At 37.1% G+C, this 55,428-nt stretch overlaps 1 protein-coding gene across 1 annotated transcript; it reads left to right on the top strand.

Annotated features, from left to right (window-relative positions):
• Positions 1-659: 659 nt before the first annotated feature.
• TMEM236 (transmembrane protein 236) lies at positions 660-43,105 on the top strand. Its single transcript, XM_054590509.1, has 4 exons — positions 660-916; positions 21,959-22,031; positions 25,074-25,215; positions 42,522-43,105. The coding sequence occupies exons 1-4, from the start codon at positions 660-662 to the stop codon at positions 43,103-43,105; spliced, it is 1,056 nt and encodes a 351-aa protein (XP_054446484.1).
• Positions 43,106-55,428: the final 12,323 nt, after the last annotated feature.

Below are 55,428 nucleotides of genomic sequence, written 5' to 3'. Positions count from 1 at the left end.
GTTAGCTTGAGGGGTGGGTGGGGCAGGGGAGAGTGGTGGCAGGAAAACAGAAATCATACACACACACAAAATGTTAGTCTGTATTCCATAGCAATTCGTGTGTTAGAACAAATAAGTGATTCAAGTACCAGGAAGAACGTGGGCAAACTCCTTTTTCAAGCACACTGGAGAAAAGTGAGGGGCTGTTTGCCAAGATGAAGGTTTAGGTTTTGGATAATTTGCTTTGTCTGAATTTGCTTAGATATAAAAATAGGGGATTAGATTCCCCTTTAACTTTAAAATTGTATGCTTGCAATGATTCTACTTGTGAAGTGTTAAATATTACATAAACATTTCTTGGTGCTCAAATTAGCAATAAAATCTACACTGTAAGACCTCTCTCTAACAATACCTCAAAGCACGTTCTGAATTTATTTGACTACTAATAACAGATGTGCAAACACATTAGACAATCACTTCCACGACTGCTCTGCTTCTTTAAGAGACCTCGGTTGTTAAGTTGGAAGATCATTGAACCATACGAGGGTCAATAAAAGAATAAAAAGTCATTGGTTAGTGATCTGAGTACAAGGAACTTGATCCTAGTTCAGTATCTGCGTCCCTACGTTGCTGACAGTCGGAAGAGGAGCGTCTGGTCTCAGCAGACACATTTCCCCGGGATGGCTTCGGGAAGTCTAATCAAGCTCCTGGTATTTGAGCTTCTTGAGTTTGCTGCTTTCTCCATTCCCACGCTTGTGATTATGGAACAGTTTGCAACTGCCTATCAAATGACAAGAGATAGAGCAGAAAAAACTCATTATTGGCTGATCGTTTCCTGTTCAATTGCTTATGTGGCTTCAGTGAGTTTATTGATTTGGGTTCCCATGAAAGTTCTCTTATACAAGAAACATCGCCTTACAAAAAACATTAAAGGATGGTAAGTAAAAGGATTCTTTAGCAGAGAATGCCTCAGATGCTTTCAAAGATATTTACTCATGTACTATGTCTAAGGGTGTTAGCATAGCAGAAATGTGCATAATGCAAAATTAAGGAGAAATAACAATCATTGTTTCTGTAAATGTATTGATATTATGGTATCTTTCATATTTTTGTAGGGTCATTTTTACTGACTGAAATAATCAATTACAGGTGTCCAGAAATTGGGAGCTAGCGTAAGTCCATGATACCCTGAGTAGTACATGTTGGACCCAATTTCTTTGTACATTTCGCTGCCTAAAATTATCACAGTTCATTTACTGAAATCACAATCACAGATTATAATATAAAATATTACTTTTATATAAAACTTAAGTAATGCCTATTTTTAAATGCTTTGTTGCTTGTTTTGCAGGTCTCAAGCATCCTTTGACCATTAACCAACTGAGATTTTTTTGGACAACTGTGTCCTTTAATTAGATTAAAAAAATACTCAAGTACTTTACTATGCTGATAAATTCTATTACCCTGGCAGGGGGAAGTACTTCAATAATAATACAAAATATTTTAAATAAATTAAGATTTGATATTGATTTAACTGACAGTTTGGACAATGACTGTATCAACCCATGTAAAAGTATTAAGAATAAATAATCTCGGTTACTAATATATTTTTCTTTTTAGGTCTTTAGATCTGATTCTTACTCGTTTGGGATTTCTTTGATATCTTAAATTTTCTTTCATTCTGGTCTTTTATTTAAAAGCTGAACAGCATAGAATGCATTTGAAAAGCAAGGAGCTATGAATTTTAACATAATCAAGGGTAGAAATGTAAAAATAAATACAGATACAGCTAGAAACACTGTTGGGAGGGTGCAGAAGGGGCGAGCTGAAGTGTGGAGTTAATGGAATGAATGAAGTGCTCTTTAGATGCTGATATCAGTGTGGCCTTGAGAATCATACTTTCAGTCTACGGCCATACCACCCTGAATGCGCCCGATTTTGTCTGAGAATCATACTTTCCAGGGACCTTCAGTTCCCTGATGTCAGAGCTCCTGGGAGGCTTTGGGAAATAAACGATTTGGTTGCACTGATTTTATCAGTGGGGTTTAGCAAACCTGGACCCAAATCCTCTAGGCTGGGTTTGGAGCTGAGCTGGGCCCGCCACTCCTCATACCCCCTGGGAGCTGCTCCGACCGTCTAAGTCTCCTGGCTGGGCCGGGGAGCTTTGAGGGAATGGTGAAGGGTTCAAGTGACCACAGGAGTGAACCAATGGGAAACTGGCCATGGCAGCCCAGGAAGCAGCTTCTCTCTCTCTTCCCCTTTCTCTCTCTCTCTCCCCCCCCCCCCATCTCTCTCACTCACATTGGCTCCAATTCCTAGGATCCTAGGTTCTTAATATCATTCAGGCAGCAAATGTTCCTGTATCATCATCTTCATCTTCATCATCATCATCAAGCTATAATTGTTGCTTTACTGTTCACTTACGTGCTAAGAGATTTATATATGAACTACATTTCGTTCCATACCACCTCATGCAAGTAGGTATTTTCATGTTTGTCATTATTACTTGGGAGAGGAAACTGGTGATTAGAGAGTCATGAAACTTTCCCAGTCAGTTGACTAGTGAGAGAAAGGGCTAGACTTTGGGCCTAAGACCCTCTGACTCCATAACTGGTATTCCTGACCACCACCCTAACCTGCCTCTTTGAATTTCCCAGGCTCTTGGGGCAATTGAGAGTAAGGAGGAGAGTAAGTTTCATTTCAGCTCCCCAGTGCACATGTTTCCTTTTGTACTTCTGGTTCAGGTAGCCCCCTGTATCAAGGTGTCTTGGGTTGCCACAACAATTATTTCCTTCAGTAATTTCTTTTGGGAAATACTCTTCTGGTCTTTACTTTATACTTGTGGTTGTGGCTGTCCATAAATGTTCTAAATAGTTTTAGATATATGACAGGTTATCTATAATTTCAGGGAAACTGAAACTATTTCCTCATGGCCTCATGACATGAGTGCTATCATATTGTTATCTCTTCCTTGCGCAGAAGAGAATAGCTACTAAGCACTATTCTAGGAGTTTCCCACATTATGTACTATTGCATTTGGGCTTTTTGACAACCCAGTGAGTTATGTGCCAGTGTTCTCATTTTATGGACAAAGAAAGAGAAACTCAAAGAAATGATTAACTGACAGGTGATAATTTCTGTAAGTGGTGGAACAGGGATTTGTGAGTCCAGATCAGTCTGATTCTGTGCCATTTCTTCTATCTCATGCAACTTCTTTATTTTTTCTGACTTTGAATGCCAAGTGTGTTTCAAGAAAAATTCAGCCGTTTTAGTGGCATTAGGATACATTGCTCCTAAAGATGGATATTTGGATATATGATTCCCAAAAATGTAAATATGGATATTTTAATATATGTGGTAATATAGAGTGTGTTGTATACCTTAATTGCTAGCTGAAGACGATGCAAAAATAATTGCCACTATAGGAAGTAGGCATTAGATGTGTGAATAGTTTTTTGAGAAATAAATAGTTGTTTATGTGAAATCTCATAGATCCTTAGCATTCTCAGCTATATTGTTGGTGGGCGTATTTGAGAACCTACCTGTCAGTCCACGTTGGCATCAAGAGTTGATGAGGTTGGTTTCAGAAGAGAGTGAGTCACCAGCTAGTAAAGGGTGTGCCCTGGCAGTTACAGCTGATAGGTGGAGACCTGAGTTTAAATCCCAGATTTGCTATTGACTGTGACACCTTGTGTGAGTTATTTAAATTCTTTGAATTTCAGTTTTCTCATGATCAGAACAGGACAGCCTAGTTTCTTCATTGGAGAAACTAGTGAGATGAAGCACATGAAGTTCTGAGCTTAGTGCCTGGCACCTAAGTGAGAGTTAGTGTTGTTACCCCAGGCAGAATTTAGTGCTTCCATTTAAAACATGATCTTGTTTAATCCTCAGAATGACTCTGTGAAGAGATAGAAGTTGTAGAAATGATGATAAAACTGGTTAAATGGAAGAAAATTCTATGCTATTTAAGTAATACTCTTCAAGTTTGGAGACTCTTATAGGTCTTTTTTGTTTTTGTTTTTTTTTCCTTTGAGAATAACTAGAGCCAATAGCGTGATATGAGTATCTTCTAAGGCAGCAGTACCAGCCTTTCCAGCACCAGGGACTGGCTTCGTGGAAGACAATTTTTCCATGGACGGGTGTGGGGTAGGGAGTGGGGAGATGGTTTGGGGATGATTCAAGTGCATGACATTCAAGCTCATGGCCTGCCGTGCGGCCTGGTTCCCATTGCAGTGATGGGGCGGCCCCTGCTCTGAGGTATTCTGCATATGCACCGTGTTTTTACATTTCAGTTTTTTCATTTGACTTGCATGCCAGGGTGGTGAGGTTGACCAAATAGATGTAATTCCAATTTTATGAGGGAGGAAACAATGTCAGAGAGCTGAAGATACACAGCAGGATCTGAACTTTAACCCAGTGCGTCTTTATTCTTGTCTAACACTTCCTCATTCTTTTAGAATGACTGTTCTTTTCCAGGGATGCCTGTCACACTTCATAACAGACTAGGGAGATGAAGGAATGAAGACAAGCTATTTATGAGAGACTAAATTGTATATCCCAATAGCTAAGAAATCTGTTTCTGTAATAACAGTGCACGTGAAACCACTGAGTAAGGCGAGCCAGGGACTGCGCCGACCTCTGTGGATAGGGTCCCTCAGAGCAGGATAATGCTGGAGGGCTCGCTGGGATTCCCACGGTGCCTTGGGACCCAGGGTTACATTTCGGGAATTCTCTCAAGTCTTTCAGACTTTAATCACTTCAGACATGACATGTCAGGAATCCTGAGCAGTGCCAAGTTTGTGAGACTCGCATTTTACCTTGCTAAAGTCCTTAACATAGTCAATGAGATTTTGCTGTTGATTTGTTTAGGGTAGTGGTAGTAATAGTAATAGTAGTTATAGTCATAGTAAAATAAGAGCAAATGTTTACTGAGCAGTTATTATGTACAAGCATAATTGTAAACACATTGCCTGTATTATTTTAACTAATTCTATAACCTTATAATGCCCATTTGACAAGTGAGCAAATTAGGGCACAGAGAGGAAAACACACAGCCAGTGCGTACTGGAGCCACTGCTGGCCCCCGGGTGTCTGCCTCCAGAGCCTGGTTCCAGAGCAGCTTGCCATTCTACAGCAACACACACAGGTGATGTGCATAGCACCAGTTACATCTGGGCACTGTCGGGCTGGCTGGCTAGCCTCAAGGAAAGAGAGCTCATTTTTTCCAGCACCTCTGAGAATGTCACCATAAATTACCACGAACTAAATAAACACTGATGATTAACAGTTACTTCTTCCCAGATCCCTACCATTTCTCGCAGTGAGTATGTTATCCTCTTAAATTCTCCATGGTAGTAATTGTGTGATATCAGACTAAAGGCTTTCTTTTCCTTACCCCCACCCCCAATATCCAGGAAATCAGCAAGAGTATATTTACTTTTGCATTTCTTCCCCAGCATACACAATAAATCACCAGATTCCATTAAGTCTTCCTCCTTCCTCTCTCTTGCACCCCCAACTCTTGGTTCCCCATGACTGTTTTCCTCACCTCAGCTAGGCCCTCATTTCCAGAGCCACCTTATACAGGCATGGTTGCCCAAATTTCCTTCAGTTCCAGTCCATTGTCAGATCATTGTCCTGGTTGTTTTGTTCAAGGGAGCATGAAGAACATTGTATTAATTGATACTGGGGCTTTGACAACCTTCCCCAGCAGATGTTCTTGTCCTTTTCCCCTCTGCTCCCCATTCCCCTCACAGTCCTTGTTCACAGAGTAATAATCTTCTTGGGAAACGTTTTCTGCATGTCACTCCCACCCCTGAAAAATCTACTCTTCCCTTTCTTGTACAGTTCAGTGCTGACAATATGTGTACCACAAGATCCTAAATCTGGGTGGCACCTTAGTTTTTCTGCTACTCTATTTCTCACAATAGAGATAGTCTACCTCTGAGTTTAATGGGGATTCACTGTGTATTGTCTTTAATTATGAGCATAGTCTTCCTATTTCCCTGTGTTGAAATAAAATCTGTCACCATGTGACTTCCTCCCCATCTTCTTTGTAGACTGCAGGTCCTCTGCCCTCTATTTGCCAGTAAATTGGCCATGGCCAGCAGCACTACCCACTGCCTCCTGATTATCCTTTTTCATTGTTTTTCAAGCACTCTCATTGATTCTGATCATAGAAGCCGCCACTTGCATGATGACGATTCCTAAAGTTGTGTCTCCAGGGGTGACTTCCCTGAGCTCACTGTATACATATTAAAGTTTTTCAAATATTTGAAATAGTCTATCACTCTGCTAGCTCAACCACATCACATCACAGGCTGCTAAGTCTCCTCTTCCCCAGGGTCCAGGTGTCATCACTTATTCTTATCCTGTGAGTTCTGGACCTTTTCCCCTTTGGAGGTCTCCTTGGGATGCTGACTGGGTTGTTAGTGTCTGGATGTGACCTCCTGATGCCCTGATGTCCTATTGATACAGCTAATGACTTCAGCTCTTGATGCGATGTCTTGACTTCAATGGCAGCTGTGCCACTTGTTTCATAACTGAGGGTGTGATCGACTAAAATACCTTGAAAAACTTGCTTTCCATGCACAGTTTCCTTATCTTGTGCCTCAGCAACTCCTATAGCCTGTAAGTGCCTTAAAGCCAGAATGTGTCTTACATGTCTTTGTATCCTTAAAACAGTGTTGGGCACATAGTTTACATGAATAGGTCAATGGATGATTACTTGAATTATTTGTTAAACCTGAATTCAACAATATACTCTTATCCCTATTCAATATCATTACATTGATTTTAGTCATATTTTTAATCAATTGCAACCTTCTGAATCCTAATTGCATCATTCAAAATGCTTGCTGTCCCCTACAGATGAGATAAACATATATATCTTCCTCATCTCCCAGAATTACTAGTAATGTATTTGATGACACAGTTTCACTAGAAACTCTCCAGGTTAAGAGTGATCCACTAGTCCACTTCCAGGGTTTGTTAGAATAGCTGTGAATTTGCCTATCGAAACTTCCTTCTAGTTCCCGATTCTCATTCACTCAGTCCCTCTTTTAATAAATATTTACTGAATAGCCATTGACTGCTAGCATTCGAGACTGTCCATTCTCTGACTTGATCTATTTTTGCAAACTACCACCCTACAAAGATTCTTCATTCCCAGACCACTGTTGGGGAATACCTGACTTCACACTAGGTATTGTCTCCTTCCTTAGGGAACTTGTAGTCTGCTGTGGAGACTGCACAGTTACACGTGGAAGTATTGGAAAGCAATGTAAAACAATGACACTAAATCACTAAATAGTATGTAACTGCCACAAGTCCTTGATGAGCCCATAGAAGAGAGTCATCAAAACTTTGTACTAATACTGAGGAGGGTGCTCTATTTTTTTAAATCTTTACCCAAGCATAGGTTTATTGATTTTAGAGAGAGAAGAAGGACGGGAGAGAGGGAGCAGTGAGACAGAGAGAGAGGAGCAGAGAAGGGGAGAGAGAGAGAGGGAGAAATGTGATTGATGTGAGAAACATCAATCAGTTATCTCTGGTATATGCCCCAACCAGGGATCGAACTCATAACCTTTTAGTGTATGGGACAATGCTCTAACCAACTGAGCCACCCACCCAGGGTAGAAGGCACTCTTTTTGACTTACTTTTCCTACCCTCTATCTCACCCCATCCTTCCTACCACACAATGCTCTGCGCTCAGTAGGTATTCAATAGATGTGTGTGGATTCAGGCTTATTGAGAGAGCACTGTGCTTTGGAGTAATAAGAGAAATTCTCACAAGGAAAGCTGGATTTGAGCCAAGATTGGAGCAGGAAGACATTCCAGAGTGGGTAATGAGTGTGAGTAATGAGCTGATATAGGAATCGGCATGACTTCTTTAAGCTGTGGGAGAAAACCAACGTCCTGAAAAAGGGGGGAGTCAGGAGAAATGGCCTGAACAGATCACACAGTGTGTAGGAATGTGAGCTTTGGAGTCCGAAAGACCTGGATTAGAACTTGCCTTTCACCTAGCTATGGAATCTTGGACAAATTAGTTAAAAGTTCATTATTACTTTCTTCATCTGTAAAATAAGGATGATGCCCCCACTCAGAGAGTTGTTGTGGGGTTTGAATGAAGTCTGTAAAATGTTTTTCTATAGAACTTGACATAGAGTGGGAGCTCCCTGAGGTCAGTGTAGAGTCGGAGTGCTATTGTTACATGTTGGAAGCCTTGAAAAACGGCGGGGAATCATTGACTTAATAGTTTAGGTAAAAGAGAACCTTCGTTAGTTTCTGAGCAGAGTAGTTTCCCAAGTTATCATTTGACCTGTTTCCTGTGTGAGAAATCTCAGGGCCAGAATTCTTGCTGCACAAACAGGAATATTTAACTCACCATGGCTGAGCTCAGGTCTTTCTTCACAGGCCTGCTCCTGGGAGAGCCCTTCTTCTTGACAGTTTCCTACAGATGCGCACAGAGCTCTGCTGGCAGCGCCCTAAGTCAGCCCTTCATGTGGAAATTACACCAAGCCCACAGGTCCTTCTCTTCAGCCACTCTGCCCTGTGTTTTCAGCCTTGCTTTAGTTTCAGCTTGCATACCTCTTCCAAGAATTGTCTATGATATTTCTAACATGAATGCTATAATTTATTGGATTTCTTTCCTAAGATCGCTCTTATAAAATACCACAAACTTGGTGGCTTAAACAACGGAAACGAATTGTTTCCCAGTTCTGGAGGCTGGAAGTGTGAGAGCAAAGTGTCATGGAAGTTGTTCCCTTCTGAGGGCCGTGACAGAGAATCAGTGCCAGGCCTCTCTGCCAGCTGCTTCCCCTGCTGCTTTGTGGGCCCTCGCTGGCATTCCTTGGCTTGTAGATGTATCACCTGATTGATCTCTGCCTTCCTCTTCACATGTCCCTTTCCCTGTGTCTCCTCACATAGTCTTCTTTTTGGCATGTCTATTTCTAAATCTTTCCTTTTATAAAGACACCAGTCATGCTGGATAAGCGCCCACCATAATGGTTTCCTTTTAACTTATTTCCTCTGGAAAGACCCTATTTCCAAATACAGTCACACTTTGAAATACTTTGGGTTGGGACTTCAATATGGTTTTTTCTGGAGACAGTTCACCTGATAGAAGCCTGCCTTTTGCTCCCCTGCATCCCAGCCTCTCCCCCTGGCAAATCTACATTCTTCCCATGTGCAAAATAGCATTTACTCCATCCCAACATCTCCAAACATTTTAATCATTCCAGCATCAACTATAAGTACAAACCCTCATCTAAACACCATGAGCTCAGAGTTCTAAAACTCATCATCTAGTCCATCCTCATCAGTTATGAGTGAGACTCAGGGTATGATTCATCCTGGGGCAAAAATTCCTTTCCATCTACAAAGCTGTGAAACCAGGAAACAAGCTATTTGCTGCTCAGATACAATGTGTGTCTGGCATAGGATAGACATTTCCATTCCAAAAGGGAGAAATTGGAAGGAAAAGGCAGTCATGGGTCCCAAGCAAGTCTGAATGCCTGTAGGGCAAATTTCATTAAATTTTAAGGCTTTGAATCCACTGTGATTGGATGTCCTGTCCTCTGGGCTCATCAGGGTGGGAGCTTCACCCCCTTGGCCATGGGCCACAGCCTTGTCTTTCTGGATTTGAGGAGGGAACTTCTGGACCCCCTTGGCAGTGGCCGTGGCACATCCAGGACCTCTGAAACACCATTAGAGTCATTTTCCCTTTTTCTCGAAGCATAAGACCTATTTGCATCCAAATAGCTCCGTCAGCCCATTTCCAGCCTATTCACTCGCAGAAGTCTGACAGCCTTCCATCATTTCATCCCACCTCTGGCCCCCTTCAGTGGAACCTGTGGGTATTTCTGCTGAGGTGGTTAATTGGATTCACAAGCGCCCCGCCTACTGTCCTCTCTAGAACATGCTTTCTCATTTTTTCCAATATGGATAGGCTGAGGATTTTCCAAATCTTCATGTTCTAGCTCCTTTTTGCTTAATAATTTCTTCTTCAATTTATCTCTTTCTTTTTTTTGCATTTTACTATAATCAGCAAGGAGAAACCCGCAAGTACCTTAGAAATCTCCTCAGTTAAAGACCTGAATTCATTGTTTACAAGTTCTTTCTACCCCACAGAACACAATTCAGCCAAAGTCTCTGCCCCCTTATTAAAAGAATCACTTTTCCTCTAGTTACCAATAACATGGTTTTCATGTCTGTATGATACCTCACCAGAAGCACCTTTAACATTCATATTTCCAGCAACGCCTGTTCTTGACAATATATCTATTCCATTTGGGGAGAGAGGCTTTCTCTACAACTCTCCTTTTTACTTTCAAACTCTCACCAGGATCTCCACTAACAGTCTCTTCTAGGCTATCTAATCTTTTTCTATCATGCATCTTCCCACTCTTCCATACTCTATCCATTACCTAGTTCCAAAGCTACTTCCACATTTTAGGTATTTGTTACAGAAGTACCCCAATTCCCTAAAGCAGACTCTGTATTAGTTTTCTGTATCTGCCAAAAACATACTTCTCACTGAGTGACTTAAACAACAAAAATGTATTGTCTCCCGGTTCTGGAGGCTGGAAGCCTGAGATCAAGGTGTTGGCAGAGTTGGTTCCATCTGAGGGCTGTGAAGGAGAATCTGTTCCAGACCTTTCTCCTAGATTCTTTTGGTTTGTTGGCCCTCTTTAACATTCCATGGCTTGTAGATGCCTTATCCTGATTGATTTCTGCCTTCATCATCATGTGATGTCCTTCTGTGTTTTTTCACATAGTCTTTCTGTGCATATCTTTTTCCAAATTTCCCCTTTTCTTAAGGACATCAGGCATGCTGAATTAGGGCCTACCCTAATGACTTCATTTTAACTTATTACTTCTTTAAAAATGTTGTTTCCACCTTGGCTCATGTGGCTCAGAGGCCTGAGTGCCAGCCTGAGAACCAAAGCGTCACCAGTTCAATTCCCAGTCAGGGCACATGCCTGGGTTGCAGGCCGGGTCCCCAGTAGGGGGCACGCAAGAGCCAATCATGCCTTGATGTTTCTCTCCCTCACTTTCTCCCTCTCTTCCCCTCTCTCTAAAAATAAATAAATAGACAAATCTTTAAAAAAACAAACAAACAAATGATGTTTCCAAATAATGTTACACTGTGAAGTACTAGGGGCTGAGATCTCCAACATAATCTTTTTCTGGGGACATAATTCAATTCATAACACTCATTAGTAAATTATAAACATATTAGCAGTAAGTCAAAATTTCTAAATATAGGTTATCATAATTTCTAGTTAAATACAGCAAAGACTTGGATTGATATCTATTTATTAACTATTCTATTTGTTCAGTTAGTATTTATTGAATTCCTACTATGTGCCAGATGTTCTCTAGCAGCATCATGTTCTTGAGCTTGGTTAAGAAATAAGTTACATTTTTATTTTCACTAACCTTAAATTGAAAACTAGCCCTTCTTGTCATTTGAATGTTGATAAAATTACAGAGGTATTAGCATGACCTGTAATTTTATTACATAGGTCTTTTCATATCCCTTAGATCATTTCATATCATGATATAAATTTTTTTTTAGATTTTTAAAATTGAATTTGTTGGTGGGACATTTGTTAATAAAATTATATGTGTTTCAAGTGTACAGTTCTATAATACATCATCTGTACATTGTATTGTATGTTCACCACTCCAAGTCAAATCTTCTGTCACCATTTATCCCTACTTTACCCTATTCTACTTCTCCCCACCCTCGTTGGCCATCTGGTAATTACTGTTGTCTGTGTCTTGATTTGTTTAATCACTCACCTTTTTCACCCTGTCCCCCAACCCCTGTCCCTCAGACAGCTGTCAGTCTTTTCTCTGTATCTATGAGTCTGTTTCTATTGTGTTTGTGAGTTTATTTTGTTCATTAGCTTTCACGTGTAATGAAATCATATGGCATTTGTCTTTCTCTGAATGGCTTTTTTTACTCAGCATAATACTCTCCAGGTCTATACATGCTGTCACAAATGGTAAGATTTTCTTCTTTTTATGACTGAGTAGTATTCCGTTACATGAATGTACCACAGCTTTTTTATCCACTAATCTATTGATAAAGAGCTTGGGCTGCTTCCATAACTTGGCTATTGTAAATAACACTGCAAAGAACATATGGGTTGTATATATCCTTTCAAAATAGTGTTTCAAGTTTCTTTGGATTTTTTCCAGAAGTGGAATCACTGGGTCATAAGGCAGTTCCATTTTAATTTTTTGAGGAAACTCCATATTGTTTTCCACTATAGCTGTACCAATCTGCATTCCCACCAACAAGGCATGAGGGTTCTCTTTTCTCATCAACACTTGTTTTTTTTTTTGGTTTATTGATGATAGTCATTCTGACAAGTATGAGGTAGTATCTCCTTGAGGTTTTAATTAACATTTCTCTGATGATTAGTGACATTAAACATCCTTTCATATATCTATTGGCTATCTGTACGTTCTCTTTGAAGAAGCATCTGTCCAGGTCTTTGGTCCATTTTTAACTGGATTTTGGGGGGAGGGTTTGCGTTGAGTTGTATAAATTCTTTATAAATATTGGATATTAACCCCTTATCAAGTTTCATTGACAAATATATTCAGTGAGTTGGCTTTTCAGTTTGGTGTACTTCTATTTGTTTATTTTTACTTTTGTTTTCTAGCCTGTGGAGATATAGCAGAAAAAAAATATTGCTAAGAGAAATGTCTGGGATTTTACTGCCTTTGGTTTCTTCTATGAGTTTAATGGTGTTGACTCTAACATTTAAAACTTTAATGAATTTTTGAGTTTAGTCTTGTGTACTGTGTAAGAAGAAAGTCTAGTTTCTTTCTTTCTTTTTTTTTTTTGCATACATCTGTCCAATTTTCCCAATACCATTTACTGAATAGACTGTCTTTACCCCTTTTTATGTCCTTGTCTCCTTTGTCAAATATTAATTGACTGTAACGACATGGGTTTATTTCTGGGCTCTCTATTATGTTCCATTGATCTACGTGTCTGTTTTTATACAAGTACCATGCTGTTTTGATTATTATGGCCTTGAAGTATAGTCTGATACCAGGTAATGAGATTCCTCAAACTTTGTTCTTCTTTCTCAAGATTACTGTGGCTATTCGAGGTCTTTTGTAGTTCCATTTAAATTTTTGGAATATTTGTTCTAGTTCCCTGAAATATGCCAATGGTGTCTTGATAGGAATTGTGTTGAAACTATAGATTGCTTTGGGTAGTATGGACATTTTAATTATGTTGATTCTTCCTATCCATGAACACTGCATGTGCTTCCACTTATTTGAATCTTCTTTAATGTCTTTCTTCAATGTCTTATAATTTTCCTAATACAAGTATTTTTACCTCCATGGTTAAATTTATTCCTAAGTATTTTATTTTATTTTAATGGAATTATAAGTGGTTTTTTTTTCTTAGTTTCTCTTTCTGATAGTTCATTATTGTGTGCATAAAATTGCAACTGTTTCCTAGATATTAATTTTGTGTCCTGCTACTGTACTGAACTCATTGATCAGTTCTGATAGCTTTTTGGTGGAATCTTTAGGGTTCTCTGTACACAGCATCATGTCATCTGCATTTTTGTATTGTATTGTATTTTTTCCTCTGCAATTTGGATACCTTTTATTTATTTTTCTTATCTGATTGCTGTGGCTAGTACTTCTACTACTATTTTGAATAAGAATGGTGAGAGCAGACATCCTTGTCTTATTTCTAATCTTAGGGGAAACAATTTTAGTTTTTGAGTATGTTGTTGGCTGTGTTGTTGAGTATGTTCTTTAGTATTGAGTATGTTGGCTGTGTGTTTGTCTTATATGGCCTTTATTACATTGGGGTATGTTCCCTCTATTCCCACTTTCTGGAGAGCTTTTATCATAAATGGGTGCTGGATTTTATCAAATGCTTTTGCAGCATCGATTGATATGATCATGTAATTTTATCTTTTATTTTGTTTATGTGGTATATCGTGTTAATTGACTTGTGAATATTGTATGAAACTTGCACCCCTGGGGTAAATCCCACTTGATCATGGTGTATGATCTTTTTACTGTATTGGTGGATACAGTTTACAAATACTTTGTTGAGAATTTTAACATCTATGTTCACCAGAGGTATTCACACATACTTTTTTTTTTTTTTTTTGTAATTTATCTGGATTGGGAATTAAGATAATGATGGCTTCCTAAAACGAGCTTGGGAGTCTTCCATCCTCTTGAGTTTTTTGGAATAGTTTGAGAAGTATAGGTGTTAGTTCTTCATTGAATGTTTGGTAAAGTTCACCTGAGAAGCCATCCAGTCCAGGACTTTTGTTTGTTTGGACAGTATTTTTTTTTAATTACTGCTTCAGTTTCATTAGTTGTAAATGGTTTATTTACATTTTCTGATTCTTCTTGATTTAGTTTTGAAGATTGTATGTTTCATGGAATTTATCAGTGTTGTTCAGATTGTCCAATTTATTGGTGTACAGTTATTCATATTTTCTTACAATCCTTCTTTATTTCTTTGGTGTCAATTGTTATTTCTCCTCTTTCATTTCTTATTTTATTTATTTGGGTCCCTGGTTAACCCTGGTTAAAGGTTTGTCAATCTTGTTTATCTGTACAAAGAACAAGCTCTTGGTTTCATTGATCTTTTGCATTGTTTGTTTTAGACTCATTTCTACTCTGATATTTCTGCTCTTTCTTTTTTTGGCTTTGTTGTTCTTTATCTAGTACCTTTAAGTGTAACGTTTGATTGCGTATTTGAGATTTTTCTTGTTTCTTGAGGAAGGCCATGATGCTATGAATTTTCCTCCTAGGACTACTTTTGTTGTGTACCATAGGTTTTAGGTTTGTTCTCATTTTCTTTTGTTTCAAGGTAACTTTTGTTCTTCCTTAATCTAATTGTTAACCTATTCATTGTGTAGTACTGTGTTATTTGGCCTCTATGTCTTTGTGTCTTTTTTAGTTTTTTCGTGTGATTGATTTTTAGTTTCATATCACTGTTACCAGAGAAGCTGCTTGAGTGATCTCAATCTTCTTTAATTTATTGATACTTTTTTTGTGTCCTAACATGTGGTCTCTCCTAGAAAATGTTCTATGTGTACTTGAAAGGAATGTATATTCCACTGTTTTGGAGATGAAATGCTCTGAAGATATCAATTAAATCCATCTGATCTAGTGTGTCATTTAAGGCCACTGTCTTTTGTTGATTTTCTTTCTGGAAGATCTATCCATTGATGTCATGGGTTTGTTAAAATCTCCTACTGTGACTGTATTGCTGTCAATCTCTTCCTTTGTGTCTATCAAGATTTGCTTTACATATTTAAGTGCTCCTCTGTAAATATATGTTTACAAGAGTCATATCCTCTTGTTGGATTGATCCCTTTATCATTAGGTAGTGTCCTTCTTTGCCTCTTTTTTAAGTCATTGTTTTAAGCTCTATTTTGTCAGATATAAATATTGCTACTCCAGCATTTTCTTTCATTTCCATTTGCGTAAAATATGTTCTTTTTTTTTATCCTCACCTGAGGACAGGTATCCATTGATTTTTAGAGAGAGAGAAAGAAAGAGAGAGGCAAACATGGATGTGAAAAAGGAACATTGATTGGTTGACTCCCATATGTGCCCCAACCAGGGAGTAAACCCCCTACCTAGACATGTGCCCTGATTGGAAATTGAAAGATCAGCCTTTTGGTACATGGACTGATGCTCCAACCAACTGAGCCACATGGCCAGGGCACATGAAATATCTTTCCATTCTTTTAATTTTAGTCTGTGTGCCAATTTTCTTCTTAGGTGGCTCTTGTGTAGACAGTATATATGAGGTCTTTTCAGAAAATGTCCAACCATTGTTAATATAAGGAGAATGGTTTGTGTGATGTTGATATAACCTGGCAGACAAGGAGAGTGTATTGGAAAGTGCATGTGTGAACAATGATGACTTCACTGTATTAATCATAGGGGGCAGTAGATGCCATTGAGTGAGCATGTGTACTGTGTGGCTGTCACATTCAAAATGACTGAGCAAAGAGAGGAATGAATCTGCATCACATTTTGCCTTAAGCTTGAACATTCCTTCACAGAAACTATTAGGATGACCCAGAAAGCCACAGCTATGGGCAACTGGTGATTTGCAGCTTCATCATGACAATGTGCTCGCTCATGCATCACATCTCCTGCAGAGTTTTTGGTGAAACATCAAATCACCTAGATGACTCAGCACTCCGCTATAGCCCAGATTTTGTGCCCTGCTACTTCTGGCTTATCCCAAAACTACAATCACCTTTAAAAGGGGAGAGATTTCAAACTTTTGATGAGATTCAAGAAAACATGACAGGGCAGCTGATGGTGACTGAGAGAATTGTGTGAAATCCCAAGGGGCCTATTTTGAAGGGGATTGAGGTGTCATTGTCCTATGTACAATGTTTCTAGTATCTTGTATCATCTTCAATAAGTGTCTCCATTTTTCATATTACATGGCTGGATATCTTCTGGACAGACCTTGTAGGTGGGTCTTATTTTCTTATTCATTCAACTACCCTATGTCTTTTGATTGGAGTCTTTAAATAGTTAACATTTAAAGTGAGTATTGGTAGGTGTGTATGTATTGCCATTTTATTCTTTATAACTATGTTCCTCTGTTTTTTAAAAAATTTTTCTTCTTAAAGAAGATGTTTTAATCTTTCCTTTAATACTTGTTTGGTGGTAACAAACTCCTTTAGCTTTTTCTTTTATGAGAAGCTCTTTATTTCTCCTTCAATTTTAAATTATACCCTTGCTGGGTAAGTAGTATTGATTGTAGGTCCTTGCTTTTCATCACTGAATATTTCATGCCAATCCCTTCTGGCTTAAAAAGTCTCTCTTAAGAAGTCAGCTGTCAAAGTTTTATGGGAGCTCCCTCGTAAGCAACTAATTGTCTTTCTCTTGCTGCATATAAGATTCTCTCTTTCTCTTTAAACTTTATCATTTTAATTATGATGTGTCTTTGTATAGGCCTCTTTGAGTTCATCTTTTTTGGGACTCTCTGCACTTCCTAAACTTGTGTATCTTTTCCCTTCACCAGGTCAGATAAGTTTTCAGCCATTATTTCTTAAAATAGGTTTTCAATCCTTTACTCTCTCTTCACCTCCTGGTATACCTATGATGCAGATGTTGTTATGCTTCATGTTGTCTTCAAGGTCTTTTAAATTATGTTCACTTAAAGAAATTATTTTTTCTTTTTGCTGGAATCATTGGATGTGTACTGCTACCTTTTCTACCAAATCACTCATTTGATCCTCTGCTTTATCCAATCTACTGTTTTTTTCTTCTAGTGTATTCTTCATTTCAGATATTTTATGCTTCATTCCTGACTGTTTTTTTTTATGGTCTCTGTCTTTCTTCATGCTGTTGAAGTTCTCACTAAGTTCCTTGAAGCTCTCATTAAATTTCTTGAGCATCTTTATAACCATATTTTTGAACTCTATACCAGATAAATTGCTTGCCCCCATTTCCTTTAATCTCTTCCTGGAGATTTCTTCTGTTCTTTAACTTGGGGCTTCTTTCTTTTTCTCCCTATTTTGGCTGCCTCTTTGTGTTTGTTTCTACATACTAGGTAGATCTACTGTGACTCCCAGCCTTGGTAGGTGGCCTTATGTGACAGGTGTTTTGTGGGACCCAGTGGTATAATCTTCTTGATCACCGGAGCTGGATGCTCCAGAAATATCTCTTGTGTGGTTTATGTGAGCCTCCTCTTATAACTGAGTGTTGTTTGCTATTGGCCTGTTTATGCATGAGGTTGGCTCTCTTGCTGGCTGACTGAGTGTCAACCCTGACTACAGTGTATGAGTTGCTGTGCAGATGCTGACCATGTGAAGCAGAATTCATCTGAGCAGGTTGTAGTGCCTGCCAAAACCTCTCTTTGGATACGTCACTTGTGAAGCTCATTGGATCTTTCTCTGATGTTGTCTGAAGCTGGCCTCTGGTGTGTTCGTTCTGGGGTCTCTCAGGAGGTACTCTGGTGCCACCCACTCTTAGATGCTTCTTGTGACTGGCCCTGAGCAACTTGTTTTGAGCTACAAAGAAATCCATATTTTGTGGTTACCTCTGCTGGGCCTTGGTATGTAGTGGGAGGATGAATCTATACACCAAGGCCAGCTTCCACCAGCACTGAACTCAGGGGTTGATCAGCAAAATGCCCAAAGCATCCCAAGATACACCTCTGCCTGCCTCCACCTGCTGGTTGTCTGTTAGACTCAGTCACTGAAACAACTTCTGGTAGTACTTGAATTGCATGAGGTAGATTCTTAGTGAGTCACCTGATAGGAACAAGATTGATACAGGTTCAAACTTGGTGCCAGTACTAGGTCTAAGGCTTTTTGGCAAAAGTTCCAGGGTATACCTAGTCCAGCTGCCCCTTGCCAGGTGCCCACAGACCTTTGTGTTGGGACTAGGTCTCAGAGAGTCAACAGGGTGAGGCCAGGAGAGTTTATCTAGCCCAAACAGACCAAGACTGTAGCCATGTGAAAGAAGTGTTCTGCACTGGTTGGTTAATGAGTGAAAAATGGCCCCTGTCCTAGAGCCACATAACTCAGTCTGTCCCCGATTCTGCTGGGAAACCAAGCCCAGCTGGGCAGGGCCGCCAGGAGTTAGGAGGGTATGGCTAATGGATCTCCCCCAAGGGGGAGACAACAGTCGGTTTCATGGGAAATGTGGGGAATGGCCTCTGGCCCTATAGCCACACAATATACTTACTGATACCCCCTGAGTCTACCTGGACTTCTATACCCCAGCCCAGGAAGCTGGCTTCTTAGCAGAGCATGAGGTATGAAGGGTGGGGCTACTGCATTCACCCAGCCTGATGCCATAAGGAGAGAATTCTTCACCTAAGAAAAATGGCATCTGTGGTGTGGGTGAGGGACTCAGCACAGCATTCTGGCAGCTGTCCCTTTTGCTCTATCCCCAGAGCCACAAACCGCAGTCTGTACAGACATGACTCTAGTCTGCTTTGCCTTATCTCCACTGGAGCCTAGTGTGCGTGGCTGCAAGTGAGATTTTGTGTATTGGGTCTATAAGAGTGTGCCTGTGTATCTAGCTATGCCAGTCTTTCCATTATGGATGAAACCCTCGCTGATTTTCACAGCCAGATTTTATGTGGGCCCCTCCTCCTGGCTCTGGTGCTCTTGCTTGTGGAGCCCATTGTTGGTTTGAGACCCCCATGCTTCTGAGGAGGAACCTCTGCTGCTGAGATATCCCTTGGAATCTCAGCCACCACCCATGGGGGTGGGACCAGCCCTTTTCTACTTTCTGCCCTTCCTACCAGTCTTGATGTGGATTCTGTAAATCCTTGGTTATAATACTTCCCTTCAGCTAATCTTCAGTTGGTTATTCAGGTTGACTGCTCTATATTTTAGTTGTAATTCCAGTTTGATCCTGGAAGGAGGTGAGTATAACTTTAACCTACTCTGCTATCATCTTACATCCACTATAAGTGTTTCAGATACTTCAGGATAAGGTTTATGATCTTTACTACCTTGAAATTATGAGTAATTACAGTTTCACTTCAGAGAAAATAAGAGGATACTCTGTTCATAGATAGACATGTTTATTAACATATCAAAAAATTTTAAGGTTTTGGATTACTTTTCAACATAATTGCTTTGTTTGTAAGTATGATTTTATTTTATGCATTTAAAAATTCTATTCTGAGAAGATTTCATAGGGCTTGCCAGAGTCCCAGAAATTTTATTACACAAACAAATTGAGAAACATGTTCTAGATGGTAAAGAATAAGTAGAGAACAATTAGATAAGGCCCCTGCTCCCAAGGAACTTACCTTTGACATGGGCAAAGAGGGATGTGACAAACAATAAGCAAGTAAAGAAATAATCAGCAGAATTTCTAGTAGTCATGTATGTTTATATATGTAATTTTTTTTTAAATGACAACAGGAAGCTGGACATGGAAGATCCAGGAGTAGAGAGCTCCTGGCAAAAGGAATAGACAGCATTTGACTTGGAGGTGTGGCAACCTTGGTGTGACCATGAAATAACCAGAAGGCCAATGTGGTCAGAGTTAAATAAGTGCTGAGATGTAGGTCAATCTAAGTGAGGATGAGAGTAAGAGAAATGAGAGAGACTACATCATGTAGAGCATGTAGGCTATCGTAATATGTTTCAGTTTTATTCTGATTGATCATTTGCTACTATCACCACCGTCTGTCCACACATTTTTCATCTTGCCAAAGTGAAACTCTGTATTCAATAAACAATAACTCCCTGTTCCTTCCATATACCAACATTGGAGATTTTTGCAAGGGTCAATGATACTATGTTTTACATCTGAAAATATGATGGTTGACTCCATGGAGAAATGCTGCTAGGTAAAAATAGAGGCACTAACAGAAAACTGGTTAAAAAATACCACAGATGAGAGATGATAGCAGAGGATGAATTCAAAATGTATTTTGGCAGTAAATCAGATGGGGTTTGCGGATGATCAGAACAGGTATAGAGAAAGATGTGGGTTTTTTTTGAGGCATATTAATCCTGAGCTGCTTATTAGAAATTCAAATAGTTGAGTGTACAAGTCCAGGACTGAAGATAGAGGCCAGTATACCTGTATATGTATTTAATATGTTTGGGAGTCATTGGCAAGTGGGTGGTATTTAAAGAAACAGGGTGTGCTTAGATGATCAAGGGAGATAATACAGATAAAGAAGAGATGCAGGAATAGTTTCTGGGGTCAAGCTGAGAAGAAGACTCTATGAATGCTCTAGCCAGTCTTAGAGAGCCGCGTGCTGTAGGAACCTGGATCTGGATTCGCAAAGGAGGCAAAGCTATGTATTCAAAATCTGATCACACGTAAGGTTTTAGCAGGTTGTGCTAGGTCTGGTTATGAGAGGGGCTATCCCACCCCATAAATTATGTCTAAACCTAGGACGTCTGAGATGGGGATGAAATTAGAGGGACACCTGTCAGGACTAAGGAGAAATTCTTAGTCATTTAAAGGGCTCCAACACTTTTTGTATTTAGATATACACTTCCTATAAGTGTAATTATTATAATACCTATTTAACTAAGGGAAGGGAAAGTAAATATTTTATTATAGACAATCTTTGAGTATATTTTGTTTTCCCCAAAATTAATGATGCTAAATGTATATATAAATTCTCTCTTTTATAAGATAGATTATTAAGTACATATTCTATCTCATAACTATTTGATTAATTGATCTTGAAAGGTTTAAGAAGTGGTCCAGCCCTGGCTGGTGTGGCTCAGTGGATTGAGTGCCGGCCTGTGAACCAAGGGATCACTGGTTCAATTCCCAGTCAGGGCACATGCTTGGGTTGCAGGCCAGGCCCCTAGTAGGGGATGCCCAAGAGGCAACCACACTGATGTTTGTCCCCCTCTTTTCCTCTCCCCTTCCCCTCTCTAAAGAAATAAATAAATAAAATCTTTTTTTTTAAAAAAGTAGTCTGAAAACAAGTGAAAAACTGTTACTTTTACGTATATATGACTTGTGTTGTTCAAGTAAATAATATCTAAGTGTTTTAAATTTAAGTCATCCTTCAGTATCTAAATATCATCTCTAAATGCTTTTTTAAAAAATAAATTTTACAACATTGGGCATCATATAACTTGAAAACGTCATGCTGTTCTTTTTTCCAGCTGGTCAACAGAGCCTGACCTCTGAGGCAGGATTCTAATTAATGAATTATGAAAATGTTGAATGTCATGTGTCTTGCCCTGTGATGCTCTTGGTTGTCTATGATTTATTAATTATTTAGAAACCTCTCCCCCTTTGTCCTAGAAAAGCATTCTGGTTGTTGCATGTGTTCCTGTTTGCCATAGTCAAGCATTTGGGAAATGGAAATAGGGAAGCAGTAGCTTCTTAGAAAAACTAGATGAATGGAACAGGAACTGCAAAATAAGCAAAAAGTAACAAGAACTGTTGATCTTGTACATTATTGCTCTTTATTTTTTTCTCCTTTGCTAGGAGACCTGTTATGATGATGTGCGTAGTGTTCACCACACTCCCCAGCTTCAGCTTTTCTATAGCAGTGACTGAGGTATGGAATTTTTATTTCCTTTGCTGAAATATTTTGAGTTTTAAAAATTTCTTATTAGACTGGCATACCCAACAAATTTTTTGAAATTTATTTTATCCAGTCTTCCAAATTGTGTGTATGTAATATATATTATAATATATGATACACACACATACACCTCCCAAGGTCATTGTTACCTCTGAGATTATGGAGGGATGCCTAGCAACCAATTTTTAAAAAAGAGTACTTCTGTGTTTGTGTGTGAGAGGCAGGAATGTTATTTCAAAATAATTTTTAAAAGCAAGGATTTACATTTGTTTCTTCTGACTTGATGTGTCTCATGATCATACTAAATTCTAAAGGAATAGAAGAATATTCCAGTGAAAAACCACTCACACTCTAAGACCTTTGATAATATATCCATTGACAAATAATTTTCACATGAAACTTATTTCAAAATACTTTATGTTCTGACTAAATGCAACTTCAAAAGGACTCTTAAGGGATGGATATCCGCAGGACAGGAATATTATAGGCATAACTTTCAGGCTGTAAGAATTTATTATCTAAGAAGTTCAAAGAAGAATGCCCTACTAATCTTAATTATTTGTAAGGTCTTGTGAAAGAATTTTCACTTTCTCAAGGTGCACAGCTTAAATTACTTTGTGATATTTCATTATAAGTTGAGCAGATATCATTAAGTGCATATTACATGCAAAACATTATGTTAAGTACTGAGGATAGACCACTCAGAACATTTGATAGTCTCTGATCTTCAGTAATTACTGATAGTAGAGAGAAAAATGGATGATTAAATTAAGTATAAATGTCATGAGAGAGCTGAGTACTGGGGTAATTTTTCACTGAAATGTAACACACAAGCAGAAAAGTGCACAGAACATAAATATACAATATTAATGGGATACCACAGAGCAAAGCCCTGTGTAAACACTACTCATGTCAGAAAATAGAGCTTTGCCAGCTGCCTAAAGGCCACTGCAATGTTCCTTGCAATACCTACCTCCTCCCCAACAGCAGCTCTCTCTTCACTTATAATACCACAGATTAGTCCATCTGTTTTTGAACCTCTTATAAAGGGAAATCAAATTTTTCTATCTATCTACCACCTATTTACCTATATATCTAATTTGTATCTGGCTTCTTTTATTCAAAAGTATAGTTCATTCATGTTTTTGTGTATAACTATAGTCCATTCATTTTCACTCTTATAAGAGGTTTTTAAATGAATATATCATAATCCATTGATCAGTTCTACTTCTAATAGCCAGTTCAGTTGTTTCCAGTTTTGACTATTATAAATGTTGCTGCTGTGAACATCCTTGCATTTGTCTCTTGGTGCACATGTGCAAGCATTTCATTTGGTTAGAGATGCAGGAGTAGAATTGATGGGTCATAGGATATTCAAATGTTCAATTGTAACAGATAAATCAGTTTTCCAAAGAGATTGTGGCAATTTAGACTTCAGGGAGCACAGAATGAGCATTTCTGTTTCTCCTCATCCTTACCAGCACTTGCTCTGCAAGTCTTTTTATTTTACCCATTCCGATGGGTATATCCTTGAATCTCATTGTAGTTTTAAGTTTCACTTTTCCAATAATTAATGAGATTGAGCATTTTTTCTTGCCCATTTTTTTTCTATTGTGTAACTCGTCTTTTTAAAATTCATTTGGAAAAATAGACTTCAAGCTCTTCATTGATTATATGTATTGCAAATATTTTCTGTGACTTAATACTCTTAGTGGCATATTTTGATAAAGAGATGTTCTTAATTTAAAAATAATCCAGTTTATCAGTTTTGTTCCTTTATGGATAGTGCTTTTGGTAACTAGTTTGAGAGGATTTTGTCATATCGTGAACCTGAATCTTGAGGTTCTAAAAATTTTCTCCTATATTATATTTTGGGTCCTATACTGTTTTGCCATTCTCTTTTAGATTTATAATTTTTCTGGAGCTAATTTTTGTACATATTATGCAATAGGGAAGCAAGTTCAATTTATTTTTCCAAACAACACCCAGTGGACTGCATGCCATTTATTAAAAAGCCCATTTTCCAACATCTCTCTGCAGTGCTACTTTTGTTATAAATCAGGTGTATATATACATGGTCTATTTCTGAGTTTTCTGTTCTGTTTCATTCTTTTCTACTCTTGTGCCAACAACACAATGACTCAATTCTTGTAGCATTATACTAGCTTGTTATATCCAGAAAAGTAAATCTTCATATCTTTTTCTTTTTCTTCTAGTGTCTTGCCCTTTGTATTTCCATATAGATTTTAGAATCAACTTGCCATTCTCCACAAAAACTTGGAATTTTGATTGAAGTTGCATTGAATGGTATCATTTTTTAATATCTCATTCTCTCTTTGTTATTGGTATGGAGAAATAATTCATCTATTTTGGAGGAATTTTCTTCATATACAATCATTAGCATATGAGTAATATTTTGTTTTTCTTTCTTGCCAATGCTTATATTGTTTATTTCTTTATCTTGTCTTATTACACTGGCTAGAACCTTTAGTGCAATGTTGAATAGAAATGGTCATGGTGGCACCTTTGTTTTGTCCCTTATCTCAGAGGGAAAAACTCTCAACATAGCACCATTAATATGATGCTTGCCAAAGGGTTTATTTATTTTTTTTGTAGATACCTTAATCAGATAAATAAAGTACCCCAAAGCCTAGCTGGGTTTACCTGTGTTCTCCCTTCTTGGAAGAGCCTAAACTCCAATACTTACTCCCTAACTCTTCAGAAGCTCTGCTTAGCAGCAGGTTTGGAAGGAATTGCACATTCCACTACTGTCAGGAGCCTGCTGTTATATTTTCACATACATTATCTTGAACTGAAAACTTTTCCATTGATATAAATCCTTATTACATCTTTAGAAATGGTTCAAACCTTTGTATGGTTGAATAGTTGAGAAACTGAAAACCAAGCTTTTAGTCCTTTAATAAATGTATATAGCACTGCTTTCAGATGATTAAAATAATTTCAAACAAAGAAAGCACAAAAATTTGATGTTTCTAAGTGGTTTTCTCAAAACAGGTTCAAAAGAATATTAATGATTCTGCTGCTGTCTTACCTGACACCTTGCCTGACCTGCCAGTCTCTCTGGTTCTGACTTCCTTAATCATGGTTGACATTATTGAAAAACTCAGGACATTTTCTCTTAGAGGGAGGCAAAAGAGTAAGTAATCTTTTAAATATAATTTTTTTAAAGTTTGATATACTGTTCACCTATCCGCCACCCTGTTATCCATAGACATGTTTAATGATAACTTCTTAGAGCTAATATTACTAATGCAAGATTATAAATGAGGATATCTAAATATAATTACTTTTAAATCTACTTTGATAGCTAGACAATTGTTCTTATTTCTAATTTGCATTTTGATAGTACAGATGAATAAAGTTACCAAATATTTAATACCAAAAATTTAATGTTTAACAAAAAATTATATAAGTAAAATATTATAGATTTGTACTTTTAGGAACTCTCTTAAAACCTTAAGTTTAGATGAACATATAAAGAGTTTAGTTTAGATACCTTTGATACAAGAATTAATATGAGTATTACAGTTATGTCCTAGAGAATTGCTTTTAATGTGGATTGTCAAAGAGCTAAAGATCACACTAAAAAACAAGATATACCACATTCCTCTAAAGAGTCAAAACTAAGTAAGTTTTGGCCTTTTATAAAAAAAAATTTTGTTAATTGAATATTTTGTTTGGTGAGCATTAAATTCCCTCAACTTTCATTTAATTTCATGTGATAATATCTGTGTTTAATTCACACTATTTATTGTTATTGCATGGCTAATATTTTGTATTGATATGAATGGGTTTTGTTTAATCACTTCGTGATCAGCTGTATGGGGTAAATGGAGTGAATCAGGAGAACACTTCTGAGTAATAGGCATGACTATTACAGCCAGGAAGCAAAAGATCAGAGAATCATTTTGTGGGTTATGAGCCACCATCCTTCCAGCCAGTAACTCTTGCTCCTCAAATTGAAAAGTATGACTGAATTGGAGGCTACCAGGAAATCTGAGACTCTGAGCTTCATATCTTGCACTTTGTCCTTTGGTGGGAAGTGATGAATGGTTATGTTTAACACAGCACATATGACACGTTAGATAAGATGGCAGTGAGTGGCCATCTGTTGAGGAAATGGTACTCCCAAGTCACATCTGCCCTTCAAAGTCAAATGTGATTTTTTAAACTGAGAAGGTTTGGGAACTGTCAAACCCTTTGCTATTTCTCTAGGCTCCTTAATGATATAAATGTACTTTGAGATTGCACTGTTTTTAATGATTCTGTATTTTCCATGGAAATGTGAACTTTTCTGTCCAAGTGTTTAGTGAAAGTTCTCTTTTAAAAACACATGCTTATATTTTGGAAAAGAAGTGATTGGCATTTTATATTTTAAATGATGAGTTGGATTTTCCCTATATCAGAAGTCTTAATGACACTGAGAACTGAAATAAGAAAACCCCCACAGAAAAAGTCAGCCTTAGGGGAGAGACTGTAGACAGCTTGTATAACTGCTTCTTCTTAGTTGAAGAGCCTCCTTGTGGTTCTCTTCTCTGTCCAGATTCAAGAGAGTTAATTCTGTTTTAATAGCTCCACCATTTAATAAAAATCACGCTTTAAAAACTACCAGTCTTTCCAGATACCTTTGTAAATATTAATTATTTGTGTAGCTAATTTTTATGCAAATTTTGAACTCAAATGGTCTCCAATACTTATTTTAACTAATAAAATAAATTTATTTTGAATCCATGGGAAATTTGTATTTATCTTCTGGAACTTCAATTAATACGTAAATGTATTAACATGTAAGTTGTAATACATAAATTTGAATAAGCAAGTAAACTGTAAATATTGTTTCACTGTATGCTTTTGAAGTACAGTTTTTTTTGTACTTCAAAATCAAAGAGGCAGGAGAAGGTGAGTGATGAATAAGTTTAAAATAATATAGCTCACTCTAGGCTTGTAGCAGTTTTGCCCTTATACTAAATGAAACTAAGGTAATCTACAATGCTTGGATGCTCTTGCACTCAATTTCAAGCTACCAAAGGTTGACCATCATATAGCTTTTCTTTTTCTAAGCTTTAAAATAAAAGTTATTCTTTATAGGGTATATGCTCATGCTTAAAGCAATCTTCACTGGACCAAGGAATCCCTTCTGCTTACTTGCTATAGCCAACTGAAATACCTGAGTATCAAGTGATTACTACACCATAACCTTTAAGGGCATCGTTGCTCGTAGCCCAAGCCTGACATGGGACTGTTTTCCGGTACATAAACCTCGGAGTCAGGCAGTGTTACAGATGTACATAGTCCTCAAATAATGTTTAGTTTAAAGTCGTAAAATTGGTTATATGTCATTTTGCTTAAAGTCACAGAACGATGATGTTAAGTGAGGACTGATGAAGTTTTTTGATGGAAAGCCCCAGTTCTGTGAAAAATAAATTAAAAGAATATAACAGATAGGCTGAAAGTCTCCAGCTCTTGGTAGTATCTGTGTACAAATGAGCATACCTTAACACTTCCAGCTGAACTTTGCAACTTTACTCCCAACCTATTATTGCCTGGAGCTCCACCTCTCCTCCTCTCCCATTGCTCCCTCTCCTGTTTTTAAACCAGACACAAAGTGAGTCTTCCGTGGTCTCATTTGCTGTCCAGACTGTTAACTGTCCCATTGCTCCTGCTCTTCTCTCAGTTGTTACTATCACGCACAGTTTGACGTGCTACCTTCCTTCCGCTCCTGCCTGACACTCTGCTCTGAACACTCAGTGCTGCTGCGGCCGCCTCTGGGATGTTGCCTGAATTTCTGCTGTAGCTTTACACTGATTACCTTTCCTCTGCAAGTTGGAATACTGAGTTTCTTCCACTGAGGTCTAGTTTTCTAGAGAGGCTGAACAGAGTAATGGCATATCTATTTTTATTAGTAAACATAAGCCTTTTATTCCCAGAGTGCTTACATACCAGTAGATTGATTGAGTTTTAGTGATTTCAAGTAATGGCCATTCAGTTCCCTGGAAACCACCATTTCCATGGATCGCCACCTGTTGCTGGCTCTTGTGGCTTTTTTCCTCATGGGGTCTCAGATTCTCCTTGCATCAAGCAGGCTTGACTCTATTGTCTTAACCCCAAATCAGGGTCACCTTTAGATCCCTTCCCTGGCCTTAACCCCTGCATAAACCAGTGAATGCAAACAGATACATAAAGAAGTCCATGGACAGGACGCAAATTTTCAGTCCTACCTGCAGGACTCGTTTGAAGAACACAAGTCCTGCTTAGGCACCACGTTGTAGGTGGTATCACAGAGTGTAATAGTTAAAATACTTTGGGGCCACAGATGAAGGAAATCTCTATCTTATCTAAGGTGTTAGGTGTACATGTTTTGGTAGTAAAAATAACTTCAGTTGGATTTCACACCCCAATTTGACCAAGCTTGCTGGAATGGAAGTTGCTTCCTTAACACCAACTACTGTTTTTCCCCAAAAGGTCAGTTTGGAAATCTATAAAAGCTGCTTCACGAGCTGAAAACTTCTGATTGCCCCCATTCCTACTAGAATCAAATCAAGACAATTTTTGTTTGTTTAGAAGTTTGTATTTTATGTAAGATTTCATTTGAAAAACTGGCTCTTCTAATGATTGCTAACCATTCGCCTAGGACACTATTCAGAGCCATCGGCCAGGTTTGTTTCCAGGGCAGGACTGTAACTTAGGTGGCCAATCCTCTGCTTCTCCAGCCACTGGCTCCCTGCAGTGCATGACACTGCACCACCTGGAGAGAGTGTGCCCCATCCAAAGTCTTGTGACTGCTGCTGCTCTGAGATACCATGAAATACAAGACAAGACAGTACACAATATAACATAACACAACACAATACACAGTACAAAACACAATACAGTACAGTTTTGCCGGTAGAGCAGGCCCACCCTAATGGAGTATACACACATAGGTTTGTGGCCCAACGCACACAAAAAACAGATAACTTTTTTAACATTCTATTTCAAATGGTCTTATTTCTAATACTCTCTCTTTTTTTTTTTCAGAATAACATATATTCATTTAAAAATGTTGTCAAATAGACATAGTGAAAAAGAAAATGAAATCAACCATCCTCTTCACACACTAGGCAGGGGTGTCCAAACTTTTGGGGTCTCTGGGCCGCACTGGAAGAAGGAGAGTTGTCTTGGGCCACACTAAATACACTGCAACACGTAATCACACACACACACACACACACACACAAATCTCATAATGTTTTAAGTAAATATATGATTTTGTGTTGGGTTGCATTCATAGCCATCCTGGGCCATGTGTGGCTTATGGGTCACGGGTTGGACACTCCAGCACTAGAGATTTTTAACTGGTAGCATCTTGATGGGCATTCTTTACTTAAGAAAACCTATTTTGTAACTTCCTTTTTTTCTTTAACAAGATGTTGTGGATATCATTCTTGTTATTATGTCTTTTCCTGCCATGCCATTTTAATTGGTTGAATCATATTCCATACATTAATGAGCCATGGTTTATTAACTACTAATATAGTTGGTATATGGATAGTGCAGGTGGTCTGTGTTTAGGGGGACCCTGCGCTGTGTATGGGAGTCATAAGCCATTCTATGAGGTGACTAGCTGGGTAGAGGGTGGGGACAGAGAGAGTTATGTTAACAGCAGTTATGCCACTGGACGACAGCTGAATGGTATCAGGATGATGACCACAGAGTGTCCTCAGAAGACCCTGGGCATATGCACATGCCTCACTCTTTGGCAGCAATGCTTTCCAGAAGAAAAGGACTATTATGGACTGGCTGCACATGCAGGCAAATACACAAGGGGTCGTGGGGGATTGTACAAACAGGGTGACAAGATAGTTTGGCTACAATAGGGATTTCTGCAGAGTCAGGGACAACTTGCTAGAGGTGAGATCAACAAGCTATTTGAGTAGAAAACATCAGAGCTTTTCAGAGGAGTTGGTTTCCACTATCACATCAGTAAGAGGTGCCAGATATGATGTTGGCAGCATTAGGTTTTCAAATAAATCTGCTCGCAGTGGCCCTAGTCCAGTTCCTTCTGTGTAGTCTCCTTAATATCCAGAGACTTGGGCCAAGTGCTCTAGGACCTCAGCAACATAATGATTGTTTCTTTAGATTAAATGCCTAGATGTATCATTTCTGACTTCAAGTACATGCAAGGTTTTAAGGTTTTTTGATGGGTCAGTCAGTCGCTCCCTCTAAAGAATGCCCCAATCTGCCCTGTGAACAGCAGTGTCAGAAAACACCTGTTTCTCCTCAAACGTGTAACATTAGATAATTTATTCCTTTTCATCTTTGCCAATTTCATAGACAAAAATAATGTATTATTGTTTCAATAATTTGCTTGAAGTGTTAATTGTGTTGCATGTTTTTTCATAAGCTTATGGGCTATTTGTATTATATATTTTTAAAAATCATATACTTATGTTTTTGATCTGTTTTTTTGTTCACATGTTCATGTTTTGCTTTTTGAAAGCCCCAATTCATGAATACTGTAAATAGTATGAATTGTTAAGCTTTGTCTGTCATAAATGTGCCGTATTTTTCAGAGATATTTGCCTTTTAATTTCACTATGGTGTTTTTGATATAGGAAAAGTTTAATTTTGATATAATCCAGTCTATTAATATTTCCTTTATGGACTCTTTCTTTGGTGTTATGCTTAAAAAGTTTTTTTTCACTTCAAGGTGATATAAATATTTATCAATTGTTTCCTCAAAAATATTTTTAAAATTATTTAATTGAATTTATTGGGGTAACATTGGTTAATAAAATTATATAGGTTTCAGGTGTACAATCCTATAATACATTATCTGTTTATTGTATTGTGTGTTCACCACTGCAAGTCAAGTCTCCTTCCATCACCATTTATTTTCCCCTTTATCTTCGTCTACTTCTGCCAACCTCCTTTCCCTCTGGTAATCAGTGTACTCTGTGTCTATGAGGTGTTTTCTTTTTTTCTTTCCTTTCCTTTCCTTTCCTTTCCTTTCCTTTCCTTTCCTTTCCTTTCCTTTCCTTTCCTTTCCTTTCCTTTCCTTTCCTTTCCTTTCCTTCCCTTCCCTTCCTCCTCTTTCTTTCCCTTTCTTTCTCTCTTTCTTTCTCTCTTTCTCTCTTTCTCTCTTTCTCTCTTTCTCTCTTTCTCTTTCTCTCTTTCTTTCTTTCTTTCTTTCTTTCTTTCTTTCTTTCTTTCTTTCTTTCTTTCCTTTCTTTCTTTCTTTCTTCCTTCCTTTCTTTCTTTCCTTCCTTCCTTCCTTCCTTTCTTTCTTTCTTTCTTTCTTTCTTTCTTTCTTTCTTTCTTTCTTTCTTTCTTTCTTTCTTTCCTTCCTTCCTTCCTTCCTTCCTTCCTTCCTTCCTTCCTTCCTTCCTTCCTTCCTTCCTTCTTTCCTTCCTTCCTTCCTTCCTAATTCTTTCACCTTTTTCACACAGCTCCCTTAACACCCCTGCTTTCTGACAGCTGGTTAGTATGCTCTGTATCTGTGACTCTGATTCTGTTTGTTAGTTTATTTTGTTCATTATATTTCCACTAATGAGTGAAATCGTATAACACTTGTCTTTCTCTGACTGGCTTATTTCACTTTGCAGACTGCTTTCCAGGTTCATCAATTTTTTGCAAAGAGTAACAGTTCCTTCTTTTTTATGGCTGAGTAGTATTCAATTGTGCAAATATACTACTGCTTTTTTATCCATTCATTTGATGATGGACACTTGGGCTGCTTCTAAATCTTGGCTATTATAAATAGTGCTGCAATGAATATAGGGATACATATATTCTTTTGAATTAGTGTTTCGGGTTTCTTTGGATATAGTCCAAGAAGTGGAATCACTGGGTCATAAGGCAGTTCCCTTTTTAACTTTTTGAGGAAACTTCATATTGCCTTCCATAGTGGCTGCATTCCCACCAAAAGTGGAGAACTTTTCTCCACATCCTTGCTAGTACTTGTTGTTTGTTGATTTATTAATGATGGCCATTCTGACAGACATGAGGTGATTTTCTCTTGTGGTTTTAATTTGCATCTCTCTGATGACTGGCGACATTGAAAATCTTTTCATATGTCTATTGATCTTCTGTATGTCCTCTTTGGAGAAGTGTCTATTCAGGTCTTTTACACATTTTTCAGTTGGATTGTGTGTGTGTGTGTGTGTGTGTGTGTGTGTTGAGTTGTATAAATTCTTTATAAATTTTGGATATTAGCTCCTTATCAGATATATCATTGGAAAATATCTCCTTCCATTCAGTGGGCTATCTTTTCAGTTTGTTCATGATTTCCTTTGCTGTGCAAAAACTTTTACTTTTGATATAGTCCAATTTGTTTATTCCTGCCCCCCTTGCCTGAGGAGATATTTCAGAAAAAATATTACTATGCGACATGTCCAATATTTTACTGCCTATGTTTTCTTCTAGGAGTTTTATGGTTTCAAGTCTAACATTTAAGCTGTTAATCCAATTTGCATTTGTTCTTTTGCATGGTGAAAGAAGGTGGTCTAGTTTTATTTATTTATTTTTTGTAGGCACCTGTCCAATTTTCCCAACACCATTTATTGAGTAGACTATTTTTAACCCATTGTACGTTCTTGCCTCCTTTGTCAAATATTCATTGGCCATAAAGCCATGGGTTTCTTTCTGTGCTCTCTATTTTGTTCCATTGATCTATATATCTGTTTTTAGACCAGTATCATGTTATTTTGATTACTGTGGCCTAGTAATAGTAGTATAGTTTGATTTTTGGTAGCATGATTCCTCCAACTTTGTTCTTCTTTCTCAAGATTGCTGTGGCTCTTTGGGGTCATTGTGACTCCAAATAAGTTTTTGGAATATTTGTTCTAGTTCTGTGAAATACACCATAGGTATTCTGATAGGAATTGCATTGAATCTGTAGATTGCTTTGGGTTGTATGGACACTTTGGTGATGTTAATTCTTCCTGCCCATAAATATGGTATATGCTTCCACTTATTTGTTTTTGACTCCTAGACTCTCAAATAATTAATCATAATTTTTGGGAGTGAGAGGCTTCCAGGTGCTAGTGATTTGTTTTAAATATTTTATTTATTTATTTTTAGACAGAGGGGAAGGGAGGGAGAAAGAGAAGGAGACATCAATGTGCTGTTGCCTCTCACACGCCCTATATGGGGGACCTGGCCCGCAACTGAGGCATGTGCCCTAACGGGGATTTGGACCAGAGACCCTTTGGTTCTCAGGCCAGTGCTCAATCCACTGAGCCACACCAGCCTGGGCCAGTTACTAGTACTTTTTGAAGCCCTCTAGGTGATTCACACCTGTGCAATGTGATTGGAGTGGATGGGTAGAAATATAGCAGGGACAATTTATACCTGATAATGTCTCAATGTCTTTGTGAAATAGGAAGACAGGTTATCTGCTGAAAACAACGGTGAAGAAGGAAAGGGTAAGAATCTGTGATAAGATGGGCAAAATTTGGAGTAACTGTTGTGGGGAATGGAAACGGTAGATCCTGGACAACGAAATGCATAGATAAGTGATTCTTGAGGTACAGTGAAGGGTGGAAACCAGGATCTTCTCCTGGGTCCAATCCAGATTATGTGATGTTTCTTCAATGGTACTCAGAAATCTGGGCATTGACTATAAGACTGGTCCAGGTTGGGAGTTTTTAGAGCAGGAATGGAAGAAAGGAAAGGATCTGAGTCTAAAGTATTGTCTTGTTATTGATTTACCAAAACATAATTTCCTAAATGAATGACATTGATGACTTTTTTTGAATGCCTAAGCTATTTCTAGTGAATCACAGAGCACCTGTTAAATATACGCAGGAGACTCTTACTCTCAGATACTCACCAGAACCACCAGAGGGGTCTTTTCAAAATCACATTGGCAGAGCTCTGCCTACTGACCAACAACACATCAGGGGACAGTTGTTGGACCTCAGCATAGATGATTGCATCTTTATGTTAAATGCCTAGATGTGCAATTTCTGGCTCCAAGAATATGAAAGTTTTAAGACCTGGCATCTGTAATTTTTGGAAGTTTCACCAGCAATTCTGATGTCCACCCTGATTATAAGAAGAAGTAGTAACTGAGACAAATAGTGAGTTAAAAGCTGAGAGACCGCATCCTGATTCCTAAAGGAAACTGCTTCTTATATTTCCTTGAAATGGAACTCATCACATCTCCAAATAGAATGTGAGAGATTCCACTGGAGGTAAAAGACAAAAAAATAATAATAATAATAATAAAAAGGAGGGATGTTGATTTTCTCCACAGAAAATGAATAGCATTTTGAGTTCCCCTCTGCTTCTTTTTAGGAAACAGCTTATTATACAATGTGAGTCCAGTGTGTGAGCTGGGTTTCCATGCTGTGTTTTGCAATGTGTTCAGAGAACACACATGAAGAACACTGTGTTCAGGGCCATGCCAAGGAGGGAGAGTATTTCCTTTCATATCCTCCCTTCGCTACTTAGAAGAGGGAAGCTCCAGGAATCTATGTCAGTTCTAGGATTTTTGCCCCCTTCTCAAGCCATTTCTCAATGCCCCCTTCTCAAGTAGCCATTTACCAGACTGGAGTAAGGGAAAGATAGAATTTCTGATTTACACCTTCTAATGAAGTAAAGCTGCCGGAATTAGGTCAGTGTGGACTGGGCCAGAAACTACATTGTAGTGATCCCAAAAGGTATAGGACATTCAGGGGTATTGAACCGTGAGCCAGGGCTCTCATTCATTAGGGCAGCTTTACATGATTAACAGTTTGGTGTGTAATTCCCTGTAGGAAACAATTTGTGAACAATTTTAGTGTATATTGTCAGATTTTTGAGAGTTGCAAAATAATGTCAAAATAAATATTTCAGGGAGGCTGATAGAAACAAGGAAACATGAATGCAGCGTGCATACTTTATAATATGAAGCCTTTTTCTTTATGTCATTATTAACCAACAAAAGTTTATGGCTCCAGTTTAAAGTTAAAGGCATAGGTCATTGATTTTCAAAATCTAGATTTTCTTGTGTAGGACTGAAAAGAGTGAAACAGGTGTTGAGCTGATGGCCTTCACAGTGTACCCACATTTTTGGTCTTTGTTGCCATGGTATGTATATTATTAGTGGGTCCTATGTATAAGAACACCATTTTGCTGGGACTATGCTACCACATGCTATTTTAGGACACCAAGTCCTCCTATTTCTGGGTGTGATGGAGTTTTCAAAAGTTTCTTGCTATGAACTCACAAAAGCTGTCTTCTCAGAATGACACATTGGCACTTTTGACCCATGACTGTGGCTGCTACTACTGGTGTCACCTCCCATTCATGTCCGCCCAAGTCCTGCTGGGCCATGCAAGGGCCATGCCACGTGGGCATGCTGTGCTGGGCCCAAAGCCATGTTATGTCTTCTCTTACCGGTGACCCATGCAGGTCCCCAGGCTGCCCTGCCAGGAGCTCATAATAGTCTCCAGGGCTAGTTAGCCAGATTGGCCCTACGGGCTTGCTTAAAGGGCTCTGTCTGGGACCTGGGCCAGAGGACTATCTGAGTGCTAGTCCCTGTGCAAGACTCCCAAGTCCTTCTTTCTGTTGATTTGGGGGCTGAGGGTAGGGGCATGTGGTAGTGTTATTTGACCTGTTTTTTATGTCGTATCATTTTTTTCTTTTTTTCTAGATTTATTGAAATATAATTGACATATAACATTGTATAAATTTAAGATGAATGATGTGATATGATACACTTACATATTGTGAAATGATTACCACAACAGGGTCAGTTAAAATCCTTGTCACTTACATATAGTTACCATTTTTTTTTTTGTACTGAGACATTTCTGATCTATTCTTTTAACAACTTTCAAGTATATAACACAATATTCTTAACTATAATCACCATGTTGTACCTTAGATCCTCAAAACTTATTCAGCTTATAACTCGAAGATTATACTCTTGGATCAACATCCCCCCATTTTCCCCAGTCCCTGATAACCACCGTTTTATTCTCTCTTTCTATAAGTCCAGCTTTTCCAGATTGAAGATTGGTCTTTTTTTTTTAATAGCATAGTTGTTAGGCATTTATACAACTGGTTTTTATGCTTTAGCTCACTGGCCTTAATGGACACTTTCCACCCCCACCCCATCCCCCAGAATGTCCACTGTTCCCTCTGACCAGTGGACTCCAGAACAGGAACTTCCCCTCTTTTTACTCAGCAAATCTTTAGGGAGACTCTGTTCCATGCCAGGCACTCAGTTAGGTGCTGGGGTACCATGGAAAGTGAAAACAGCTCAGAGTCTAATGGGCAGAATAGCACATCAATAAATTACACTAATAAATATGTGTAAAGCTGAGGAAAGTGCTGTAAGGGCAGCATATCAACTCATTCCTACGCGTCTGTTTTTGTTGCCCAGCTTGGGTTCATGTTGGGGTTCCTAGTTTTGATTTGTACTAAGCACTTAACTAGCAGAGGCATTGCAAACCATTTCGAAGTCTAGAATTATTTATATTTAGAAATTACATAACTATATGCTTTTCAGCATTTTACTTTACAATTTATGGATGATTTAAATATACTCAATATGATATTATTATATACAATATATTAATGCATATATAACAGATTAGCTATTATCTTTATTAGTGTAATTAATGTAATTATTAATCGTGGTAAATATACTATTATAATATGTTCATGTGAATACATAACAAGGATTTTTAAATTTATATATTGTAAATCAAATCACATTCTCTAGTGTAAACACATAGCAAATCACATTCTCTAGTGTAAACACATAGCAACTAAAGAGAAGCGCTAGCATATCCCACATGAAAAACTAAATATTAAAAAATTTAGATTAGAAAATTTTCTCAATCTTCAAAAATATAATATTTAAAAATCTATAATAGTATCAGTTTTTAGCAATTCTTGCCCAGCGTTATGGGTCTACAATTTCACATTGCCTAAAATCCAGAAATGATACATTTATTTACTTATGCAATGCTTGTCAGGGAACTGAAACTGAATCTTAGGGCTTTTGCTTTTACTGGATGACAAAATAATGTCTTTCTTCCTTATTTTCTTTATATTTATTGTTGACACTATTGCAGATGTCCCCATTTTCCTTCTCTTCGCCCCCTCTCTCCCAGCCCCCGCTCCCTCTTCCCTCTGGCCATCCCCACACTGCTGCTTGTGTCTGTGGGTTATACGTGTGTTTTCTGAGGCTAATTCTTTCACCCCCTTTCGTCCAGTCCCCACTCACCACCCCAGCTCCCACCACCGGCAGCTGTCAGTCTGTTCCATGTGTCCGTGTCTCTCTATTTTGCCCATTGATTAATTTCGTTCATGAGATTCCACATACGAGTGAGACGATACGGAGTTTGCCTTTCACTGACTGGCTTCCTTAGCTTAGCACAGTCATCTCCAGCTCCACGCCTTTCTGAAAGTTGCCACTGCTGTGTCTCAGCTGCGGACGTGGCCCACGGGTTTTTTCTTGGAACTGAGGATGGGTGGAATATATTCACATATTAATAAATTACTCATTGGCATTATTTACTATTTCTTGATGAAAACTTGCATCTAGTTTTGAGCACAAGCAGCAGTGTACTGGTCAAGGTTTGAACAACTGTCTCTCTAGACAGACAATGACCCTGGTTTGCAGAATTTGCCAGTTTTTTTTTTTTGGTAGATTTACTCTCACCACAACCAATTTCAAGATATCAAGGTGATGTCCCTCAGCACTGGTCACGGAGTTGGGATGAGGCTCTTGTCACCTGCTGCCAGCTGTCTCTTGCCTGCACAGGTGTAGCTGTAGGGTAGTGTTTTTCTTCATGACGTGAACAGGCAAATATGAGAATTAAACTCATGACCTTGTTAAGACTCTGCAGTGTGACACTATTTCTCAAACGTTTTGACCTCTCAGAAAAAGGAGATACTGAGTAACATTGTAACTATAACTAAAGTTTAACACACTGTAATCACTCTTACTATTACTGCATTCTGATATTTTCTATTCTATTTTAATTCATTAAAAACAGTAAATTGTTTACTGATTGCTACTTATTATTTATTTAACAAACAAGTGGCTGTTTCTATGTGTCAGGCACTATTTTAAATGCTTTACAAATGTTGACTGGTTCCTTCATCATAACCACCCTGAAAGGTAGGTACTGGGTTGTGCATTTATTGCTTGGCATTGATGTTGCTTGTCTTACAGCTATGTCCCTCAAAGGAAATAAACAATACCTAGTACAGTGATTTTAATCAGTGGATAGTGTCAAAACAACGTTTATAATTTAACCCTGGTGTCTATTTTATTTTTTATTTCTTTCATTTTTGTTGAATTTATGGGGTTAACACTGGTTAGCAAAATCATACAGGTTTCAGGTGCTTAATTCCACAATACATCATCGGTACATGGCATTGTGTGTTCAGCCCCGCTAAGTCGAGTCTCCTTCCATCCCCACTTATCCCCGCTTACTATCCTCCACCCCTTCCTATCCCCAGCCATCCCTGCGCTGCTGTCTATGTCCTGAGTATTTTATCTTTTTTTTCTCATTCCAACCTTCCCTAGCTCTCCAGCCGCACCCCCCACGTGACAGCTCTGCTATCCATTTTATTGCATTTTCTCCTATTCTCTAAGAGTATTGTGACTTAAAGTTTTTGTGTGCTTGATTTTTTAAAAAAAGTTTAATAAGTCTCTTAATTTTCTACTTTTCCAGATTTCCCCCCTAGAATGTTATGTCTAAATCATTAACTTGCTCTGGAATATTTACCTCTCAGAAAACAAACAAACAAACAAACTGATTTTGGAGACTCCTAATCAAGATTAGCCAGAATTTTTCTGAATAATTCTATAATGAATTGAGCAACCACTTCCTTTCTCATCAGCTCCCTCTATAGCCTTTAAGAGCCTCTTTGCTGGTGTCTCATGACCTCTCTGGCTTCTCTGACTTCCATTCTCCTCATTCTCAGTGGCTTTCCATGCAACTTAGAATAAGGTCCCCAACTTTATCATAGCCCATAAGGGTCTACTTAACGTGACTCAGTCATAGACAATGTGGTCTAGTGGTTAAGAATTTGAGAGGTTCATGGTCCGGTCTCACTCCTTGTTAGTTGTGTGACCTTGAAAACAATTGTTAATCTCTCTATGCCTCAGTTTCCTAATCTTTAAAGTGGGAAAATAATAGTATCCACATCATAGAGGATTAAGTGAATGAATGCATAGAAAGGGCTTAGAACAGTGCCTGGTATATAGAATGAACTTAATAAATACTACCTCCTTCCCTCTTCTCTGTCTGCTGTTCCAGCCCTTCTCCAAACTCGCATTCAATCACTCTAGGGGAATATTGTTTACACAAGTTCTTCCTACTGCCTGAAAACATCATTTTCCATTCTTCATCTAAATCACTCCTACTTATTCTTCATGCCCCTACTTAACTCTTACTTCTCAGATGAGCCTTTCTGACACCCTGTCTAATCCAGACCCCATGTGACAGCCTCTCATCACAGAACTTACCTTCCTTCTAACAGTCCTGCCACAATGTATTCTTCTGTGTTAGTCGTTGTGATCCCAGGAGCCTTAGAGTGGTGCAGGTGGCGACTCTGCCCCTTACTTGCTACATCACTCTCGGTGCCCAGCCTAAGCCTGGTACAGCACTCTGAAATCTGTCTGCTAATAGCAGTTGGGAGCCTAAGTACTGTCTGTTTCAGATCAGCTTTATTCCTGTCTCGTTCTTAGGTACCTTTCCTTGTGGTTCCCTTGTTCTCTCTCTTTTATTTAAATAATGTTCATTCCTTTTTCTTTTTTTTTGCAAGAGGAATACATGCTCACTCTAGAAAATTCCTCACTAGTGATTTTTTTATGTTGTACTTCTGCATTCCCTGTAAGCCATCTAAAACTTCTGGGAAGCAAGATAGAAATAGATCATTATAGAGAAACAATAAAGTAAAATAGCTATGAGTTACCTACTTACACATTTATCTGTTATATCAAAATTATATTTCCTTAATTATTTAGCTTGCACAGTGAAGGCAAAAAGTTGTTTCGTCAACTGGCATCTGGTATGGGGAACTACAGAGTATGGCTGCTATTTTTAGTTTTTATAGGGCAATGTGAAACTCCAAGGGAGTAGATCTCTTTCTTCAGGCTTATGTCTTTTATGGGTTTTGAACGAACTGACACTTTTTTTAATCAAATAGAACACTAAGAGCTAACAACCATAACAAAAAGAATTCCAACTGTAAATGGAAATTAAAAACAAACAATTCAGAGGTAAACCAGTCATGGTGCCAAGAGGAATAGTATTCAATACATGAAAGTTTAAATTGCCCAGGGATAGATTTGCTGGTTCCTTCTAATGACCAAATGATTTCTTGATTTGTTCAACTTGACCTCACCCCCTGAGAGGCACGCAGAACGTTCCAGCTACTAGTTATAGTGCTTCTCACTTGGAAAGAGCACAGAAGAGGTCCTGTGTCCCCAGACTTAAACTGGTCTCTACTGAGCTGTTGAAGGATAAGAAGCTCTGGGTTTGGATTTCAACAAATATGCATGGGTTGCGGCCTTACTGTTTCTTTAAAAATTAACTCTAGCTAAGAATTCATTGTCCACCCAACAGCTCATAGTTACAGATATTAAGATTCTTACTGACTGTTTAAAAGTGTTAATGAGTCACTCCTTGGATTGCCAGTTCCTGGCATTGAAATAACACTGAATTGGCAATCATCTTCAAAAGTGCAAACTATACATTGTGTTTTTCACGTTGAAAAAGGAATTTGGATTTTCATTCAAACAGCTTTCTTTTCTAAGAGAGGTGAAGGAGGGATCTCTAGGATGTGCCATACTCTGAGAAACATTTTTTCTATTGGTGTTGTTTTGTAAAATGAGAGTTTAGTGCCAATGGGCACCTGCATTTAAAAAAGATGATTTTATGAACATTAAAGTAATAATTAGTATGTAATTTTCTCTCTTACTTGAATATTACTTATTAAAATGATACTCATTCATGCCATGGTGACATTGAAGGTTGGTTAAGAAGTTTTTAAGGGTCATGCATCTTACCCTTTATTTATGAATGATGCATACCAGAAGTAAGCAGTATTTCATTAAGAATTTATATTATATTTTAGTTTATGAATATATTCAAATCACACTTAAATTTTTTAAATAGTTAATTATATAAAAGGAAAACCGAGGTTTATTTTTCTTTTAAACACTACCTATATATAGTAACCATTTTATTAATCATTAATCATAATAATTTAAAATTTTTACTTTAGCTCAATATATTTCAACAAAGTTTTATTGATTTTGTTTCTTTAACCTCTATATATATTCAATCTAATGATTCCTTTAAATTTTGTTTTATCAAATAATATGGAAGCTCAGCATATTTACTGAGTAAAATTTGTCAAGGCCCTATAATTTCTTAGCAACAATAACAGTGATGTGGATACCTGTTTGAAAAATAATGTGCTATACCTTTTTCATGGAAAACTATCTTATCAACATTGTTAGTGAGCTTTGAGATTTGAGGATCTCTTCACAGCTCCCAACCTCAACACCCCTAATGTGCACAGACAGTCACGCACAGATGGACAATGGGATGTTGATGAGAAAATGCCTTCCTCATTCAGGTAATTTAGCCTAACCAAAGCTCAAAAACTTCAGGGAAAGGGCAGATTCACTATCTTTTTTAAAACTTCATCTAATTACAGTTTACATTCAATATTATGTTGTATTAGTTTCAAAAATATAGATTTAAAATCTTGGATTCAGAGTGTCACCCATCTCTAAGACTTTCTCCTGGTTAAATAGAGTCCTTCTTAGCACCAAGCTCCAAGCCTGAAGATCTGGGTTGTAGTAATTTCTGTGGGCGTTTTATTAAGTGACAAGATTGGACCATTGTACTTTGATTTGACTATTGAACTAGATTCATTTGATTTTATGACATGTGTATGTTTTATAATTAGCACATGACATAGTGCTTCTAAATAGGTAATAGCAGCCATAAAGTTAGGAGATTGTCAACTGCTGTCAAACAAGTCCGGGTGCCAATTCCAGCTCTGTTCATCCATTACTAACTGTGTATTTGAATTTGGGTGTCATTTTCCCTTGTGGACCTCCATTTCCATATTTATAAAATAGTATAATAATCTCTATCTCTCAATGTCTCTGAGGATTTAATGAGATACTCTGCAAAAGTGCTTAGCACAGGAGCCAATAATGGCTATTATTATTAAATGGTAAAAATGACTTAGAATCCATGTCTAGGAACTTTTAAAGACACAAAGAGCCTTCTCTGTCTCTCAATATTTTTTCAGTATGCTACCCATCATCTTGAAGTTCCATGTGTAAAGCAGACTTCAAAGAAGAGAACACTCACGATTTAATTTTTTAATTTTAAATTTAAATGAAATTTAAAAAATTAAAATCTTTTCAAGGTAAATTTAAAAATTTTAATAAAATTAAATTAAACTAAATAAATAAATTTATTTCAGGTGATGACGAGAAACACATCCCTGCTTCTACTTTGCAGCAAATAAAAACTGTGACGGATCAAGGGAGGCAAAATGAAGGAAACCCTGCGCATCCCCAGCCGGCGAAAAGAACGGCGGTATCACTGCCCCCAGCTGCCACAACTCAGAGACCTGCCCTGAAGGAGGCTGGACATCAGGAGCCTTCCTTCCAATCTGGAATCCTGAGAACTATGTCTCGACGGGACGTTCGTGCGGAGATTTTCCTGTGGAGCTTTCTGCTGTGGTCAGACACCATAGAGATGGTGCGTGTGGCTGGTCACCAAGCTGTGTACAAGTCAGCCTGGCTATACCCAGTCTATATATTTAGTTTTATTTCTCTTCTGCGAATTATACTCACTCCCCAGAACCCTCTTCTGAATTCCCTGGGCATTCTACTCCAGGATTTACCCTTTATTTTTGTCAGACTTAGTTTAATCATTGCCTTGGGTACTATCACCCCCGTATTGGGCCTTTGCAAAAATGTACTGGTGACACTCTCTTATGTTTACTTCAATTACTTAACCAAATTCAGGGTGTTCTCTACCTTTGAATTGTCTCCATTTTAAAAAGGAAACGTAATATAGTCAAACCTCTTTATTATGCATGTGTACACTTTTATATTCTTATTTTTTTCTGGGGCATACATTTTTACAATATATAAAGAAATAAAACTAGATTGTAGAAAATAAACTATTATTAAAAACTCTAACATCAGTTTTTTATGTGAATAAATGATGCTAAATATAAGTAAATTTATCTTCTTGTAAGTTGGGTCCTCTGGATCCCTAGAAAATATTAGTAGTTAATGCAGATAGTTATGCATATTACAACTTCCTTAAAACATTCTTCAATAAAGCCTTATAAAAATGAGAACATGTTTCCTTACTAAGTCCAAGAATGAGATTTTTATAATTTTAGTAAGTTGATCATATTATATTAAAAAGCATTACAATTAATGTTTAAAATTAATTAAAAAAATATACCTGGATTTATTCAATAATTTTTAAATTACACTTTTTAAAAATCTGAATTGCAGTTTTAGGGTTTCCTTCAAGCAAGGAATTATATTCTTTATTCCACACTGATAAGTGACTTTTATGTAATTAATTAATTTAAGCATAAAAAGGAATTCTGTTTAACAGATATTTGGCTCAGTTTAATGCTTAGCTCTTTCGTTAGAACTGAAGTGCTAACATAAAGATTGTTTACTATAATAAAGCCAAGGTACATAAGTAATTCCTAGATAAAATTTTATAATAGTAAGCTATAAATTCCAGATACAGATGTCAAAGTAAGAGTATTTGTGGAATTTGGTACCATGATAAAAATAATCACAAATGAGCCCTGTTTAAAATTAGTTCAGCTAACAAATGTAACAGCAAATACACTAGTGAGTGTCTTATGTGATTATAGATAATGAATATCATGATGTAAATAATTAGATACATAATTATATATTTTGCATTCACTATGTTGGGACACTCTTGAATATTCATAGTAGGTGCTATTCATTTTCTATGAGTTTTCAGATGCTTAAAAGGCTTGTGAGGGACTTCATGGGTGCAGAGTCATGTTTTACAGAGCCAGTCTCTTCAATACTCTCTGGGAACAAGTAGCTTAAGACTGCATAACTGAACTCGGCTGCCATCCATCTCTCCACCAAAGCCCCTAGTCACTGTTTTGTGCTTTATGGTTTTCCCTCACACTCTCAGAGGTCTATTTTCAGCTCCTAAAAGCTTTGCTTCTGGCTTTATCACTTTGGGCAAATTCTTTGAGTATTGTAAGCCCTAGTTTCTGCATCTAAAAGATGAGCATAATAATAGTACTATAATAGGTTTAAATAGTACTTCATAGGTTGAGAGGGTTAAATGAGGGAGAGCATGGTTTCCTCATTGTCCGGCAAACAATAGTAACTCGATAAATGCTAAGTATTTTAATTGTACCAAGTCAAAGAAAGACAAGTAGCTAAATGGATTGTTTCAATTCTCCTGTTGTATTGTTTTTAAATTTATTTTTCAAAATTTTTATTGTATTTTTCCATTACCATTTAGTCATATTATACCCCTGTCCTGCCCACAATCACCGCGCTGCTGTCAATGTCTGAGTCCTTTTTCCTTTTTCCTTTTTTGCTCACCCCTCCACCACCTAACCTTCCCCACTTAGCTGTCATCCTGCTCTCTCTATATGAGTCTGTCTCTGTTTTGCTTGTTAGTTCAGTTTGTTCATTAGGCCCACATATGACTGAAATCACATGTTATTTGTCTTTCTCACATTGTCTTGGCATAATGTTCTCCAGGTCCATCCATACTGTCCAAAGGGTAAAACTTTCCTCCTTTTTATGATCAAGTAGTATTCTTGTATATAAATATTACAGAGTTGCTTTTTCCACCCTAGAATGGACACTTGGGCTAATTCCGTGCAAATAATACTGCAATGAACACGAAGGTGCTTATGTTCTTTTGAATTAGTGTTTTGGATTCCTTTGGATATATTCCCAGAAGTAGGATTACTGAGTCTAAAGGCATTATTAATTTTTAATTTTTTGAGGTATCCTCATACTGGTTTCCACAGTGGCTGCACCGATTTGCATTCTCACTAATAGTGCACTAGGGTTCCCCTTCTCCACATCCTCACCAGGACTTGTCTGTGAATTTATTGATGATAGCCATTCTGACAGGTATGAGGTATCTCATTGCTATTTTACTTTACATTTCTCTAATGATTAGTGACACTGAGCACCTTTTCATATGTCTGTTGGCCATCTGTATGGCATCTTTGGAAAAGTGTCTAGTCAGGTCTTTTGCCCATTTTTTAATTGAATTGTTTGGGGGGTTTTTTGGTGTTGAGTTTTGTAAGTTCTTTATAAATTTTAGATATTAACCCCTTATCAGATGTATCAGAGAATATGGTCTTCCATTGTGTGGACTGTCATTTTATTTTGTTGATGGTTCCCTTTGCTGTGCAAAAACTTTCTGGTTTGATATAGTCCCATTGGTTTATTTTATTTTTTCTTTTGTTTCCCTTGCCTGGAGAAATATATCTGATAAAGTATTGTTATGAACTATGTCTGAGATTTTGCTACCTATGTTTTCTTCTAGGATCTTAGTGGTTTTAGGTCTAAAATTTAAGTTTTTAATACATTTTGAATTTATTCTTGTGTGTGGTGTAAGAAGGTGATCTAGTTTCATTTTTCTGTTCATAAAGGCATTTGATAAAATCCTGCACATATTTATGGTAAAACTGTCTGCAAAGTGGGAATAGAGGGAATATGCCTAAGCATAATAAAGGTCATCTATGACAAACCCAGTGCCAGCATCATAATCAGTGGGCAAAAAACTGTAAGTGTCCCCCTTAAGATCAGGAACAAGACAGGGATGTCCCCTTTCACCTCTCCTATTCAACATAGTACTGGAAGTCCTAGCCGCAGCAATCAGAGAAGAAGAAATGAAAGGCAACCAAATTGGAAAAGGAGAAGTAAAACTGTCTTTATTTGCGGATGACATGATACTGTACATAGAGAACCCCAAAGATTCCACCAAGAAACTACCAGAACTGATCAATGAATTCAGCAAAGTATCAGGATACAAAATTAATATGCAGAAGAAATCAGTTGCATTTTTATATGCCAATAAGGAACTAACAGAAAGGGATTTTTAAGAAAACAATCCCATTTACAATTGCTTCAAAAAGAATAAAATACCTAAGAATAATTCTAACCAATGATGTAAAAGACCTGTACATGGAAAATTATATGACGTTGAAGAAAGAAAATGAAGAAGGTACAAATAAGTGGAAGCACATACTGTGTTCATGGATAGGAAGAAATAACATCATTAAAATGTCCATGCTCCCCAAAGCAATCTATAAATTCAATGCAATTCCCATCAAGATTCCAATGACGTATTTCACAGAACTAGAACAAATAATTAGAAAACGTATATGGAACCACAAAAATGTATATGGAACCACATAGCACTGCGATCCTGAGAAAGAAAGGTTGGAGGAATCATACTACCTAAAATCAAACTATACTACAAGCCCATAGTAATCAAAACAGCCTGGTACTAGCATAAAAACAGACACAATAATCAGTAGAACAGAATAGAGATAGCCCAGAAATAAACCCACATCTTTATAGTTAATATTTGACAGAGGAAGCAAGCACAAAAAAAGGGTTAAAGATAGTTTATTTACAAATAGTCTGGGAAAACTGGATAGATAGGTCTTGCACTCTTTTATGTCCTTGCTTACCCTCAAAAATAATCATTTCAACCATGAATTTGTAAAAAAAATTAGTATGTAAAATCTTAAGTTTACCTCAGACTGTAATTTTTTTATCAAGTAGCATTATGTTCAGAAATGAGAAGTGTGCTGAATATACAGATTAGAGTAAATGTGAGTATTTATTAGTCAAGCATTTGAGAGTCCCCTATCAGTTTTCATAGAATCCTATCATAGCACTTTATTAAAACTTTCATTGTATGTTTATTTTTCTGAGTTATCCATTAATTTTTAAATCCTTCAGAGGAAGGCCTGTGGTTATCTTGATTAACAATGTATCTTTGTCTTCATCTATCAGTCCAACAAACTTACAATACTTAACTCTAAGAATATTAATACAAATAATTTCTTTTAAACTATGACATAATCTTTTATTAAGAACATATAACCAAGTAGTTGATTTGTAATATTCCTAAATATTAAAATATATTGCATAAATTTATATGTACCTTTATTAAAATATATAGTACGAACAGTGCTCATACTGGAAAGTATTATTTACTTGAATGTAAAATACGTTTTGTACCTTATATTTGAATGTGGATGCACCTGATATATTGGGAAGTTGCAACATTTTATAAAAATAATGAAGACATGTACAAAAGATCACATGTAGGAGGAAAATTGCTGATTATCTAATGTAATTAAATATCTTATTTGAGAGTATACACGTTAATAATAGTCAAGTCTGTGGTATGTTATAGAAATTGCAGCAAATTATGCTAATGAAACATTTATAGTTCTACAGTGTGTTATTAAAAGTTATGTTATTAAAGTTATATTGCAATTCTCATAGCTTCTAAAGGTTGTTGATACTAAGGCCTATATCAATTTTGTGTCCTTTTGAAAAGCTAGCTTTTCATCCTCGCTGGGTGGCTGAGTTGGCAGAAGCATCAACTCATACAATAAAAGGTTGCAGGTTTGATTTCTGGTCAGGGCACATACCTAGGTTGTGTGTTTAGTCCCTGGTCAGGATGCCTATGGGAGGGAACCAATCAATATTTGTCTCGAACATTAATGTTTCTCTCTCTGTCTCTCTCAAATCAAACATATCCTCAGGTGAGTATTTAAAACATTATTAAAAATGAAACTGCCTTAGGACCCAGCAATTCCACTTGTGGGAATTTATTCAAAGAAATATAAAACACCAATTCGAAAGAACATATGTACCCCTATGTTTATTGCAGGGTTATTTACAATAGTCAAGATTTGGAAATAGCCCAATTATTCATCAGTAGATTAGTGGATAAAAAAAGCAGTGGTATATTTACACAGTGGAATACTACTCAGTCATACAGCATGAATGGACCTGGAGAGAGCATTATGGTAAGTGAAACAAGCCAGTCTGAGAAGGACAAGTACCATATGATTTCACTCATATGTGGAATGTAATGAATACAATAAACTAACCAAGAAAATAGAAACAGAGCTGAAACAGAACCACTCTGGGTTCTATTGCTCTTGGGTTCTATTGCCTGCTGCTGAAAAACCATGACTCCCAGTGCCAGAGTTTTATGAAAAGGAAAGGAACTATTTATTCAAAAGTTAGATCGAGAACAATGGTAAAATTCTGCTATTAAATCCCACTCCCTTTAGAAAAAAAATGCACCCATAATTATACAGTCTTGCCTCCGCTTGCCAAACCAGGCCAGCCAGGGGTACCATCTCTCAGGAAAAGAAATAGAAGTCTGTAGTTTAGCTGGGCAGATTCCTGACTGTATTCCAGCTTCTTCCAGTCATCTGTGCTCATCTAGGTTCCCACTCTTAATTCAAAACCACATGCCACTTCCTCATGGTGGGCTGGTGAGGGAGTGGGGGATGGTTCTTCTGCATCCTTTCAAACCACATGGCCGAGGCTGCTTCCATGGTTAAGTGAGCAATGGCTGCCCTGCACTTGGGTTTAAATGCTGGTGCAGATCTTCCTCTGTAACCCCATTTCTGACTCCTACCACAAAGGGTTACCCCTGCCAGTACTCTGGTTTCTTCTGCCTTTCTTGGCTGCCATTGTTAGTCTGGGCAAGCATGGCCCCCTGACATAGGACTACCTCTAGGCCACTTTTGCAGGTGCAGCAAGCCCCTCTGGCTTCATCATGAGTTGAAGTCACACCCATCTCAATGGTTCTAAGCATGGCAAGCGCAGCTACTTAACATTACTAGAACACTGGGATGCAAAATAACTCTCAATGGCCCTGCTCTCCTTCCCCTTCCCTCAGCCATGTTAGTGGGGGTTGTTGCTATATTCTTGGCACCTCAAGTTCTGAAAACCTGTTACAGACTCACAGATAGACAACATACTGATAGTTGTCAGAGGGGAGGGGAGTTGGGGGGCTGGGTGAGAAAGGTGAAGGGATTAAGCAAAAACAAAAGATCATAGACTCAGACAACAGTATGGTGATTACCAGAAGGAAAGGGAATAGGGTGAGGTAGAAGAGAATATAGTGAGGTTAAATGGTGATGGAAGGAGATTTGACCTTGAGTAATGAACACACAATACAATATGCAGATGATGCGTTTTAGAACTGTACACCTGAAACCTATATAACTTTATTAATCAATGCCACCCCAATAAATTCAATAAAAAAGTAAAATAGGAAAAGGCATTACATAATAATAAAGTTAATTCTTTAAGATGACATAACAATTCTTAACATGTATGTTTCTAGCAAAAATCATCAAAGTATATGAGGCAAAACTAACAGAACTGCAAAGAGGAATATATGAATCCACTATTATAGTTGGAGACTATCCTTTCAGAAATTGACATCTGTAGGCAGAAAATCAGTAAGGACATTGTTGAGCTCAACAACACCATCAATCAATTGGATATAATTGGTATCTTTAGATTACTTCTTCCAACAACAGCACAATATATATTCTTCTCAAGATTACATGGAACATTGACTAATATCTGCCACTTCTGGGCCACAAAACACATGCTAGCAACCTTAAAATAGTAGGAATAAAAAATGTCTGTTCTCATAACACAATGGAATTAAACTAGAAATCCATAACACAAAGATAACAGAAAAATCCCAAAATACATGAAAATTAAAAGGCACACTTCTAAATAACACATGGGTTTGAAGAAGAGATATCAAAAAAATGTAAAATATATTTTGGAGTAAGTGAAAAAGAAGCCAACATTACATTAAAACCAGGCAAACACATTACAAGAAAAGGAAACTACAGACCTATATCTGTCATGATCATTAATACAACAATCCTTAACAAAATATTAGCAAATGAAATCCAAAAAAGTATAAAAAGAATTATATACCATAATTAAGTGAGATTTTCTCAGGTATGCAAATCTTGTTCAACATTTGAAAATCAATTAATGTCATCCATCACATCAACAGATGAAAAAGCATTACATGATCATATCAATTGATGTCCAAAAAAAACATTTGAAAAAATCGGATATTCATGATAAAAAAAATCTCAGAAATTTAGAGGGAAACTTTCTTAAATGGATGAAAACTATCTACAAAAACCCTACAGTTAACATCATACTTAATGATAATAAATTTAAAGCTTCTCCACTAAGATCAAGTACAAGGCAAGGAAGTCACCTCTCACCACACTACTTTTCCACATCATAATGGAAGTGCTTGATAACTCAATATGACAAGTAAAGGTAATAGATAGAGAAGGAAAAGACATTAAACTGTCTTTGTTCACAGATGAGATGATTTTCTATGTAGAAAATCCATAATAATTAATAACAACAAAAAACCCCTCATGAAACTAATAAGGGATTGCAGCAGGGTTGCATGGTACAGATTAATATAAAAATGTTAATTTGCCTTCCCATATAACAAAAATAAACAAGTGGAATTTAAAATTAAAAACTCATTAATATTTATATTAGCACTTCTCACAATGAAATACTTAGGTATTGATTTAACAAATATGTACCTGGTCTATATGAGGAAAACCACAGAACTCAAATGGAAGACATCAAAGCATAACTCAATAAGTGGTGAGACATTCCATGTCTGTGGATGGGAAGTTTCATAATTGTTAAGATAGCAGGTCTTCACAACTTTTTCTATATTCTCAATAAAATCCCAATCAAAACCCCAACACCGTTTTTATGGATATTCACAAACTGATTCTAAAGTTTTTATAAGAGAGAAAGATCTGGAATAGTTAACACAATATTGAAGGAGAAGAACAAAGTTAAACAATTGACACTACTTGACTTCAGGACTTATTATAAAGCCCCTGTAATTAAGGGGGCGTGGTACTGGCAAAAGAATGGACAAACAGATCAATGGAACATAATAGAGAAATGAGAAACAGACCCATATAAATATAGCAAACTTTCTTTGACAAAGGAGCAAAATTAATAAAATGGAGAAAAGATAGTCTTTCAATAAATTGTGTTGGAACTACTGGATATTGATATGCAAAGAACATGAATCTATGGACAGACTTTAAAACCATCACAAAATTAGTCAAGATGGATCATAGATCATAACGGAAAACACAACGCTATAAAATCCATAGAAGATAGCATAGGAGAAAACTTAGATGACATTGAGTATGGTGAGGTCTTTTTAGATATAATATGAAATACATGATCTATGAAAGAAATAATCGGTAAGTTGACTTCATTCAAATTAGAAACCTTCTGCTTTGTGAAAGACAATTACAGAAGAATTAGATAATAAACTACAGACTGGAAGAAAATATTTGCAAAAGACATCCAAATATATTTAAAAAACTCATAAAACTCAAAGATAAAAAAAATGAGCAACCCAAATCAGGCTGCTCAGTATTTACCCAAAGGAGCTGGCAACTTAGGTGCACAGAAAAACCTGAACATAGATGTTTTTAGCAGCTTTATTTGTAATTGTCAAAACTTGGGCCATCTAAATGTCAACCAGCAAGTGAATGGATAAATAAAGTGTCGTAATTTCAACAATGGAATATTATTCAGCACTAAAAAAAAAATGATCTGTCAACCTATCAAGCCTTGAAAAGTCACAGGGAACCTTAGCTTCATATTACTAAATGAAAAAAGCCAATCTGAAAAGGTTGCATACTGTGCGATTCACACTAACGATGTTCTGGAAAAGGCAAAACTATACAGATTTTTAAAAATAGTGGTTGGGGTAGGGTGGGGAGGGAAGAACAGGCAAAATACAGAGGAGGCTGATAATGGAGAGGCTATGCATATTTGGGGGCAATGAGTATAGGGGAAATCTCTGCACCTTCCTCTCAAGTGTATTGTAAATATAAAACTGATCTAAAGTCTTTTTAAAAAGTCAACTATAATCACAAAGTGATTTTATATGATTTTTGAGGATAATATTTGCTATAATAATACTTGCTGTGAAACTTTCCTTTTATACATACACAAATTTTAATTTTCCAGGATGTGCTTATTAAGTTCAGTTCTCAGGCCAATGTTCAATCCACAGAGCCATACCAGCCAGGGGGATGTGCTTATTAAAAAATTCAATTTTTCTCACAATGAAATTGGAATATTAGTGGAATTTTAAGAAATTTTTTTCTCTACAATATATTTTAAAAAAAGATTTAGATACCTTAGAGAATATGTTTTCAAGAATGTTTGAGTGCATAAATATAAAATTTACACTCTAAATTGCTAAAATTTATAGGTAACATTACATATTTGTTGTAGAAGCCTGACTTTTTTGTGTCTTGATTTCTATCTATGAAGTTTTCCGATCATAAAAAATATTACTTTTAATTTTATTGTTTTTTAAATATTAAGTGTATCAACATTCTAATTAAATTATTTTGTAAAGCTAAATAAATATATTATAAAGACGTGTGCCATGCCAAACAAAACGCATTGATTACAGAACTACAAAACTCACAGGCCCTTCAAGTAGTGTGCACACATGTACAGTAGATTACAGTAAATCTAAGTATATTATCTAAGAGAATTATGATTAGAGACAAATTTTAGATAAATAATCTAACACAAAGTTCTTTGCTGTGAGGTAATTGTTTTCTATTAAACTGCAGATACCTTATAGGTGTTCTGATATATTATGGCAAGGATTGGAAAATGTGAAGAATAAGAACATGAAAGACATGTTCCATCTTTTATGTTTTAAAATTTTTACTGAGCTGCTTCATTATATCATATTCTTCTTTCTTCTGAGTCAAAATTATCTTGACACCATTTGTGAAAATTCACCCATTAAAAAATAGGTTTGCTTGCGCAAAACAATTCTGCATCCATCACCAGTTTACCAGTTTTAAATGACAGAATTTGTTGAGCTGCTTTTCTTGGAATTACTTCAGAACAAAGGATTCATTCTTATATGGAACTTAGCGGGTGTGAAATAATGATGTTTGCGAAAGAGAATGTCTAGGAGGAAATGAAATGGTTCAGTAATTGCCTTGCAAATCAAAAAAAAATGAGGATTTTCTTTATTTTATAGAAATACTTCTTTAGCCTAAAGAAAATACTAGTTAGGCACAACCATCATTATCAATAACTAAGCATAGCCAGAACTAAAACTTAGCAGAAGACTATAAAGAAGATGGTAAGAATTGAATTTTATTTTTATTGTGGTAAAATATACATAGTGTAAAACTTACTGTTTTAACCATTTTTACATGTACAATTCAGTGGCTTTAAGTATTTCACAATGTTGTGTAACTATCACTACTGTTTTCAGAACTTTTTATTATTCCCAACAGAAATTCTGTACCCATTAAGCAATAATATTCATGCTCTCCGCCCCCCACCCCCCGCCCCCAGTCCCTGGTAACTTCTATTCTGTCTCCAAGAATTTGCCTATTCTATATACATCATATAAATGGAATCATAGAATGTTGTTCTTTTGTGTCTGGAATCTTTCACTGAGCATTATGTTTTTAAGGTTGTACATGTTGAAGCAGGTATCAGAATTCCTTTTTGTGGCTAAATAATATTATAATATACATATACATACACACATACATATATACATATTGTTTATCCATTCATGGGCTGACAGACACTTCAGTTGCTATTATCTTTGGGCTACTATGAATAAATGCTGCTATGAACATAGGTGTACAAATACCTGAGTCTGTTTCATTTCTTTGGGGTATATATTACCTAGAAAGGGAATTGCTGGATCACATGGCAATTCTATGTTTAAATTTCTGTGGAGGCGCCAACTTGTTTTGCATACTGGCTATACTGTTTCACATTCCCAGCAGCAATGGACAAAGGTTGTTTTGTTGCAATGCATTGTTTTGCTGTTGCTGCTGCTGAGTTGAACTTCTGTATATATTATGGATATTAATTCCTCATCAACTATATGATTTACAAATATTCTCTCCCATTCTGTGGGTAGTCTTTTCACTCTTGATAGTGGCCTTTGATGCACGGAGTTTTTACTGTAATTTTGATGAAGCCCAATTTATCTATTTTTTGTTTTGTTGCCTCTGCTTTTGGTGTCATATCACAAAAAATTCTTTACTAAATCCATCCTCATAAAGATTTTTCCTGATGTTTTTACCTAAAAGTTTTATAGTTTTAGGTCTTCCAGAACACACAATTCTGATATTCGGAGGACAAGGTCTTTTATTGTCCACCCTCTTTCCAGCAAGCTGCACCAGAAACTGCCTCGCCCACTGCTAATTGCCGCAGAGTTGGGGAATGGAAGATGGTAACCACTACCACGAGGGAAAGGTTGAAAATCACCAGGATACCAGCCTCTCCATCCGGCTCTCCACTGGATGCTCCAAGTTTTCTACTAGAGCCTAGAGTCCAGATTCCAGAGCCCAAAGTAGTTACTTCAGGCATTTCCTGGCAGTTCAATAGCTGTTTAGGTGAAATGAACTGGCCGCCACTCTTCTAGCCTGATACATCTTTGTTTCAGGACAGTCAAGGTCATGGGGTATTTTTGGGGGGAGATGGTTGGTTTTCTTTTGTTTAAAGCCACAGACTTTACCACTGATTCTAGTTGGCCATATGACACATTTGTGCAATGTGAGGGTAGAGAAAATTCAATTAAATTTTATTTGCTTCTGAAATTGATATAAATCCATATTAGGCCAAACTTTTTGATTTATTACTTATTTACCTTTAGAAGCCATAAATAACTCATTCAAAATCCTTTTCTTTCAGATAAATCAGTGAAGCAAGGTTTTAGAAACATTTTTGCTTTATCTGTTCTGTTCTGTAACCAAACTTTTTTGTCAGTTAATTGTAGGCTTCATGAAAAAGAAACAAATTGTTCTGTGTCCTGCATTTTCACCATCTTTTTCCTCCTGTTAGAATAATCTTAAATTTATAGTGTTAAAAAAGACAACAACAAACCAAACCAGTGAGAGAGTGATAACATTTTTTATTTGGCAAAAAAGTTTATAACTTTATCATAAAGACAATGAATCCTGGAGCTTTTCCACTTGAAGATAAACTAGTCTTTAGCATTTCAAAAAAATACATTTCCAGCACCTTCTTTCTAATTGCTAACATTTCTCATGTTCATTTGTGGGTTGCCTATCTAATTACTAATAGCTGATTCAAAATGTTCTTAATTCATGTTTTATTTCTGGAAAACAACAAAAGAGATGTTTAGGGATTAATATCGTGCTTAATGATAGATTTGTTACCATTTTTTTAAAG

Source organism: Pteronotus mesoamericanus, unplaced genomic scaffold (genome assembly GCF_021234165.1).
Source record: "Pteronotus mesoamericanus isolate MK-2021 breed Mesoamerican mustached bat unplaced genomic scaffold, CSHL_Meso_final contig_130, whole genome shotgun sequence".
NCBI classification, from domain to species: Eukaryota; Metazoa; Chordata; class Mammalia; order Chiroptera; family Mormoopidae; genus Pteronotus; species Pteronotus mesoamericanus.
Note: the sequence above shows the minus strand (reverse complement) of the source record. Positions and strands in the feature narration are given on the sequence as shown.

Coding starts and splice junctions, on each gene's coding strand:
- TMEM236 (XM_054590509.1), top strand. CDS start 660: ATGGCTTCGGGAAGTCTAATCAAGCTCCTGGTATTTGAGCTTCTTGAG. Junction 917..21,958: donor ACAAAAAACATTAAAGGATG/GTAAGTAAAAGG, acceptor CTCCTTTGCTAG/GAGACCTGTTATGATGATGT. Junction 25,216..42,521: donor TCTTAGAGGGAGGCAAAAGA/GTAAGTAATCTT, acceptor AATTTATTTCAG/GTGATGACGAGAAACACATC.